The sequence below is a fragment of the Macaca fascicularis genome, chromosome 9 (assembly GCF_037993035.2).
Source record: "Macaca fascicularis isolate 582-1 chromosome 9, T2T-MFA8v1.1".
NCBI lineage: Eukaryota > Metazoa > Chordata > Mammalia > Primates > Cercopithecidae > Macaca > Macaca fascicularis.
The window spans coordinates 31,334,667-31,406,755 of record NC_088383.1 but is presented as its reverse complement, the minus strand read 5'-3'; the positions used below and the strand labels follow the sequence as shown (position 1 = coordinate 31,406,755).

General features: G+C 43.5%; 1 protein-coding gene across 1 annotated transcript; it reads left to right on the top strand.

Moving 5' to 3' along the window:
• Positions 1-42,863: 42,863 nt before the first annotated feature.
• On the top strand, positions 42,864-60,999 carry LOC102133357 (lysozyme-like protein 1). Its single transcript, XM_065520183.1, has 4 exons — positions 42,864-43,062; positions 43,573-43,731; positions 58,346-58,424; positions 60,852-60,999. The coding sequence occupies exons 1-4, from the start codon at positions 42,924-42,926 to the stop codon at positions 60,919-60,921; spliced, it is 447 nt and encodes a 148-aa protein (XP_065376255.1). The 5' UTR covers positions 42,864-42,923; the 3' UTR covers positions 60,922-60,999.
• Positions 61,000-72,089: the final 11,090 nt, after the last annotated feature.

Below are 72,089 nucleotides of genomic sequence, written 5' to 3'. Positions count from 1 at the left end.
GAGTGCAGTGGCACGATCTCAGCTCACTGCAAGCTCTGCCTCCTGGGTTCATGCCATTCTCCTGCCTCAGCCTCCCGAGTAACTGGGACTACAGGCGCCCGGCTAATTTTTGTATTTTTTTTAGAGACGGGGTTTCACCGTGTTAGCCAGGATGGTCTCGATCTCCTGACCTCGTGATCCACCCACCTCGGCCCCCCCCAAAGTGCTGGGATTACAGGCATGAGCCACCGTGCCTGGCCTTCCCTGAGGAATTAAATGAGCTCATAAATTAAACTGTCCTTTAAATGTATTGGTGAGCTTATTAATTCTTATTGGAAATCTATAGAGAATTTTTTAGGAAAATAAAAATTCTTCCTGCAAACAAATTTCCAGCAAACAAATAATTAGCTGTCAGTCCATTCTTTCCAGCAAATATTTTTTCAATTGCCAAGATTTACCTCATTCCTACAGACATGGGATTATAATAAAGAAATTATGTACCAGACAAAAAGAAGTAATAGACATTTTGAGTTTCACCTCTTTTCCCCAAGTCTATGCAAACATGTAATATAATTAATGTGTAATTAACGTGTATGATATTTCATGTTTGTTTTATATTATTACTAATATAAAACCGTGTTTATTATGAATATTATAACACATGGTTTTATATTACTAATTATTAGCATAAAGCTAATGCTAAAAACATCATGGATGGAAGTCCCTCTTGCTGTGGAAATCTATGTTGTAACTTTGTTGCTTTCTTTACAGACTACCTACAGTTCTACCAAAGTTATCTTCTTTTATTTATTTATTTATTTGAGACAGAGTTTTGTTCTTGTTGCCCAGGCTGGAGTGCAATGGCGCAATCTCGGTTCTCTGCAACCTCCGCCTCCCGGGTTCAAACGATTCCCCTGCTTCAATTTCCCAAATACCTGGGATTACAGGTACCTACCACCATGCCCAGCTAATTTTTTGTATTTTTAGTAGAGATGGGGTTGCATCATGTTGGTCAGGCTGGTCTCGAACTCCTGGCCTCAGGTGATCCACCTGCCTTAACCTCCCAAAGTGCTAGGATTACAGGCGTGAGCCACAATGCCCAGCCCAAAGTTATCTTTGATTGATCATCTTGAAGTTCTCTGTTTGAAAACTTTAAAAAAATTTTATGTAATTTCAGACTTACAGACAATGTAAAAGATATCCTTCATAATATGTAGCATTTTACTACTTTGGCTTATTTTTATTCTTTTTTCCCTCTCCATAAGTGTATTTATATGTACATATGTATGTACATACATACACATACATGTTTACATAATATTTTTTCTGAACCATTTGAGTCAATTGCAGCATGAGGCCCTTTTATCTCTAAATTCTTCAGCGTGTATTTTCTAACAAAAAAGAATAAGAATGCTTTTTAAAATTAGGTTCACCAGCTGTAATTCAATTGATTATATGCTGTGTCAAAATTATAATTCATATATGGTTCATGTTTAGTAATAGTAGTTATTATGTAATCCAGATATAAATAAGCATCAATGGTCTAATTAATTTCCATTATAATAAGCCATTTTCTACTTTGCTTTCAAATACATTAGGGCTTCTAAACATATCCGCCTGTCCCTTGTTTTACTTACTATGTTGGTCTGTTACTCTTCTCTGAGTGATTCGGAGTGGTACCACTTTGGCAATATGGACTCTATGAGTCTATTTCTTTAGTTATTTCTAATGGGAGCTGGAGGTTAGTTTTCAAGTAAGGCAATTTAAGGAAATTTGACAGCAGAGCTGTAATACTTCATAAGTTATTTCACTGCCTAATATGCTTTTCAGTAAGACGATATAACACCAATATGCTGGATGATTTTGTCTGTGGGGTGCTTTTCTTGGGAAACATAGTTTCTTCCATTAGCTCTAAGAAACAGAGGTTTCTGGCTAAGACATTGTTGAGTTCAGTCCCCCAAACGTGAGCACAGTAGAACCTTCCAAAGAAATATAAGTGGCGGGGTACTGCCAAGAAGGCTTCTCTCCTCCTTCACGCGACAGCCCAAGAGCCCCGGCCAGATCCGGAATATTCTGATCTTACTTCCCACAGGAGTAAAGCCCTTTAACTTTTACTCTTGGATGGCAGCCACTAATATAAAGACAAGCAGCTCATAAACCAAGCAATTACAAACTAGAGGAATAAGCGGAGGGGTGATGGCTAAAGGGTGTAGCGTTTCTTTTTGGAGTCATGAAAATGTTCTAAAACTGGCTGTGCTGATGGAGGCAGAACTCTGTGAATTGCTACAATTGACCGAATCACATACTTTAAATGATAGGGTTGCATGGTATGTGTGTTGTGGGGTTTTTTTTGGTTTTTTTTTTTTTTTTGAGACGGAGTTTCGCTTTTGTTACCCAGGCTGGAGTGCCATGGCACGATCTTGGCTCACTGCAACCTCCGCCTCCCAGGTTCAAGAAATTCTCCTGTCTCAGCCTCCTGAGAAGCTGGGATTACAGGCGCCTGCCACCACAACTGGCTAAGTTTTGTATTTTTAGTAGAGGTGAGGTTTCACCATGTTGGCCAGGCTGGTCTCAAACTCCTGACCTCAGATGATCCACCTGCCTCGGCCTCCCAAAGTGCTGGGATTACAGTTGTGAGCCACCACACCCGAACGTGTTGTTTCCTAATAAAGCTGCTAAAGAAAGTAGAGTAATATTTGGTCCATTTCATAATTCCTCAATGGAAAATCTATTTTAATATTATAAATGTTACATAAGTAAGGATTTTTTTTTTCTTTCTTTTGAGATGGACTCTTGCTCTTGTTGCCCAGGCTGGGGTGGTGCAATCTTGGCTCATTGCAACCTCCACCTCTTGGGTTCAAGTGATTCTCCTGCTTCAGCCTACTGAGTAGCTGGGATTACAGACACCTGCCACCACACCCAGCTAATTTTTGTACTTTTAGTAGAGATGGGGTTTCACCATGTTGGCAAGGCTGCAGGTGATCCACTCGCCTCGGCCTCCCAAAGTGCTGGGATTACAGTGGAGAGCCACCTCGTCCGGCCAGGTAAGGATTTTTAATCCCTTGATTTCTTGTTTGTGATACACACTTAGGGAAGTCCTGAGGAGAAAAAGCAGCAACCACTTTAATGCTCAATTTCACAGGGGAAATCCCTCTTTAAATGAACACAAACAGACTTCTATAGACTTGTAACATAAAACTTGATGTCATTAAAACAAAATTATAGCTAAATCCTTTTTTCACATATGTTGCTAAAGGCTGACAGACAACATTATTAACATATCTGTTAAGACAGAGAAACAAAGAGAGTGCTGGTCTTTCCAAATCTGTTTTTTTTTTTTTCTCATAAAAAAGACATGAAATAAGCCTGTAGATAATTTAGGTGACATTCAGAGGACACGGGGCACTGGCATTAAAAATGCCAAAAAAGCATGTTTTAAAGATTTAAAGGACCTTGTTAATTTAGAAATATCGATCTGGTTGAAGACAGGAAATCATCATCTTTGATTTATAAAAATTACATTTTAATAACCATTTATGATAAATTTTAGAATACAACTGGCTAATAAGCTTAGGTGTTCTAAAAGTTTATTACAGATGAAGTTACCATTTGTTAAACCTTAAGGAACCTAGCATATCATACTGCTTTTGATTTTTCTGCTCATAATATTGCCTGTGGAATTATGCTTCAAATAAAGGAACTGGGATAGAGAAGGGGAAAGAGGGACGCTTCTGACTGGTGGAAGCAACCTCTGCTATGTAGAACTTCGCCTGATCAACTCTTCTCAGCTAATGCTTACATTGATTTGTTCATTCTTACACCTTGTTTTGATCACCTGAATAGGTTTAAACACTTAAGGCCAGGCGTTGTGGCTCACACCTGTAATGCCAGCACTTTGGGAGGCTGAGGCAGGCAGATCACTTGAGGCCAGGAGTTCAAGACCAGCCTGGGCAACATGGTGAAACCCCCGTCTCTACTAAAACTATAAAAATTAGCCAGGTGTGATGTCACATGACTATAATCCCCGCTACTTGGGAGGTTGAGGCAGGAGAATCGCTTAAACCTGAGAGGCAGAGGTTGCAGTGAGCCGAGATTATGCCACTGCACTCCAGCCTAGGCGACAGAGAGATATTCTGTCTCGAAATAAATAAATTAAAATAAAAAGAAGTAAATTTGGTTTTTTGTCTTTCACAGAGAGTCCTAGGCATTGACAGAATCATTCCACTTCACAGCCATTCCATGCCCCATCTCCACCCGTCCTACCTGGACACGAGGCCACTGACTTGCCTTGAAAACTTCTGGGGGAGAGCTGATGTGAGCACAGTGTGGACCACCTCATTTCCAGGTACCATGAACTATTAATTTTCTTTTCTTTTCTTTTTCTTTTGTTTTTGACAGAGTCTCGTTCTGTCAAAACAGGTGCCCACCACCATGCTTGGCTAATTTTTGTATTTTTAGTAGAGACGGGGTTTCACCATCTCGGCCAGGCTGGTCTTGAACTCCTGACCTTGTGATCCATCCGCCTCGGCCTCCCAAAGTGTTGATATTACAGGTGTGAGTCACTGTGCCTGGCCTAATTTTATTTTTGATATGAAATCTCATCTGCCTCCTTGTGATTCTATACATTATTCTTACTTTTGGCCTCTGGAGCAACATAGAATAAACCTATATTCCAGCTGACAGTGTTGTCAGTTCTTGAGAATTGCCACATGTCCCTGTCTGGGTTTTCCTCACCAGGCCAAATCCCCGGAGTCTTTCAGACATCCACCCTATCAGACTATGTCTTGGCCCATCATCCGTTCAGTTCCTCAGATGTATTCCAATTCGGCAGCAGGCCTTTTTTACTGGATTTACTTTCTATTAAAAGAATATGTTGTTTGGTCTAACTTCTTTGGGACATGATTTTTGCTTTTTCTTTCAGAGTAGAAAAAAATCTGCCCTTCCATCAAATCTGTTTCTTCCTCTGGAAGGTCTCCACAGCTCAGTCAGGATGAAGTGAGCCTGGACCATTGATCGTTCCCTGTGCTGCTGTTACAGTTACAAAGACCAGGCGATGTTTCCATCATTTCACAGGGAAAAACTAGGGGGAATTGGTTTATAGTGGTGCAGACATTTTACTGCATGTGTGCCTTGACCAGTGGAAATAGTAATTCACCAAACACGTGTGAGTGCCTGCTTGGGGAAGATGGTCATGATATATAGTCTGCATGGGCTGTTCTCAGCCCAGCAGGAAGCTACAAGATGTTAAATGTAAAAGCCCTAACTCTGGGAAGCATCAGGAGGCCTGGGGCAGCCTCCGGAGGCAGCAGGAATGGGTGGACAGAGAAGAGATGGGGATATGGTCAGAACTCACTGCCCTTGGAGAAGGTTAAATGGAGAAAAGAGATGAGCGAAGGTCGATTTTATGTTCCCTTTCTCACCCACCACACCCAGCCTCTGGCAAAACCTCAGGAGGCCTAAAATCAAAGGGCAAGGAAGGGAAAAAAGGTGAGGATTAAAAATGCATGGAGAGAGACGGCAGGGAATTGAAGCTAATTCTTGGAGGAGGCAGGAAGGGCCGCAAAGGAGATTGTAAGCTGGAGGTTAGGGAGAGAGTTCTGCTCAAGGAAATTCAGACAACACAATAGCATCTACCCAGACGTGGTTGGTCACTTAGGAACAGCCTTACCTTTAGGAAGTGCAACTAAAAGCTTAGCATCAATTCTTCTTTTGTGGTTGGTGAGCTGATCTTTATCTTCAAATGAGAACTCTTTCTGAAAGTGAAACATTTCTCCATTAATAGTTAAGTCCATTTAAATCAAGATAAGATGTTAAATAGAAAATGCAGAACATAAAAATTATGCCACTGTCGATCGCAAGTAAAACGTTTTATATTGGGGAGCAAATTGGTAGCTTTTTTCATTTACTTATATTTCTGTAAATATTGTGATTTCTTGTGCAACTAAGTAATTACAGCAGGATTGTCGGGTGGTGTGTGAAGACATTGCTGAACTGGAAGTTGTGTGCTTTAGCTCGGACTGACCCCCTCTTCTTGACCTAGGAATAGCTGTGCAAGCTTGTATTAATTACTCAACCTCTCTGTGCTACAATTTCTTCTTCAGAAAATCAGTAACTTGTCTAGGTGATCTACACGCTGTCCTCCAGTGTTAAAATACATTAAAGTAACAGATGCCTTCAAACAACCAAGGCATCAAAGCATGGTCAAAAGTTTGGAAAGCCTCATGAAGACTCGTGTTGGAATAAAAGAGGAAATGAAAGAGGAGAATAATAAAGGAAGTGAGCCCTTACTGTGGACTTTCCCCCATGTTAAGCACATGGTATCTCCTTAATTATCTCCCCAAGACCCTACAAGGTATGAACTACTCAGCGGGGTACTGATAAAGGTACAAATGGCCCTGACCTCTTGCCCTGCCCACCCGGGCCCTCCACCTGGCCTTGCAAAAAGCACCTGATTTGTAGTATTGACTGGTGGTGTCAACACTCCCACCATGGCGGATCTCAGGCTCCCACAGGACTCACTGAACTCAAAGTCGGGAGAGAGGCACGCACGTCAGGCTGCAGCACAACACCGGAACTAGTACCATCCTCAGTTTACAGATCCGGAAATTGTTACGTGATTTGCCCAAAGACTCATATTTGACAAGAAGAGGAGATGAGATTCAAATCCGTCTCCTAGTTTAATACCAGCCACAGTCACCCCAAGACTGCTGTGTACACAACTCCAACTCTTTGATGTGCCCGGAGCAGGCAGGGCAGAGGGTGCTGCTGCCTCGAAGGAAGAAAACAAACCTGTGGAAACAGGGAACTGTGGTTCCTCAAGGTCAGTGTGACCTCCAGAGGGGTAAAAGATGGGCATGAAAAAGACTCACTGTGAAGCTGACCTTCCCCCTGTACGGGTGCATTTCCATAGAGGCCAAGGAAGAGACCGAGGAAGCCGCTGTGGGTACTGTGTAAGTGGGACAGCTGAATAAGCTCTACCAGCTGTGTAAACTACACGGAAAGAACTTCCACACAGTCCAAAGCGTGGTCGCCATCCCGCGCTCCTAGAACCAAGCCCATCTGAAATCTTCGTCTTTCCATATCCAATGTAGCAAAGCTTATACTCCACAGGTAAGTGTGTTCACATTATTTAATGAAAAGTCTAGAGAATAATTAGGCTTCATAAGCCACACTCCAGATTGGCTGGAAGAGCCCAGGACACCGGCCTAGTCAGAAACTTGGAATTAGCACTGACTTCTAAACACTGAATTGTAAGGCAGTAACTACTGCTTTCAATGTAGAAACCTCAAAAAATTAAATAATGGCAGAAATGTACCTGACTTAAGGAATGGCATGTTATTTTAACTGATTATTTAATTGCTAATTTAAATATCTTGACAAAGCTCTGTACTTTGGGAAACTAACATCTTTTCAGGAAAAAGCATCTACATTAGAATGAAATAATGCAATCCCTGAAATATTCAACTTGCTGGGCACTGACCTTGGGGCACAAATGCTGTCTCATATTTTCAAAAATAAACATCTGTATGTCTTTATTTTCCTCTTTCTTCATGTTTCTCAGAAAGCTCAATGGAGTCACTAATGAAAAGCAAAAAAGTGTCCCTGAGTTAAATACTCCGCTGAATTTACAGAGTGAGCTTTACGAGTCATCACCGAACACTGCCTGGCTCCACGGGCACTTATTTTCTCAAGACATGCTACAAATAGTGCCAGCACCACGTGAAGTGCAGCCTTTTGATGGCAGGTCAGAAACCAAAGAAAACCCAAGTTCTAAGAGGAAAGTCTCTGATGCTTCTTAACGTGGTTCACTCGACATGCTGTTTCCTCCGCCTGAGCTCTCTCTCTCCAGCCTCCTGCCGTCCTGTGGCTTCTCTTGCTCCTCGGCTGGGCCTCAGTTGACTGGTCATGTCCCGAGGGCAGAGCACCTGGACCCACTGCCTATCCCGACCAGCACCAAAAGTATATTACACACCTTGGTAATCCCAGCACTTTGTGGGGACTGAGGCAGGAGGATTGTTTGAGCCCAGAAGTTCGAGACCAGGCTGGGCCACATAGCAAGATGCCATTTCTGCAAAAAAATAGAAAAAATAGCCAGGCACAGCGGTGCATGACTATAGTCCCAGCTACTCAGGAGGCTGAGGTGGCAGGACCCAGTAAGCCTAGGAGTTTGAAGCTGCGATGAGCTGTGATTGTGCCACTGTGCTCCAGCTTGGGAGACAGAGTAAGACCCTGTCCCTTAAAACATGAATTAAATTATTGAATTAAATATTATTTTAAAAAATTAAAATATGTCGAATGAATGGCTACTACAAAACGCTTCAAATGAATTCTACAATTCACTCTGAAGTATTTTTTGTGTACCTTTTATGCAAAGTTGATGTGATGGCCAGGGCAAAATTATTGCAAACATGGAGAATAACTATAAGAGCATACGGTCAATAACATCAGTCATAAGCCCCTCCTCCCTCCCTTCCGTCGCACCCTCCTTCCTTTCCTTTCTTCCTTTCTTTCCTTCTTTCATCTTTGGATAGGACATAATTTGTAACACATCACTTCTTAGTACCTTTGCTCACCTTGCATACATGTGTGAAAAACTGGCATAATTTCACATGTTTATAAAGTATCAATTTTAGAATCTGCAGCTTCCAGGTAAACATTTATGAGTCCACATGGCTGTCATCACCCTCTGGTCCTGTCTCCGCTGCCTCTCTCCCCTGACTCTCTCTCCTGGTCCCGCTAAATGACTGGGTGCTTCTGAGAAAGTGGATGAGCAGGCAGGAGGAGCGGGAGCAAGCAGACCAGGCTGGAAAGTGTGGCTCTGGCTCAAGGTGGTGCCACAAGCTGTGATTGATGCAAGACCCCTCAAATCAATAAATGAAATCAAGTTTCTCTTTTTTTTTTTTTTTTTGATGGAATCTTGCTCTGTTGCCCAGGCTGGAGTGCAGTGGCATGATCTCGGCTCACTACAACCTCCACTTCCTAGGTTCAAGCGATTCCCCTGCCTCAGCCTCCCGAGTAGCTGGGACTATAGGGGAGCAACAGGGCGCCCAGCTAATTTTTGTATTTTTAGTAGAGATGGGTTTTCACTATGTTGGTCAGGATAGTCTCGATTTCTTGACCTCGTGATCCCCCTGCCTCAGCCTCCTAAAGGGCTGGGATTACAGATGTGAGCCACCGCGCCCGGCCCAAGTTTCTTTCTTTCTTTCTTTTTTTTTTAATTATGTTTCTTCCTTGAACTTTCACTACCTGAGGGCACCGATCATCAGTGAAATTACAGGTAAGACGCGCTTGTAAAATTCGGGACAGTTCATCAGTGAGCACCTTTTTCGGCTCATCTGATGCTGATGAAACACAAGCACCTGTGAGAGTGCGGACTCTCCTCTCCTCTCTGCTTCTTCTGACTCAGAGGTCCCTGAGCAGGGAGACTGGTAGGTTCCATTACTAACACATATGAGCAGTGACCCCAATAGCACAGAGCTCCCGGATGCCGGATACCTCCCTTCCTCATCAGTCACTTCCCATCCCCAATCTCCCCAGGGACAAAGGGGTGTCTGCAGAGGCAACCTCTGCAGGCCTTGGTGTCTCACTACAGCTCAACCAAAACTAAGATCCTGTGTTTCAGTAGGGAAGCATCTCTCCATAGATACTAAAGTAAATGCTATCCACTTCATTTTCTGTATTTTGATTTTAACTTTCTAACAGTGAGAAACACCTTTTGGATTTTTATCCAACTCTCTGTCTCCCCTGAAACAGTGCTTATTCGTTAGGACTGATTGTTTGTCCTGCCATCCCACTTCCTTTGCTTCAATAATCTGAGAAGAGAATGCCTCCTGCTTCCGTGGCAATTTTTCTTTAAAATGTGTCCCATTGGCCAGGTGCAGTGACCCTTGCCTGTAATCCCAGCAGTTTGGGAGGCTGAGGTGGGTGGATCACGAGGTCAAGAGATCGAGACCATCATGGCCAATATGGTGAAACCCATCTCTACTAAAAATACAAAAATTAGCTGGGCATTGTGGCATGCGCCTGTAGTCCCAGCTACTCAGGAAGGCTGAGGCAGGAGAATCGCTTGAACCTGGGAGGCAGAGGTTGCAGTGAGCCAGGATTGTGCCACCGCACTCCAGCCTGGTGACAGAGCAAAATTCCATCTCAAAAAAATAAAGATGAGTCCAATTAACCTACTTAAATGCCTACCCATAGCAACATGGGGGAATTTTATTAAAGGAGAGCAGGATACTCTGCTGTTATTATCTCTATTTTTTACAATGTGGAGTATGCTTCTATTACAAGGGCTGTCCAGCACCCATGCGGGGACTGTCCAGCATGCACCTCTGCAATCTATTCATTCTGCTGCTGAAGTTTAAATTACAAGATACGGGAGATGAAGTCCCATTAGCTCATATTTTCGTCTCTTTTAGCTGGTGTCTGGTTGACCAGATTTCTTTTAAGGAAGCAGGCTCTTGTACCTCCAGCCCATTTTACACTTAGCACCGTAGCACATAGGCTGTCATTTTAATAGGTATGCATGACGTAACACCCATGATTTGAGAACAGCTGTGTCTCTTTGAGTCTCTGTCCACTGATGTGTGTGACTTTCATATTGCATACTTTTCCTATCCTTGAATAAGGAATGCCTTCCTGTCTCTTTTTTCCTCAGTCACTTACTAGCTCCATGATAATTAAACCAACTCGCTAGGGACATATTAGAAACCAAGCTTCAGATCCTATTAAAATATGGCCAAGATGAGAAATATGGATGCATCCCATTAAAAAAGTAACGTTTTGTGAGTCAGTTAAGACAACCTCACTGATGACCCTGGATCATCATTGTTCTAATTAACCTTATACTTAGATGTGCTGCTTGATGATATTGTATGTAAAAATTAATAATCCCAGCACTTTGGGAGGCCGAGATGGGCGGATCACGAGGTCAGGAGATCGAGACCATCCTGGCTAACCCAGTGAAACCCCGTCTCTACTAAAAAATACAAAAAACTAGCCGGGCCAGGTGGCGGGCGCCTGTAGTCCCAGCTACTCGGGAGGCTGAGGCAGGAGAATGGCGTGAACCCAGGAGGCGGAGGTTACAGTGAGCCGAGATGGAGCTTGCAGTGAGCCGAGATCCAGCCACTGCACTCCAGCCTGGGCGACAGAGCGAGACTCCGTCTCACAAAAAAAAAAAAAAAAAAAAAAAAAAAAAAAAATTAAATAAAGCATAAACATTTAAAAGATGTGGATGAAATACACCAAGGATTTGTCCCATCCAATGTGTTCACAAGATCAACTGCCATTTTCAAATGCAGACCAGGCTCAGCCTGAGGAGGACAGGAGTTAGACCCTTGTGTATTCCAATGTTATTGAAATGCAAATCCTTTTTGGTCAAGGAACAATGTCATAATACCTTAGGCACAAGAGCAACTGAGTGGAATTTGGGGCTGGGTCCTTCCACTATAATGAAGCACAGATTGAGACCTTTGCCTGACTGTGTAGGGGACAACTTTGTGCCTCCATCTGAAAATATCAAACTCTATTAATAACAGCGATCTACTAAGAAGCACCTGAGATATAGCTACTGTGTATGGCAGAGACATTCATTTCCACACTTCCTTACAGCTATGATGATGTGTCATGGAGTTTTAGCACATTAGGCAAATCAAAATAGCACTCATAATATTCTGTAGCCAAGGGGACTGGAAGTACAGAAAGGTTAAGAGACAGTTGGGAAGACCAGGGAACAAGAACTCACATGGATGGATGGATGGATGGATGGATGGATGGATGGATGGATGGATGGATGAGTGGATGGAGAAAGGGAGGGAGGAGGGAAAAGAAGAAGGGAAGGAAGGAGAGAGGGAGGAGGAACAAGTCTAAACCATTTCTAAAAAGAATCTAGCTCCCTTCTTTGATGGACAGATTGCAAAAGGACAGTGCCTGCTTAGAGGCACGTGTGAGAAAGAAAAGATAATAGTCCTTTAAAAGTTTGCAATGACAAGAGACACCAAGATTCTGTTCTCCAAATCACATCCATAAACAGAATTAAATACAAAAAGAATCCTGTGCTTCATACATTGTAATAAATCAAACTCTAGGGAGAAAATATATTGCCAAACATTGAAACTTAAGAGTTAGGTATTCAAGAGAATAATTTTAAAAGCTACGACAAATCTTCAAATTTTCACAGTCCTTGAGACAAGGCTACTTTATCTTGAAACTTTCCTTTGACGTGGGAATCCAGCGAAGCTTAAGTTTTTATTGTTGAAATCTAAGGGAAAAGAAATAATGTAACATTGAAATAGTTACACAAAATGTTAAAAATCCAATGAGAAAAAATTCCCCAAACTCTCTCTGAACATATAATTTAAGAAAAAGGAAACCATTAACCAGATAAAAACTAGAAATACAAAAATGACACCTAAGAATCAAATTCCACATGTAAATTTACATAGGCAAGTTTTTTTTCTCTTCTAAAAAGTAGCCAACTTTACTCCATGGGTAAAACTAATAATAATAACAATAATAACAAAAATAATAATAATTCACACATAGTTTAATGCTGTCATTTGAATTTGTCATGGCAACAAGAGTAACTCAAAGCAATTAAGTACTGAATAGTTACATACTCAGGAAAAAAGGAGAAAATAGGAAATTTTGGTCACGGTAACTAGAAATGTTTGAGATGCCTTTAAAGCATGAGGGTGGGGACTGAAGAGCAAAAAACAACTCAGCTGTGTCTTTTGCTTTCATTAAAATCAAACAATAACAACCAATTAAAATAACCATTTATTTATTTTTGAAAACAAGATACATATTATGTAAAGACAGCTGGTAACAATTCTATACAAGAAAAACACATCCCAATTGAACAGGTTAATCAAAACCACAGACAAAATTTATAAGCAGTCTAATGGCGTGTAATCTGTTTTACAGCCATAGGAAACATTGTCCACTAAGAAAACCACAAGCAAACCACTTACAGAAACTTGTTCCCCTAAGGAAGTGTCTTTGGCCGTTTAATAGTTAGACGCAGAAGCCTGAAGAAAAAGAAGTACAAAATATATCAGACGTCAACGCTCTGTTATCCATCAAAATACATCCTCGATCCTGGAATTTGGAACTGTGGCCAACTAAAGAAATACAATAAAATGAGAGATATAATGCCAGTAAATCATCTAAGCTTTTCTCCTAACCATACAAGTTTCTTGTTATGTAATTAACAAAAGAGAAATCAATTCACAAAACTATCAAGTGCTGTAGGAGAAAATTCCTGAATCTGAGGTCTGAATTGTTCAAGTAACTTCCCAATAGCGCATTTGAGCTGGAAAACAGTTTTGATGTATCATGACTGAGTTTCAAATGTGATACTCAAAACAACCTTAGCGTTTCATTTTTGTTCAATCAGTAAACTGAACATGCCACACCACTTTGGTAGTTAAATTGAGAGCATGTATTTTCCTCCGGGCTGGAAGAAAGCCACTGAAAAGACAGTATCTTGTTCCAAACTGTCTCACATGAAGAGTTAATAAAAAGATGCTACTCACCACTGCCTACTGGAAAGAATTTAGTATGTATAGCATTTGATTTAGAAAAATATTTTAGCTAAAGTGCAGCACATCTAGAATTTGATCCAAAGTATGGGCATTCCGATTGCATTTGCAATTTTTCCTACATAAAGGTTTCAGTGGTTTAGTAATAATTTTAATTTGCTAAGGGAAAAAAAATTCACATTATCAACAAACACAAGATAAGCTCAGTTATAAACTCAATTAGCTATTTAAAGTGTCTTTCGAGAAACGTGTGTAAGTTACTGGACACAGGAGAATACACAGGGTAAAATAGAGGAACCCAAGCATTCATTATGTTACATAAGTGCATTTCATATTTCTCTTGCCTTGCCTTGTTTCTCAGAGAATTTGAAAGCTCCCAAATAGCTGGAAAAACCTGGGCTTCTGAACATGGCTGCACACAGAAGGCTCAGTCACACAGCCTGCTCTACAGCTAATTCTCAGCCAGCAACAACCTTCGTCTGGTCTAAGCAAAACTGGGTTGAGATTTTTCACAGTCCAGGACTAGAGCGACCAGGCACTTGTGTCTTTGAGCCTATGGTACACGAGAAGCAAGGGGCTGCTGGCTGGAACAGCTCAGACCCCATAATCAGATTACGAACAGAAATTAAGCCTGGAGGCGCTGCAACAGACTGGAGCCCAGTGATGGGACGTGCGTGATGTAGATGACCAAGGCAAAGCCATGGCACATCCCAGCATTTGCTCTGGCTAAGGAGACAGTGCTGCAACCTAACCATCATCGGAGGAGTCAAATACAACTTCCTCTCCCTACAGACACACACACAGAGAAAAACCTACAGAGACCCTCGTGTACTGGGAAGAAGGGACGCTTGAGTATTTCCAGGCTGCTCCAAATCTGGCTTTGGCTAAGTTAAATGAAGTATTTTACCTAATAGAGAGCCAAAAACCCATACTTAAGATTTATGAACAACATGTGAGTGAAACTGTGGGAAAAGAAAGGTCAGATATTACTGGAGATTCCAATTTTTTTTTTTCTTTTTTGAGATGGAGTTTCTCTCTTGTTGCCCAGGTTGGAGTGCAGTGGCGAGATCTCGGCTCACTGCAACCTCAGCCTCCCCGGTTCAAGTGATTCTCCTACCTCAGCTTCCCAAGTAGCTGGGATTACAGGCGCCTGCCACCATGCCTGGCGAATTTTTTTGTATTTTAATAAAGACAAGGTTTCACCATGTTGGTCAGGCTGGTCTCGAACTCCTGACCTCAGGTGATCCGCCTGTCTTGGCCTCCCAAAGTGCTGGGATTACAGGCATGAGCCACCGTGCCTGGCCCCAAAATTTTAATTTGAGGCAGAAGCCATTAAGTTAAGCTTCGCCTGTTAGACCGCCCCCTGTTTAATTTCAACCACAATACGTAGTTGATGGGCCCAAGCAATGCTCATGCAATTCCAAGAAAAATTTGCAATGATTACAGACTGACCATATTTACAGAGAAGTGGGACATTCAAGAGAACCAAGGGAAATAATCTCATTTGCAAACTAAGGAAATAGGGCTAGAAAGGTAACTGGCTGCTGGATAGACAACTGTTTGGTGATGGAGCTAGGGAATCTTGGGGAGAAGGGATCAGGACTGTGATTCACCACAGGAGCAGGGACTCTGAGTTTGTCTTTGTATCTTTAGTTCTGGACACTGTACCTGGTGCACAGTAGGTCTGCAGGAAATGTTTGCTGAATGAACATAGGAAATCATGAGATAATCTCTTCTAAAAGCTAGAGATCTCCTTCTAAAATGGGTGCGTGGAGTTAGTAGCCTGTGTTCAAACCAGGTGGACTTAGACTTATTTGTAAAATACAAACACACTTAAGGTGAAAATGAAGAATTATATGCTGAATTAATAAAGACACATAAACACAAGCTACGTCAACCCTGGGTACTAGAGGGGTCAGTGATAGCATTTGGCATTTTTCTCTAAACTCCTCATTACATTATAGTCATAAAATCGGGAAAAACTATGGCAAATAGGATAGTTTAAAAAAAACTCAGTGAGGGACAACGTCAGTACCGTGAATAACTAAATTAGAAACTTGATGGTAAGGTCATAGTTAATTAGCAAGGAAAAGAAAAAAGGGAGTGTTGGGAGGAGAAGAGGAAGGGGAAGAAATAGTAGAAGCAATTGATTGTGGAAATAAAGAGATGAACCAGGCATGGTGGCTGACGCTTGTAATCCCAGAACTTTAGGAGGCCAAAGCTGGAGGATCACTTGAGGCCAGGAGTTCAAAACTGGCCTAGGCAACATGGCGAGGCCCTGTTTCTACAAAAAATAAAAAATGAGCTGGGTGTGGTGGTGCGCGCCTGTAGTCCCAGCTACTTGGGAGGATGAGGCATGAGGATCCCTTAAGCCCAGGAGGTTGAGGCTGCAGTGAGCCATGATCGTACAGCTGCACTCCAGCCTGGGCAACAGAGTGAGACCCTGTCTCAAAGAAAAATAAAACACAGAGAGAGAGAGAGAGAAAGAAAGAGAGAGAGAGTGAGGATGAAATTATTTGTTGACGTGGACAAAAAAATCCTTTATAAAGGATTTTCGGAGCATAGTATCGCTGCTTACCACACTTTCTGTGCCTGAAAACTGCTCTGCCTATAGAATAGTCAATTACAGTCATCCGAAAAGAATCTAAATGTTGATTTTGAATTATTATTAAGGAATAAGTCTATTCTGAATTTTCTTTTCAATTTGTCCTTGTCACTTGCTTTTCCTTTTTTTCTTTTCTTTTTCTTTTCAACATTTATTTTAGATTTGAGGGTACGTGTTGCAGATTTGTTACACGGGTACATTGAGTGATGCTGAGGTTTAGGGTGCGATGGATCCTGTCACCCCAGTACTGAGCATAGCACCCAATCGTTAATTTCTCAGCCCTTGCAGCCCTCCCTCCCTTCCAATATTTTAAATTTTTTAAATGAAATTCTACTACAGAATTTTTTAAAATGTTGGATATTCTCTTTAAGTTAGTAACAAAGTCTTATTAGAATTGTTTGCTTCACCTATGGATTATGATACAAAGCAAACTGACTTAAATATGACTTAATTGTTGAAAGGAAAAAGCACAACATTCTTTATGAAATTATGGATATAAAATGTAATCTATTATTTAACCATCCTATCCATATGAAACCAAATAAGACTGAAGAAAAACCTATATTTTATCTTAATAGAAAGTATCCGTGAAAAATTTTCATTTACTCTCCAATAATCATAATGAATTATTATTTTTAATTTTTCCACTTGACATTCAAAAATTATTATTATTATTATTATTGTTCTAGGCTAGCTCATTCACACCGGGGAGCTACAAAATACCCAAACATTTCCTCACATCATTCTGTAGATTAACACATTTATTTGCAGAGGAATTCTAAGTTGTGACTGTGGCTTTCTCAAATTTCAGGGAGAAGACGATTTAACTGAGCGCTGATGGTGGTGTATTCCCTCTTCAATAGAATCACACAGCCACCAGCTCAGCATGAATGCACAAAGTTCCCTGCTGCTGTGTCCACTGAGAAGCACTAATCTTGCTCAGGGCAATGCTTTATGGAAGTACCATATTTTACTGGATATTTTTAAGGTTGTAATCTTTAACTAAAGAGAAGTAAAAGCAACTATTTAAGTTGCCTTTAGACGGGCAGGCAAACCTGCTTTAGGAGAAGGGGTAAAACCGTGTGCCTGGGAGAGGTTGAGGGAGGTCACTGTCACAGCATGTCATGGAACATGGTCATGTCATGGTACACTTCACACCATGCCATGGTACACATGACATCGGGCCATGGTACATGCCATGTTGTGTCATGGTACACGGGTGGTGGCTGGAGGAGACCTGAAGGATCTATGAGTGAGCCATTGCGTGGTATCACTGGAACAAGCGAATCAGGCCCGGGCGGACCCTGGGAAGACTGGAGCCGAAGGGGCCTTTCTGATCACCTGGTCTTCATGTAGTGAAATGTTAGGTGACTCCTATAGAATACTCAAGGTCACAAAGCTTGTGGCGTGGAAGTGCCAGGCTGAAAATCCACATGCTGTGACTCCCCAGGACAATTCCCACATCCCTGATCAGCCTGAACACAAGAGAACCGGGGCCATTGCTGTAACCTTGTCCTGGATTGAGGTCATAGGGCCTCCCAGCCCTGGCCTGCAGGGATGTTGCTGGTAAAGGGGCCAGCCTGACCCCAGAAGGAGACGTCAGCCAGTTGCAGTTGTCTTTCATAAACGTTATATGGTTTCTAAGTCTAGTTTCGATTCCACAGATGTTGCTCGAAACCAGGGCTGCCCCCAGATATGAGTAACTAGGGCATAGCTAAGGCCGTAAGGCTCAGAGAGGTCAGTGTCCCTGGTGAGGTGTGGGTGTTGTATTAAAAAAAGGAAGCAATTGATTATTATTTTTCATTTTCTTCCTAATTCTCCCACCTTATTGGAGAGGAATAAGATGTGGACGTGGCTACTATGAAGTGCGTAGGAAGCAAGGACTCATTAACTCTATTTCTGGAATTGCACACACAGAAATTACTATAAATGAACTCAAGGATGTTTACTGTGATTTTGTTTATAAATTTATAAAACTAGAACTAGTCTACATGGGGGTGCATATAGAAGACTGCGTAAATAAATTAAACAAGCAAACCAGGGTTGAAACTCCATTACTGATTTGAAAATTCTTAATGTTACATTAGAGATACACACATGCCTAATCAGAATGACAGGAGATAGAGCAAGCGTTAATTTTCTCATAATTCAGAGAACTCTGTTCATGTTTTTCCTTCTCTATTTTCCAAAGTATCTACCATATGCATGATTTCCTTCTGTAATTAGCAAAACAATTAAATACAAATGAAGATGAAGGCAATAAGACCAGCCACAATAAAATTAAAAAAAAAAATCAAAGAGGAAAATAGGACAGTGAGGCCAGGATAAAGTGAAAGAACATATATGGAAGCACTCTGAAAATGGACTGCATTATTTAATCTGCGCAAGAAACTCCTTATTGAAAAGAGATTCGGGTTCAGTGCACGCTCCTGCAGAGGTCTGTATGATGTCACCTCCTGTCACCTTATTGTGCTCACTGAACATCAATGAAAGCATTCCCAGTCTACAGGAAAATGAGCTGAAATTTATTTATTTATTTATTTATTTATTTATTTGAGATAAGGTCTGGCTCTGTTGCCCAGGCTAGAGTGCAGTGGCACGAACACGGCTCACTACAGCCTCAACCTCCTGGACTCAAGCCATCCTCCTACCTCAGCCTCTTGAGTAGCTAAGACCATGTTCAACTATTTTTTTAACTTTATAAATATGGGATCTTGGCCAGGCGCGGTGGCTCACGCCTGCAATCCCAGCACTTTGGGAGGTCAAGGCAGGTGGATCACCTGAGGTTGGGACTTTGAGACCAGCCTGAACAACATGGTGAAACCCCATCTCTACTAAAAATGCAAAAATTAGCTGGGCATGGTGGCGCATGCCTGTAAGCCCAGCTACTTGGGAGGCTGAGGCTGGTGAATCACTTGAACCCGGGAGACGGAGGTTGCAGTGAGCCGAGATCGCACCATTGCACTCCAGCCTGGGCAATAAGAGTGAAACTCTGTCTCAGGAAAAAAAAAAAAAAAAAAAAAGGTATGAGTTCTTGCTATGTTGCCCAGGCTGGTCTCAAACTCCTGGCCTCCAGTGATTCTCCTATCTCAGCCTCCCAAAGTGCTGGGATTACAGACATGAGCCACTGTGCCCAGCTATGAGCTGGAATTTAAATGGACAGTACAGGGGAGTGTGATATTATGACTGGCTGTTGTCTGAATATATACTGTTGTGAGTTATTGATACACTTCCAAAATTAAGAAGTGCCATGGAAATGAGTTTAATGAAATCTACTATAAGCCACCAAGGACCACAGCTGGACTGAAATTCCAAAGTGAAGGATATATTTTCATAGCCCAGTAAAGGAGCATTTTGTATGCTAGCAACAGCCATAAATGGTATTCTCATCTTCTTTGGTGGATTTTCTTTATGTGTGCAGATCTGTAACTGGAGGCAGAACTGCCTGACCTGAAGCAGTCCCCTGTGGAAAGCCCACTTAGGCCCTTTCATTTCCCTTTGATCACATCTCACAGGTCAGTTGGACCTTCCCGATTCCTCATTTTAGTCTAATTCTCCTCCTGTGTGCACTGTGAGATGCTCTGTGAATTTTGGTTAGTGGTAATGTTTTGGACAAGCCTGCAAATAAAATGTTGTGTTACATCACTACATAAGGTAATTTAAAACAGATCACGTAGGTAGAGACGAAAAGGCAAAAGTACGTTCAATAAGAAATATTACAAGTCACAGCTATTTTTTCTTTATCAGATGTGTTAAAAGAAAACGGTGCCAGCCTTTCTATACTTCAGAATTCTTTTTCAAAGAAGAGGCTTATTGCAATCACCTAAAAGACGTATTAGTGTCTTTAAAATAAATGTTCAAAAGAGTAATGTTAACATTTGTAATGAAATTATCTCCAATCATTTTAGTTTCTGGTTCATTTCAAGTCTATGGCTAATGACTCTTAGGGAGAAAAATGCAGGTACCTCAGAGGAAGAGAGGGTGGAGAACTGATTGTCAGAAAAAAAGATAAAGATCAGTTCTGTTTAAAGTACACACTGAAATATACATAAAATGGAATATTATTCAGCCTTAAAAAGGAAGGACATTCTGACACTTGCTACAATGTTGAGGAACCTTGAAGATGTTATGCTAAGTGAAATAAGCCAGTCACCAAAGGACAAATACTGTACAATCCTACTTATATGAGGCTTCTAGAATGGTCACATTCAGAGACAGGAAGTAGAATGGTGGTGATCAGGGTCTGGGCAGAGGGAAAACTGGGGAGTTGTTGAAGAGGTAGAGTTTCAGTTTGGAATGATGAAAAAGTTTTGGAGAGCGATGGTGGTGATGGCTGCACACTCTGTGAGTGAATGCACCTAAATGCCCCGAACTGTTCACTTAAACATGGTTAAAATGGTAAATGTCATGGTATGTATATTTCAGTTCAATATACAATAAAATGTACACTGAGGGCAAATCACAGCTGATGTAAAATGCAGGCACATGCTGAGCACCTGGAGAACAGCTCCTGTGAGGGGCACATGGCTGGCCCACCACTCGCAGGAGGCCAGGAGACGCCAAGGCCGATTCTGACCTGTTCAAAGCCCCAACCCACAAAGGGCTCTTAAACAATGATGTGATGAATAGACATAAAACTAACTGTTCCCAGGAACGGTGGCTCACGCCTGTAATCCCAGCACTTTGGGAGGCTGAGGCAGGAGGACTGCTTGAGACCAGGAGTTAGAGACCAACCTGGGCAACACAGTGAGACCCCATCTCTACAAAACATTTTTTAAATTAGCTGGGTATGATGGTGCACACCTGTAGCCCCAGCTACTCAGAAGCCTGAGAAGGGAGGATTACTTGAGCTCAGAAATTTGAGGCTGCGGTGAGCTTTGATCATGCTACTGCACTCCAGTCTGGGTGACAGAGTGAGACCCTGTCTCTAATAATAGTAATAATAATAATAAGTAGTAGTAGTAGTAGTAGTAAACTTAGGTGTTCACTGTATGAACTCTGTGGCTGCATCCCAGGACATCATGAGGTGCAACGTGCCACACCTTCAGAGCTGCGGGGGCCCACGTCTCTCCTCTCGTGAGAAGAAGACCTCATGCAGAGGGGAAGGGGCTGACTCAGGTACAGTCGTCCAGGGAGGGCGGAGAAGGCTCTGCCAAATGCAGTCATTCCATGCTCACTACTTGATGGTTTTCACATGAACAGAAAGCAGGGAAACACTGAATCATCACAGAGGGGAATTTCTTTTGAGTCTAAAAGTCCAGATGGCAGACAAGTGTATAAAAAATGCCTGTTGCTACCCGATAGATCATAGCTATTCTAGAGCTAGACTTGAATGATTTGAAGGAAAGAGTTTTGAATCAAGTAATTTCTGGCCCTCCTTGTTCTCAGAAGGGCATCTTAATAAAATAACAACAATGACAAACTCAGCAACAATAATCAGTATGAAAATGCAAGATAAGCTCACCCACTCACCATCCCCAATGTCACTCTTGTTTTTCATGGGGTTTTTTTCCCCCTTTTTTGAGGCAGGATCTGGCTCTGTTGCCCAAGCTGCAGTGCAGTGGTGCAATCACAGCTTACTGCAGCCTTGACCTCCCAGGCTCAAGTCATTTTCCCACCTTGGCCACCTGAGTAGCTGGGACTATAGGCGCACACCACCATGCCCAGCTAATTTTTGTATTTGTTGTAGAGACAGGGTTTCACCTTATTGCCCAGGCTGGTCTTAAACTCATGAGCTCAAGTGATCCTCCCACTTCAGCCTCCTAGAATGCTGGGATTACAGGCGTGAGCCACCGCGCCCGGCCTCCATGGGTAGTATTAACTTGCACCCGAGACCTACCAGGCTCTCAGAACAGGTTCCCAGTCCCTTGTTGATTAATGCAGGGTAGGGGAGGGCGTGTTTGTGAGATTTCACACGTTCATGATTGACTTTCTTCATGGTCATATTATTGCACCAGGAAAGCAGATCCCGTGCTTACAGTGCAGGTGCCATGGGGAGGTCATGACACAGAACAAATCAAAGGCATATTCCACAGTCCATTGAAATGACTCAAGACACATTTACGCTTATGCATGGGTGTAACATCTGATTAAGCAAAAGATATCAAACTTGGGTGGCCCTCAGACCATGTGCGGTGCTTGTTTAAAATGAAAGACCCCTCACCCCAGATGATTAGGATATGCCCACAGAGTTAGAAAACCATGAATACAAGCCACTGATGATATAAAGCCCAGGAAGAAGCAGGGAAACAGCATAATCAGATGGGGTGAGTGTGATGAAGGAAGGCTTCCTGGAGGAGGAGGCTGGAGAGCTTATTTGTGGAGGAGACGATGGCAATAGGTGAATGGGAAGGCCAAGGGCCCTCACCTCTGTGCCAGGAAGAAAAGTGGACACCATGGGAGCTGGAACTGGAGAGGCCTAACGGGGACTGAAATGGTCCCATCCCTCTGTATGGTAAATGCACCTGACAGCAATCACTTAGGCACACGCTGAGAATGGCCCTGTATGGCAGAGGCACCCGCATGGGGTTCAGGGTTCCAAGCTAAGGAATCCAGGAGAAGCCAATTGGAGATTCATTCCTTATCTACGAGGAACATCCGGGCAGTTTCCCTGCCCCGCCCCCGCCACTGCATGCACAGGGGATCAGGGCTGTTTGTTTTGGGGTATGTGAAGGCTGCCAGGTGGAGATTGTCGGGGGAGGTGCCAAGTGGACATGCTATTGCCATATCAACTGCACGCCTTTTGAAAGCCATTGTGGTTCTCCTGCTCAGCCCGCTGCCACTGGACTCTCTCCCCTGTATACAAATTCCCAACAGAACCCCATGTCTCGTTCGCTGGCTCTGGGTCTCTTCTTCGGCCTCTTAAAACTTGTGCCTTCCCGTGGAGTTGACAGGGTTCGGCATGACACCCACCCACATTCAGACGGAACGTGCCGTGGGCCCAGCCAGGGCATTCTGAGGTGGGAAGGGAGGCCGTGGACAGCCCGTGAAGAAGCATCAGAGCCATCCCTGAAGCCCACGTGGAAAAAGAAAATTCAGACACTTGTCACACCCAGACATCAAGCTGGGATACATCACACTGCTTGGTCTTCAGGTAGTGAGAAAACAAATTAAAAAAAAAAAAGAAAATAGGGTCTTGCTCTGTTACCCAGGCTGGAATTCAATGGCATGATCATAGCTCACTGCAGCCTCGACCTCATGGGCTCAAGTGATCCTCCCACCTCAGCCTCCCAAGTAGCTGGGACTAAAGGCATGCACCATCAATGCCCAGCTAAGTTTTTTATTCTTATTTTACCCCCTGTTGTTACTGGGGTGCAGTGGCACTATCCCAGTTCACTCCAACCTCAACCTCCTCAACTCAAGTGATCCTCCTACCTCAGCCTCCCAAGTATCTTGGACCACAAGCGTGCATCACCATGCCCAGCTAATTTTTGTATTTTCTGCATGGGCTTTCGCTCTGTGGTCCAGGCTGGTCTCAGCCTCCTGGGCTCAAGTGATCTGCCCACCTCGGCCTCCTAAAGTACTGGGATTACAGGCGTGAGCAGCTAAAATTATTTCTTTAACAGAAGGAGAAAAGTGAATTTGTGCTTTCCCTGAACAAGTAGCAGATGTAAGCAATGAAATGAAGATGACAAGGACATGGTTCCATGCTCAAAACAGACACCAGACAGAGCAGAGCCAGCAGCACCTCAGATGTCTCCCAACTGTGCTAAAAATCCACACACACACACTCACACACACACACACAGACACACACACGCTCTGAGTCAGACTCCAGCAGTAAGAGCTGTCCCTGTTCTCATGCAAGAGCTTATGAGCCCTGCTGCCCCAAGGTCTCTGGAGGGAGAGGAGAACTGAAGCCGGGTCCCAAGCAGTCAGGAGTCAGCGTGAGCCGCGGTTCGCGTCTGTCTTCCCTGCAGGCTGTCCGACGCCTCAGCTCAATGAATGAGAAGCCGCTTAGACAAGGGATGTGAGCCTGAGCGCTCTGAGCATGGTCACTGCTGCATCCTGAACACAGGTTCCTCCAGGTGTTCGTTTGCCTCACCTGCAGCTTTGGTCCATGAGCCATAACCCATGGAACCTGAGGCATCTGCACGAGCATTTCAGTGCAGGAAAGCGCCATCTTCACTAACTTTCAGCTACTGCAGCAAGTTTGGAAGAAACTTAAAAGAGAAAAGATGGATTCAGCCTTACAGGTTCTGTCAGGGGAACGGTCCCCGTGGATGCTTGGCTGTGGCTGTTAACCCCACACACTCATTAAACAGCTTTACTGAAGAGAACACAAAGGAGAGGGGAGGCTGGTTAATGCAATTTGAGGAGAGAAATGTACAATGGAGAGGTAATGGAGTGCATTCAGTCTACTCTACATTTTTATATTAGTTTTTAACTGACAAATAATAAATGTACATATTTATGGGGTACATAGTGATGTTTGAATACATTTAATATATAGTGATCACAGATTCACTAGTGGTCACTAGTGATCGCCCACTAAGCCCTAGATACATAAGCTCTACCATTCTGTCCTTGGGGAAGTCACCTTCCCAGTGCAAGTGACTTATCCACTTAGCTCACTTGTGGCAGCCCTGGAACACAGGTCCTCTGGCTCCTAAAACTCTGCTGTTTCCATTGTACCACCTTATTACCTAGTGATGTTTCCTTCCTACTACACACATGACTTCACCATTAGAAAGACTTTAGTATAAAACACAAACAAGATTTAGAGTCTGCAAAACATCTTGGATTAAAAGGAAAACATTCCACATTTCCTGATAAGGAATACTATGCAGCCATAAAAAAGAATGAGATCGTGTCCTTTGTAGGGACACGGATGGAGCTGGAGGCTACTATCTTTAGCAAACTAACGCAGGAACAGAAAACCAAATACTGCATGTTCTCACTTATAAGTGGGAGTTAAATGATGAGAACACATGGACACATAGAGAGAAACAACACACACTGGGGCCTTTTGGAGGGTAGAGGGTGGGAGCAGGGAGAGCATCATGAAAAAATAACAAGTGGGTACTGGGCTTAATGCCTGGGTGATGAAATAATCTGTACAACAAACCCCCATAACAGGAGTTTACCTATATGACAAACATGAACTTAAAAAAAAGAAATTTCTGATAAAGTCCATACTCTAGAATCAGCCCTAATACAGGACTGAACAGCACAAGCTATGCAGTGAAGAAAGCCCCATACCATTCTGTCCTTCGGGCAGTCACCTCCTCCTATAAACCTCCTGTTTTCCAACCAACCCATAAAGTATGCCTGCCAAGGAGAGGGCATATTCCTGTCATCGGGGAGCATTGTCATTAATAGAACAGTACTAAGCCATGTCCCAAGGGCTCGGGTTCTCCGGCTTCGTACAGGACACAAGCTCACTGCCACCGCCTCTGCCAGCCAGTCCCCAGCCGCCATTCTCCACAGTCTGCCTAATAAGGCAATCTGCAGGTTGACTGGTGGCTTACAGGTCACCACGGCAAAATGCACACTCTGGGCTTGAAGCAAAGGGAGAGGCTACCTTTTGGCAGTCAAAGGGTTACCCTGTGCCAAAAACTCTTCCAAGGCTGCACTGGGACTCCATTTACATAATAATAGAAACTTGTCACTGCAGCTGGCCAGACTCCAGCCACAGGGTCCAGCTTACAGAGCTGAAGAAAGCTGAGCTGCGGCAGTGGCCTGGAGCTTGCTCAGCCTTTACACGGAAACTTCTCTTTGCCTTCTCCCAACCTCATCAGAGGACTCCCGGAAAGTCCATCTTGCAGGAACTTATGCGGCATATATTCAATTCCCTGAGACTCCCTCACTTCAAAATAGCAACCTGCAAAGAGACTGCATATCCCAGATGCTTAAAAAGGAGCCATAGGTCAGGGAACAATTCTCAGCATTCCAGAAAATCATTACACGCCAGCGAAAAGTGGACGTCTGTATTTCCAACTATGGAGGCGGAGTTGTTGGTCAAGTCATGCCTGATAACAAACGTTCATTATTTTTAATTCTATGAAGGTCTGGGCTCAGAGACTCTCCCAGCCCTGGCCCCTGCGCTGTACTATGCATATAAAGAAAAGAACAGATCTCTGGTGATTAATTGCAGCACATTCATCATTGCACAGATTTCCTTCAGCTTTTAGCCACGGGGCCCCTTTGTCATTCAGAAGGTATCCCACCCACTGGCTCACCAGAATTTAATATGTCCCAACGGAGTTTTGAATACTACCAGCATTTCAACAGCAGACTGGAGCTGCTGAACCACAGCAATATTAGGAAGGGGGTCAGGGAGCATGTGATAGCAATACCGTGGAGGGTAATAGTGACCAAACCACTAGTTCAGAGTCCTGCGCCTAGTCAAATCTAGCACAGCTGAAACGTGTGCTGGTGGCAAACAGAGACGCATTTGATGCTCATCCCTTCACTCTGCCCTTTGTGCCGGTGTCCAGTGTGGACTCTCTTCACGTTAAGACAATTCCTGTGCAGCTTCTCGGACACCTGCAGTGAACATACAGCACCCATTCATTCTCTGCTTCTCTGGGGAATGAAGTCTGGGATGTCTGAAACAAGACTTATGAAAAATGGTTGCCTATTAAGAGCTGTTATGTTAGGGACATAAATAGCAGGTCGATTTTTAGTTTGCACTAATCCAGCATTTATCAATTCAAATTACGTTCTATGGGGCTGGGCACAGTGGCTCACGCCTGTAATCCCAGCACCTTGGGAGGCTGAGGCGGGCAGATCACCTGAGGTCAGGAGTTGGAGACCAGCCTGGCCAACATGGTGAAACTCTGTCTCTACTACAAATACAAAAATTAGCTGGGGGTGGCACACGTCTGTACTCTCAGCTACTTGGGAGACTGAGGCAGAAGAATCGCTTGAACTCAGTAGATGGAGGTTTCAGTGAGCTGGATCGCACCACTGCACTCCAGCCTAGGTGACAGAGCAAGACTGTCTCCAAACAAAACAAAACTCCCAAAACCCAAAATAGTCCCTAAGGAATTCTCTATAATAGAGTGGGAAAGGAAAATAAAACCTTGGGACCCCCAAACTCACTATGCCAAAGTGAAAGTGAAACTTAGAAAAACTGCCTTTCTTTTGTTCCCAAAGAGATAATTGTGACTTCACAGGCTTACTTTACCTTATGTAAAACGTAGATTTACCATGCAAGAGACAAATGTGTAATTGACTTCCCCCTCCTTTGTTTTCACAAGTAAAATGTAGATTCACTAAGTGCTCATCAGAGTCTCACAAGAATGTGACCACTTGCCTCATTCTCTACTGATAGGGCTTCGCTCTGTGTCCCCACCTGAATCTCATCTGGAATTGTAATCTCCACATGTCAAGGGAGGGACCTGGTAGGAGGTGGTTGGGTCGTGGGGCGGTTGCCCCCATGCTGTTCTCATGATAGGGAGTGAGTTGTCATGAGATCTGATGGTCCCACTGGGACTTAGGTCTCTTTCCCAGGAGCATCCTCAACCTTGGCAAAATAAACCTTTATGTTGATTGAGATGCCTCAGTCACTTTTCAGCTCACAAAAGGTTATCAGAAATTCCTGTCTGGATATTCATGGCAAAGGGAAAAAAAAAAAAAAACAAAAAAAAAAAACAAGGATGTGAGACACTCGACACCAAAAGCCTGTCCTCCAGCTTTGTGGAAAGCAGCATTGGGAAACGGAGTTTTATTTCTTTATTTATTTTGAGACAGAGTCTTGCTCTGTCACCCAGGCTGGAGTGCAGTGGCATGATCTTGGCTTACTGCAACCTCCTCCTCCTGGATTCAGGTGATTCTCCTGCCTCGGCCTCCCTAGTAGCTGAGATTACAGGTGCCAGTCAACATGCCCAGCTAATTTTTGCATTTTTAGTAGAGACGGGGTTTCGCCATGTTGGCCAGGATGGTCTCGAACTCCTGACCTCAGGTGATCTGCCTGCCTTGGCCTCCCAAAGTGCTGGGATTATAGGTGTGAGCCACCGTGCCTGGCCTGGAAACAGTTTTAAAAAGTAACACCAACCCTGTGCTGCCCTATTACATGGTCGCCCGCACAGCCTCGACACTGAAGCACTCAGCTCACACTCACCTTTGTCTCCTCTAACTTAGGCAAGGGAGGAGAGGATCCACAGCTGACTAACAGTGTGGCCGGAATCTGGAGGGGAGAAGAGCGGCCCATTCTAACCCCCAGAAACTGTGGGGACTTCACCAGTCCCCTTTCATGTCCCCTGCAGCGTGCAGCCACGGAACAGGCTGGCATTAGTTTATTTTAATGACAAGCAGCTAATTTCCTACTGTTTAAGACCAAGTTAGATGGCACTGATGCACCACCATATTCCCCCTTTCCTCTTCAGCTGCCGGCTTTGGGGGCTGTTTGAGTCCTAATTGGAACTTCCACCCAGAGACCAGGCAAGAAAAGAAAAGGAGGTGAAACAGTTTAGCTGCTGGCTACTGACTCTTGCAGCAAGCTCTTTCGATCAGGACTCCTGGAACAGGGGGTCTGGAGTTGCCGAGAGACCTGGATCTACCTGGATGTTCTTATATGGCCAAACCTCAGGACCTCAGGAACTGCAAACTGAAAATAGGAATAAAAGAATACATTAATTTCCCACATAATTGGCAATGTCTACCAGACTAATATTAAGTTTGTTCTCATTAAATATAATGTTGTAGAGGGAAATTCCTCCCTTCCAGCCCCTAGGATGCCCTCCTTAATCATATATCACCAGACCTCCCATCCCATAGGCACTCCCATGTTAAGTAAGGCTGCCCAATAGGTTCCCAGCACAAAAGAGCTACTCACGTGCTTGATTGTACCGAGCCAGCCCCTGACACTCAGCCATGATGGAATATATTTAGTCACTGTCTATTCATCAGAACTACAAGCTTTGCATTTCCCCCTTGATGTTAAAACGGCAGTGTCAACTACACGGACAAAATCATAGACTTTTATCAGATCTTTTCCTGTGCTAATAGCCTTTGGCTATTGGATCACATATGGCGTCTGGTTGGGCATCAAAAAGTGATCGTAAAATGAGGAAAGACTCAAACGTCATTTGCAACCCATTTATATAATACTTTATTTTTAAACACATCGTCAGGCTGTATTTATGGATGTTATTTTTAACTTGGATACATGCTTACCTTGTGTTAAGCTTAAAATATGCTGATACAGTTTTAAACCTCATCCTGCAGTGCTGATTTGACTTAGTCACAGTTATTCACATCTAAGAGTATCAGCTGAAGTACTAACCACTCTGAAAAATAACGCCTTAAAAACTTGATTCCTGGATGCACTCTGTCGCCCCCTGGTGTCAAAAAAGAATTGATGCACTTCCCAAAGCCAATTTTACAAAACACTCTTGCAAATGGAAAACCTGAAGCTAGGACATTTTTTTTCCGCGTAGGTTTTTGGGGAACAGGTGGTATTTGGTTACATTAGTAAGTTCTTCAGTGGTGATTTGTGAGATTTCGGTGCACCCATCACCCGAACAATATACACTGAACCTGATTTGTAGTATTTTATCCCTCACCCCCTTCCCACCCTTTCCCCCTGAACTCCCAAAGTCCATTGTGTCATTCTTAGGCCTTTGCACCCTCATAGCTTAGCTTCCCCTTTAAGTGAGAACATACGATGTTTGGTTTTCCATTCCTGAGTTACTTCACTTAGAATAATAGTCTCCAATCCCATCCAGGTTGCTGTGAATGCCATTAATTCATTCCTTTTTATGGCTGAGTACTATTCCATCATATATATACACCATAGTTACTTTATCCGTTCGTTGATTGATGGATATTCATGTTGCTTCCACATTTTTTCGATTGCAAATTGTGAAGCAAGGAATTTCTGTTTAAGGTAGCTTTAATATCTCCAAGATACGCAAGAAGTTAAATGTTAGCAAATTATTTCATTTATTCACTCAACATATATTTATAAACATCTAATACGCCAAGCCTGGTTCTGGGGCTGTGACTACAGTGAGACAAACTCCCTGCTCACGTGGACTTAGGTTCTAGCAATAAACAAATAAAATGTTTCACATGCCCATTGGCCTTTTCTTTTCTTTTCTTTTCTTTTTGGAGATGGAGTCTTGCTCTGTCACCTAGGCTGGAGTGCAGTGACGTGATCCCAGCTCACTGCAACCTGTGCCTCCCGGGTTCAAGCAATTCTCCTACCTCAGCTTTCCAAGTAGCTGGGATTAAAGGCGCATGCCACCACACCCAGCTAATTTTTTGTATTTTTAGTAGAGACGAGGTTTCACCATGTTGGCCAGGCTGGTCTCAAACTCCTGATCCACCTGACTTGGCCTTTCAAAGTGCTGGTATTACAGCCGTGAGCCACTGTGCCCGGCCTGGCCTTTTCTTTTAATGTATGTGAAGGGAAATGTATTTACGTGCATGAAATGTCTGGGAATGCCCGTGATTTTGCATTGCTGCTTTCTCTCTTCAGCTCCTTATCTGTCATTCTCATCTTGACCTCCCCAGGCAGATGCAGAACTTTCCACCCCACGGCCTCAAGAAGAACCTGTTGAATAAAATGACTACGGGCCATGGAATCAAAACCCAGGGAATCCAAACTAACAGGCTTTATGGTTTATGGTCAGCTAAATAAAAGGGCTTTTACAGTTTCAATTGCCCATATTAGAAGCTAAAACATTGACAGTTATAAAAATGAGGGAGTCTTATAAAAAACTAATAGGTCTTTATAAAACTGATGCAATAACGCATCTTAGAAAATTTTTGTATATAAACACTGCAACTGTGTGAACATGTGCCTGTAGTCCTAGCCACTTGGGAGGCTGAGCCAGGGGGATCCCTTAGGCCCAGGAGTTTGAGTCCAGCCTGGGCAGCATAGTGATTCCCTATCTCTAACAAAAAATAAAATAAAAATAAATTCTCCCTTGACTGCGTACCAAAGCTCCTGTGCATATCAACGGAGGCAAGGAGAAGCAGTACCTGGAGAGGGTGGGGGTTATTTTGGAACCTCAGCTCAGCCAGGGGCAATGGAGCTGGGGGCGGAAGTGGCAATGCTGTGTGACTTCTGTCTCTACTAGCAGCCACGGACGCCTGTTACACTTGGACCCAAGCAGTCCTACATACGCTGTGAGTCACAGTGCTCGTGAGTCACCTGTTCAGAGAATGTGAGTTCTGCAAGCAGCATTTCTCTTCTCTTCACTATGGATGGTGAAAGAGCATCAACAGGATGGAGAAAAGTCAATGGTCTGAATCTGGTGTTTGAGCTCACCTGTTGTCTGTCCCTGGGGCTGCCTGCTGTAGGCATGTTACTGACAGCAACACGTGGCGGCTTCTCCATCATGCCTCCAGGGAATTTCTTCATTTCAATTCCTTCCTACATACTGGGCTTGCTTGCAGGTCATTCCAAACCTTAGGTCTTAAGAATATTGCTATAGATATTCCTTTTATGAGCTAGCTGATCATATCTTTGGAATATGGTAAAAATAATTAATACTAGAAGATGGACCCACAGGGAAAAGGGCAGTCAGGTATGTCTGAAACCTAAGAAAGAATTTGGCTGTGTTTTTCCAGGGATGTAAGGATAATAGTATATAGAACAGAACACCTAGGGCAAATCGTTGGTTAGGAATGCCATCTTTTTGGTTCTTTCTTTAGTGTCTTGCTATCTGTCCTGAATCTTGGAAACACGCTCTAAAAGAGTTCTGAAAAATTTTGCCTTCGAGGCTCACCTTCACATAAAATTCACTATGGCTGAAACGAAATTTATATTCCTTCTTGTTTCTGTCTTGGGTTTTCTCTAGAATTGGTGGTGCTGGGGCTTGAAACATCAGAGAAATGTTTGATGTTTTTCTTTCCCTTTTTTCCCCTCTCCTTCACTAAGCGTGGGACAATTATTCCTTGTGTCTTTTACATACATCTGTTTATTGTCAGCCCCCATGTGGGGATGTCTTGGCAGTTGTGTATGTTGGCCTGAACCTCAGGAGAGAAATCTCAGCCAGAGATAAATTTGGGGATAAATAAACCAAGAAGATAACAGGGTAGGTAGAGGGACAGGGTAGGTAGAGCAAGAAGATAAAACCAGGCTAAAAACCTAAAGCCAAAAATGTTTTTTAAATGAGCAAAGGGATCACAGAAAAAAAATCAGAAATGGGCAAGAGGAACTGGGCACAGTGGTACGTGCCTGTAATTCCAGTAATTCAAGGCTGAGGCAGGGGTATTGCTTGAGCCTGGGAGTTTGAGACCACCAACATAGTGAAACCATGTCTCTAAAAAAAATTTTTTTTTAAATTAAGTGTGGTGGTGTGTGACTGCAGTCTCAGTTACTTGGGAGGCTGAGGCAGGAGGATCACTTGAGCTCAGGAGTTAGGGACCAGACTTACTGAATGGACTTGACTTAGAGATGCATTACCTGTGGGTACCCCCTGAAACTTACGGCATGTGCTACAGTCCCCAAAGTTCCCTAGAGTAGTCTTAGACTCAGCCCTATCTGTCACCCCAATGGTATAATGACTCCCGCACTGGTCTATAACAGTGCCAGAAATCTGACTAATAGGAGTTCATTGATTTGGGTTAAGGCAGTGACTTTTTGTTTTCAAACAAATTTGAAACCCATTATTATTCAGAGCCCAAATATTCAAGCTCCCCCCACTGCTCCTACACTCACAAAACGTAGAGCTGGAGAGCAAGTCAGATTGCCCTGGGGATAGGAGTGGGTCTGTCCATTCCCAAAGGTGGCTCAGATCTCCTGGTGCAGGGTTTGGGGAGCAGGGGGGTCAGTCCTAAGGTGACACCATGGGGCCTTTAACCTCTGAAGAACTGAAGCTTTCAGTCTGAAACTGTATTTGAAGATGTCTCAATTCATACTTCCATTCTCTTGGGAAAAGTTACATATTGAGTCAACCTCAGTGATTAATTCCCAATCGTAAATTCATCTGTCAAGTTGGCCAGCTGAGCCCACAGGAAAGTAGCCATCCACAGTGTCAAGGTTAATAGAAGATGGAGAGGACTAGCTATTTCAGATTTTCTCACACTTTAGTGGGCATTAGGATCACCTGAGGAGTATGTCAAATCTCTGTTTCCTAGAGGCCACCACACCCCTAATTCTGATTCTGCAGACCTAGACTGAGATAAAGGAAATTTTATTTTAACATATTTTTCAGGTGAGGTTCCCAGGCTGGTGGTGAGAACTACACTTTGAAAAACACTGGTAAAAACGTTGTAGACCCAGTTACAGGAGATATCCAGAACAGGTAAATCCACAGAGACAGAACACAGATCTGTGGGTACCAGGGCTGGGAAAAGGGGAAATGGGAAGTGAATTAATGGGAACAGAGTTTCCCTTTGGGGAGATGAAAAAGTTATGGAACTAGAGAGAACCGATGGATGCGTGCTATGAATGTACTTAATGACTCTCATTGTATACTTTAAAATGGTTAAAACAGTACATTTTATGTAATGTCTATTTTACCACAATTTTTAAAACAAACAAATAAACAAAAACACTGCACACATTTAAAACCTCTGCTGCCATCATCACCGCTGAGCTGACCAAGTCTACGTTTGATTTGCTTCGTGTTTCTGCGTGGTCTCAGCTTTGTGGCTGCTGACTCCATGTAGGTAAATGCGTAAGTCAGCTGAGGAGCTTGAGTCTTTACCCCTGTGTTGTTTGGCTCTTGCGTCTTCATCTTACTTTCTGTGGCCCCAGATAAGAGGATGGAGAATAATGTATCCATTTGCTCCTTTTAGTTTACTGCAATATGTGGTCGTTTAGACGGCACAGGATATCACCAGTGCGGTCCTATTTTATATAAAAATAAGTAGGATGAGACTGTATCTATAGAGTGAAATTAATACAGTTAATTTGATTAAAATGAGACCTTTAAATAATAGAACCTTCTTAATAATTGATCATGAGAAGAGCAGCGACTTTGAAAACCTTTTGTGGCACATGTGTGCTGGGTTTCTCACTGGCAACGCAGTTACAATCATTGGCCACTGTAGAGATTAGTCACTTTTATTTTTCAATAATCAAGCAATTCAAATCCACTCACCTTCTCTGTGATAAGTGGTTATCAACAGTATGCTAGCTCACAAATTTTTAAACTTATTTTGGAATCATTTTAGATTTATAGAAGGCCGGGCGCGGTGGCTCAAGCCTGTAATCCCAGCACTTTGGGAGGCCGAGACGGGCGGATCACGAGTTCAGGAGATCAAGACCATCCTGGCTAACATGGTGAAACCCCGTCTCTACTAAAAATACAAAAAAAATTAGCCGGGCGAGGTGGCGGGCACCTGTAGTCCCAGCTACTCGGGAGGCTGAGGCAGGAGAATGGCGTGAACCCGGGAGGCGGGGCTTGCAGTGAGCTGAGATCCGGCCACTGCACTCCAGCCTGGGCAACAGAGCCAGACTCCGTCTCAAAAATAAATAAATAAATAAATAAATAAATAAAAATAGATTTATAGAAAAGTCGTGTAGAGTCCAGAGTCCGCACATACCCTTTTCCCAGCTTCCCTGACATGAACATCTTACACGTCCACAGCACGTCTGTCAAAACCAAGACATTAACATTGGTGCAATGCATTAACTACAGGCTTTATTCAGCTTTCACTCATTTTTCTAATATTGTCCTTTTTCTATCCCAGGATCCAATCCAGGACACCACATTGCTTTTGGTTCTCATACTTCCTTAGTCTCTTTCAGTCTAGCGTTTTCTCAGCCTTGCTTTTCTTGACTTTGACATACTTGAGGAGCAGTGGTCAGGTATTTTGTGGATGTCCATCCTTTGGGGTTTTATTAATGTTTTCTCATGATTCAAGTGGGGTTATGGATTTTGGGGAAAGAAAACCACAGAGGTGAAGTGCCCTTCTCATCACATCCTATCAGGGGGACCTACCATGACTCATCCCTGGTGAGGTTAATTAACCTGGATCACTTGGCTAAGACAGAGTCCCCTGGGTTTCTTCACCAGAAAGTCCCCATTTTCCCCTTTCTGTGTTCTATCCATGGGAAGCAAGTCAGTCAGTCCAGCCCCTACTCAAAGGGAGGAGAATTAAGCTCCATTTCCTGGAGGGGGATTATCTACATAGATTACTTAGAATTCTTCTGTGAGACAGACTTGTTTCTTGTCCTCAGATATTTATTTATTCGATCATTTATTCATATCGTATGTCCTCATATGTATTATTTTATTCTCTGAGTTAGAATCCAGTGCTATCGTTATTTATTTTGTTTTGTGATTGTCCCAGTTTTGGTGACTGGGAATTTTCTCAGTTTGGTTCCTGTGTTTCTTTGGTATGCGCCTCCCTTAACCACAGCATTTCCTTATTCTCTGGGACTAACAAGATACTGCAGACTCATTTTGCATTTTCCCTGACCCAGTCCTGAAATCAGCCTATTTTCTTTTTCTTTTGAGACAGAGTCTCGCTCTATTGCCCAGGCTGGTATGCAGCGGCACAATCTTGGCTCACTGCAGCCTCCGCCTCCTGAGTTCAAGCCATTCTCCTGCCTCAGGCTCCTGAGTAGCTGAGACTACAGGTGTGTGCCACCACGCCCACCTAATTTTTTGTATTTTTAGTAGAGACGGGGTTTCACATGTTGGCCAGGATGGTCTCGATCTCCTGACCTTGTGATCCACCCGCCTCGGTCACCCAAAGTGCTGAGATTAGAGGCGTGAGCCACCGCGCCCGGCCAATCAGCCTATTTTCTAAGGAGTCCTGGTTTCCTTTACTGGCGAATGAAATGGTATTAGAAGCAAGTCTGTGTGTTGAGAATGCTCATAGCTACTGGAGTGCCACTGTTTCTAGGTAGATGGGCAGATTTATATTCATGTATCCGACTCTAATCCAGTATCACAGAGTTCAACTCTAGTCTTTCTCTTTTGCTTATTTTTAACTTCTCTCTCTGACAGTGTGAAATCTGGCTCCCATCATCTGCAATGTTTTTCTTCATTTGTTTACATGTGAAGTATTTTAAGAATTGCTGATACTGGCCGGGCACGGTGTTTCATGCCTGTAATCTCAGCACTTTGGGAGGCCAAGAAGGGTAGATCACCTGAGGTCAGGAGTTCAAGACCAGCCTGGGCAACATGACGAAACCCCGTCTCTACTAAAAATACAAAAATTAGCTGGATGTGGCAGCCCATGCCTGTAATCTCAGCTACTCGGGAGGCTGAGACAGGAGAATTGCTTTAACCTGGGAGGCAGAGCTGAGATCACACCACTGAACTCCAGCTTGGGTGACAGACGGAGACTCTGTCTCAAAAAAAAAAAAAAAAAAAATGCTAACATTTACCCCTATGAGACAGAAATTCACCAACTGGAGTACAGTGTTTATGTACAGATTGTTTTGCCTTTAGACTTTAAATATCCAGTCAAAACACTGTTCTCAAAGTTACCTAGATCAGTGGCTCTTTTCATACTCCTTCAGCAAATGCATGTCATACATTTGTAATACAGTTAGGTCTTTTCGTCACAGACTCAGTTCTATCCTGGGATTCCTCAACATCTTGGATGATTTTTAAAAATAGCATACAATGAAGTTCCCGCTTTGTGGTGTATGGGCCTACGGGTCTTGACAAATTTATGAAGCCATGTATTCACTACCCCGGTACCATAGAGAACAGTTCCAATGACCTAAAATAGAACATGTGTGGTCCCTTTATCGCCGATTTCTCCTCTAATCTTTGACAATCACTGAACTGTTTTCCATCTCCATAGTTTTGCCTTTTCTATAATGTCATATGCCTGCAATTATCTAACATGTAGTCTTTTGGGTCTGGCTTCTTTCATTTAGCAAAATGCATTTAAGATTCATCCACATTGCTGCGGGAATCAAATAGCTCATTCTTTTCATTGCTGAGTAGTATTCCATTGTATGAATAGATCACGGTTTTTAAATATATTTGCCTGTTGAAGGTCATCTTTGTTGCTTCCATTTTTTAGTGATTATGAATAAAGTTGCTATAAACATAGATTAACTTGGTTTTGTGTGAATGTAAGTTTCTGATTCACTTGATTAAATACCTAGAAGTGTGATTGTTGGTTTATATGATAAGTCTGTGTTTAACTTTATAAGAAACTGCCAAACTGTTTTCCAAAGTGACTGTAACACTTTGCATTCCCACCAGTGATAAATGGGAGTTCTTACGGTTCTCTGTCTTCATCATCATTTGGTGTCGTCTGATTGATTTTAGCAATTCTAATTAGTGGGAAGTGATATATAATTGTGGTTTTAATTTATACTTCCCTGGTGACAATGATATTGATCATTTTTTCATATGCTTATTTGTCATTTGGACTTCTTATTTGATGAAGTGTCTGCTTAAATCAGTTGCCCATTTTTAATTGGGTCATATGTTTGCTTATGGTTAGATTTTAAGAGTTCTTTATATATTCTGAATATAAAGCTTTCATCAGACATGTGATTTATAAATATTTCTTCCAGTCTGTAGCTAGTCTTTTCATTCTCTTAACAGTGTCTTTCAAAGAGCAAAAGTTTTTAATTTTGATCAAGTTCAACTAAACGGTTTTTTTTTTCCTTTCATGGATTGTGCTTTTGTTGTTATATCTAAAATTTTATTGCCAAACCCAAGTCCTGCAGATTTCCTATATTTACTTATAGAATTTCATAGTTTCACTTTTTACATTTATGTCTTTGATCCATTTTGAATTAATTTTTATATGAGATATAAGGTATGTATTCTTCAGTATGCCTTCTTTTATTTTGTTGGTTTTGAACACGTGTTTTGGACATAGACAGCCTTATTTTAGTACCATTTGGTGAAAAGAACACCATTTTTCCATTGAATTTAATCAGCATCTTTATAAAAATTTTGTTGACTAAATATTTGTAGATCTATTTCTGGGCTCTCTCTTCTGTTCCACTGGTCTATGGGTCTATCTTCCCACCAATATCATTCTGTCTTGATTACTACAGCTTTATATTGTCTTAAAATCATGTAGAATGAGTCCTTCAATTTCTTTCTTTTTCTGAATAGTTTTGTTTATTCTAGTCCATTTGCCCTTCCATTTAAGTTTCAAGATCATCTTATTGACATTTTCAAAACAATTTTCTGGGATTTTAATTTGAATTCCATTAAATCTATAGATTAAATCTTAACAACACTGAATTTTTGAATTCAGGAACATGGTATATCTTTTCCACTTAGGTCTTCTTTAACTTTTCATCTGTCTTATAGTTGTCAGCACATATATCCTACACAGATTTTGTTAGGTTTACATTTAAGTACGTCATATTCTTGTGTGTGCTACTGTAAATGATATTTTGTTATTTCAGATTCCATTTTCTATTCCTAGTATGTAAGAATATAAATGGCTTTTGTATATTTACTATGTATCTGAAAACTTGCTAAACAAGCATTTTTGAAAAAAAAAAAAAAGACCATCTGTCTCTATTTTCTCACTGATTGTAAAATCCCTATTTCAAAGCATTTTGAAAAAGATGTTTGAAGAAAAACCTATATATTTTCTCATATTATAGACAATTCACAAGAAAAAGCATGCAGGTCAGGTGCCATGGCTCATGCCTGTAATTTCAGCACTTTGGGAGACTGAGGTGGGCAGATTGCTTGAGATGAGGAGTTTGAGACCAGCTTGGCAAACATGGTGAAACCCCGTCTCTACTAAAAATACAAAAATTATCTGGGCGTGGGGGCACATGCCTGTAATCCCAGCTACCCGGGAGGCTGAGGCATGAGAGTCGCTTCAACCCATGAGGTGGAGGTTGCAGTGAGCCGAGATCACACTACTGAGCTCCAGCCTGGGCAACAGAGGGAGACTCTGTCTCAAAAAGAGAGAGAGAGAGAGAAAAGTCCACAAATGGCTTCTAAAGACAAGAAAAGATGCTCAGACAGCTTGAAATAAGGGAAACTAAAATTGAAACTATGCTGACAAAATTATGTTTCATCTCTAATATTGGCAAATATCTTAACCTTTGGTAACACAGTATGCTAGCCATCTTCCTTATACAAGCCCATGTGGAAGGCAATTTGGCAACATCTAGCAAAATTACAAAACTACAGTCCTTAACCCAGCAATTCAATGTTCAGGAATGTATCCAACAGATATTCTTGCAAATGTACAAATGACAAATGTACAAGATTACTAATTGTAGTATGTTTATCATAGAAGAAAAAAATACCGTTAAGTGTGAATCAATATGGAATTGGCTAAATATGTTATGTCTACACAGTGTAATACTATATAAGCTTAAAACTAGATTTCAATAAAACCTTTGCATTATTTGTAGATAGAATTTAATAAAATATAATGATTCATTAGTGCAACTAACAATAAACTTATACTTAGATCTACATATTCCAATGAGAATTCATTTCAAATGTGTCATTAAATCTGAACACAGAAATAAATGGGCCTTGAAACCAGGTCTTTAGTTATTGATTCACAAAATGTCAAGCCAATTTTTTATTTTATTTTATTTTTTTGAGACGGAGTGTCAAGCCAATTTTTAAAAAAATAATGAAATCCTGTTGATTATACATTAAAAATTTTTAATTTCTTTTGTGGCCCTCTTTTGAAAATATTTTATTAATGAACAATATAACTATAGCAAAGAAATGTGCTGTTAATAAATTTTTAACGTTAATTTCACCTCTCTCATTCGTTTTCAGATTTTAGTTTTGTGTATGTTGATAATTTATGTAGCATATTAGTACAGAGATACAGAAGTGTGATTTATAATTTAATATACATCTAAAGAGGATACATGCTTAACTTTATTAATGGAATTTGTGATAAAGTTTGCAGACTGTTGCCTTAGAGAACAGCTCTCACTTGTACAGGAGGCCCTGGCCAAGTTGTGTAGTGCGGAGGGTTGTTGAGAGGAAAAGAGAAAAAATGAGAGATATTAAGGCCCAGAAGACAGTTATCACCTGCCTCAGAACACAAGCATGCAGGATGATATAGCTTTTAGTCCCAAGAAGTAGAATTCTCGCATCTCTAGGTGGTGAGAAACAAAGGACTAAGAATTTTTCTTTCTCTAACACTCTAAAGAAAGGTTCTCGAAGGAAACTTGCGCCTTGTTAGAATCAGACATGGCTTCAGGGGATACAGGATGCTCACCTGAGCTGCCAGTCACCGACTGAGTAAGTGGAACAGTGTTTCTTCCGCAGACTCACCTGAGAAATCGGCCTCTGGGGCAGGCACCAGGAATCTGCCTTTTCAGTAAAACCTGAATTACTCTTATGAAGCCACCTGTCCCTGAGAACCAGCAATGGCAGGTTCTTGAAGGATGCAGGACATGATGCTTGGGGTTATCATTGCTGTGGGTTTTGTTTTGACTTGTTTGAGATCAGTAAAATTACAAGGCAGGGGATGGAAACCCACTTTATTTGTAAGTTCTGCATCTTTTATTTTTTTTTGAGACAGAGTCTCACTATGTTGCCCAGGCTGGAGTGAAGAGGCATAATCACAACTCACAACAGCCTCAACCTCTGAGCCTTAAAAGATCCTCCCACCGGCCGGGCGCGGTGGCTCAAGCCTGTAATCCCAGCACTTTGGGAGGCCGAGACGGGCAGATCACGAGGTCAGGAGATCGAGACCATCCTGGGTAACACAGTGAAACCCCGTCTCTACTAAAAATACAAAAAAACTTAGCCGGGCGAGGTGGCAGGCGCCTGTAGTCCCAGCTACTCGGGAGGCTGAGGCAGGAGAATGGCGTGAACCCGGGAGGCAGAGCTTGCAGTGAGCTGAGATCCAGCCACTGCACTCCAGCCTGGGTGACAGAGCGAGACTCCGTCTCAAAAAAAAAAAAAAAGATCCTCCCACCTCAGCCTCCCAAATAGCTGGCACCACAGTCAAACACCACCATGCCTGGCTAATTTTTGTGTATTTTGTAGTGACAGAGGTCTACCTTTGTTGCCCAGGCTGGTCTCAAATTCCTGGCTTCAAGCAATTTGCCCTCTTCACCCTCACAAAGTGCTGGGATTACCGTGCCTGGCCTAAGCTCTGCATCTTAAACCTTGTTTGTCTGTCCCTCACAGCTTAACACCATGCTGTACGCCACAGCCTGGCATGCTTTCTCTGAAAAGGACCAGATAATAATATGTTAGGCTTTGTGGTCCGTACAACCTCTAACACAGCTACTCAACTCTGCCACTGCAGCAGGAAATCAGCCACCAACAATATATTACCAAATGGGTGTAGCTATGTTTCAATAAAACTTTACATACAAAAGCAGACCTAATTTGCTGACCCTTGCTATTCACGTTTGTAATGTGTGTGCTCCTCATGAAACACAGTTCTTACCTTATTGCTTAGTCGCCTTAAAGCCCCGCTTGTTACTTGGTGCGGTGGCCTTGCTGTTGACTACTCATCCCTGTTTTGGGCCTAGCCTTTCAATCCAGCCCCAGGGAGAGAAACTAATGACTGGAGAAGTTTCTAGGCAAGTGCAGAAAATGACACGGGATGAACATATGTATGAACATCAAGTTCAGGATCCCGAGCAGGTGTCAGAAATTTCACTTCACCCCATCCCAGCAAGGCTGCTGTATTTGGGGAAGACATTCTTTTAAGAGAGGAGGATATTGTGGAAAATCAGTAGGCAGCAGGAGATGGCACTCTTGATCCTACTCCCATTTCAAATGCTTCCCTGGGGGCCTCTTTATTGCCCCTCTGCTCCCCCAGGTGCTTTCCTCCTTTCGTGAGCCATCGTCCTCCATCCCTCTTGCTCCCCAGTCAGGCGCCAGACTTTTAGGAGGCCCCCCAGAGCACTGGTGGTGAAGCCTAGCAAAGCAATGCATTTGCCATCTAAGATAAAACACTGATACTTTGGAAGCAACGCTCCCACATTTTGAATTGCATCAAGAAAATAAAATGAAAGATTAGGTGCTTAATCTTCACCCTTCAGTAAACCCCCAAACAATGAATCTTAAAGTTGTCCCTACAGGCCCACGAGTCTTTCATCTCTGGCTGAAATGGGATGTCTGTTTCTACACATCCAGTTGATCCTTGAACAAATGCAGGGGCCAGGGGTGCCAACCCCTGCTCAGTTGAAAATCTTGCACTTAACTTTTGACTCCCCAGAAGCTTGACAACTAATAACGTACTGCTGACGGGAAGCTTTATTGATAACATGAACAGCCAATCCACACATATTTTGTATGTTCTATGTCTATACTGGGTTCTTACAACAAAGTAAGCTAGAGAAAAGAAAATGTTATGAAGAAAATCGTAAGGAAGAGAAGATATATTTACTATTTGTAAATATTAACTATTTGTTAACAGTAAATATTTACTATTATATTATATTCACTATTTGTTAAGTGGAAGTGGATCATCATACAGGCCTTCATCCTGGTTGTCTTCACACTGAGCAGGCTGAGGTGGAGGAGGAGGAGGAGGGGTTGGTCTTGCTGTCTCAGGGGTGGCAGAGGCAGAAGAAAATTCAGGTATAAATGGACCCACGCAGTTCAAACCTATGTTGTTCAAGGGTCAGCAGTCTAGGGAATGTTTCACCCTTGTATTCTATTCTTTATTCATAGAATTCAAATAGAAATCCTGAAAATGCCCCCTGTGGTTTTTACCTGGAAGGTTATTTTTTTTTGTTTGCTTAACCCTGAGAACACAGCATTGACTTGAAAGTTACTGTATGGAAAAGCACTAAGGAAACAGCCTTCAGTCACATTCCTTCCCTGGACTGTAGAGTGGCCGGTTTTGCCTGATGGTGGCTCTGAATGACCAAAGTGACAGGCAGCATCTAGGCAGGGCTGTGCACAGTCACCGCCGCTGGATTTCAAAGATCCCGAATGAAGATCGTCTGACTGGGTCTCCTGCTCGTTGGCAGGTTCTGTCTCCAGCAGGCTCTGAGGATGAAGGCTGCGGGTATTCTGACCCTCATTGGCTGCCTGGTCACAGGCGCTGAGTCCAAAATCTACACGCGCTGCAAACTGGCAAAAATATTCTCGAGGGCTGGCCTGGACAACTACTGGGGCTTCAGCCTTGGAAACTGTGAGATTCTTTCTTTCCTCCTCTCTTTCTGTCTTGACCTCTCCCCTGAGATGTTAAAGTCCTGGCCACACTCCCCGCTGTGTCTTCCCAGCTAACCATGCTCTGCCCTCACCGCACCCAGGGCGGTGCTGCCAGCCTAACTGTGGCTCTCTGGGTCTCCTCTCCTTCCTCCCCGGCCCTCATTTCCTTATTCCTGGAGTCCTGCCCTTACAACACCAGCCAGGGAAGGGGAAAATAACGCCACCTCTGCTGGCATTGTGGGGAGTGGGGGGACCTGACTTTTGTTCTAGATTAGGCTCAGCCGCTGACTGGGTGTGCAGCTTCAGGTGTGCCATCCCAGCCCCCAATGTGCCCCCGGTGTGCCCCCTGGGTGCATACCTGCCCCACTCAGCCCCAAGGAGTATTGGGAGGAAGCAGTCAGGTAACAGGGATAAGGAAACTCACCCTCAGACCAGGCTTAGAGCAAACAATGCACTTTCTTTGCTGACATTTCTGGCTTTGCCCCTCCAGGGATCTGCATGGCATATTACGAGAGCGGCTACAACACCACCGCCCAGAGGGTCCTGGATGACGGCAGCATCGACTACGGCATCTTCCAGATCAACAGCTTCACGTGGTGCAGACATGGAAAGCTGCAGGAGAACAACCACTGCCACGTCGCTTGCTCAGGTGAGGCTCTGACTTTCAGCGATGCCATCCTGGGGACCAGGTGAGAAAGCCGACAGTGGGATCACCAACCACGTTTTGCTTTAACTAAAATTTGGAGTTCAGACTTGCAAAATAGGTCCGTTCCAGATTGGTAAATTATGCAACAGTTTCCAAGGTGACACTCAGGATCCTGCAGCTGACTTGTCCAAAGATGACTTATTCCTTGTAGGACAGTTTCATGAAGCCCTCCCCTAAAGCAGGGGGATGGACAGATGACCTTACTGCCCTTTCATGTATAGAGATATTTGATGTCTTCAGTAAGAAAAAAGAAGCTGCCTGACAGCTGCTTTCCATAAACAATTCACTCCAACGATGCAATATGTACCTCTCTGAACAGAATGAGAAGAATACTCTTTATATTTCTTTCTCTTTTCTTTTCTTCTCTCTCTCTCTTTTTTTTTTTTTTTTTTTTTTTTTTTTTTTTTTTTGAGACAGGGTCTCACTCTCTTGCCCAGGTGGTACATTCATAGCTCATTGCAGTCTTGACCTCCAGGACTCAAGCAACGTTCCCTCCTCTGGGTGGCTAGAATAACAGGCATATGCCCAACTATTTTTACTATTTTTTTGGTACAGACAGAGTCAGTCTGTGGGGTCTCGCTATGGGTTCTCACCCAGGCTGGTCTTGAACTCCTGGCCTAAGGTGTCGACTTCACTCTTGTACCTTACATGGCAAAAGGGACTTTGCGGATGTGAACAAGGATCTGAGCTTGAGCAAGAGAGATTATCCTGGGCAATGTAAGTGAAGCCAGTCTAATCCCATGAACCCTAGAAGGAGAGAATCTTGCCCAGCATACCGAGTCATTAAAACAGCATTGAATTCACTCAGAAAGGAAGTTAGGTTTCTATTGCTGCCCTAACAAATGACCCCAAACTTAGTGGCTTAAACACCACAAAATTTCCTTAGTTCTCTAGGCTGGAAGAGTGCCAAGGGATTCACAGGGCTGAAGTCAAGGTGCTGGCAGGTCTGTTTTCCTTTCTGGAGGTTCTGCAGGAAGATCCATGTCCTTGCTCATTTGGGATTTGGCAGAGTTCAGTCCCTTGTGAGTGTCGAACTGAGATCCCTGTTGCTTGCAGGTTGTCACCCAAGGGCCATTCCAGGCTTCTAGGGACCACTCACACTTGACTCATGGCCCCTTACTCCATCTTCACAGCCAGCAATGAGGGGTCAAGTCGCTCTCACACTTTGAATCTCTCCTCCTTCTTCTGTCATTGGATCCCTCCGTGACCACAGCTGGGCAAGATTCTCTGCTTCTAACAACTCATGCAAAGCCCCTTTTGCCATGTAAGGTACAAGAGTGAAGTCAGAGGGTAACCTTAGGCCAGGAGTTCAAGATCAGCCTGGGTGAGACCTCACGGCAAGACCCTACAGCCAGACTCTGTCTCCACAAAAAAATTAAAAATAGCCGGGCATATGCCTGTAGTTCTAGCCACCCAGAGTACATTTTCTGAGAACCAAGTTGTTAAATTTTTTACCTCCTATATCATAAAGAATCCTAACTGGAAGACAGAAAAAATGCAAACTGGGATATTGGAAGAGAATGTTAATAAAGACTGTACTTACAAAGATCTTATCAAATCATAGAAAAACCATGGCAATAGTGAAGTGAGGGATTAGGAACCCCTTGCCCAAAGAGGAGTGGAAAGAGAGCTGTGACCAGCACTGAGGTACAAAAGGTCTGCAGGGAGAGGTCTGCCTTCTAGGATCTGAGATCTTCCCTCAAGTAGGATCTGAGATCTTCCCTCAAGGGACGTGACTTGTGCTGAGTGACCTGACAGAAAAAAAGCTGGAAGATACTATATGTATATCCCAACCTCAGTGTCCTTTCTCTATTCCTTCCCTGCTGATGCCTACTCTTATTTAAACTCCTCCAGAAGTCAGAGGACATGGGAATCCATTGACGCCAACTGTGTGTGTCGGCCTCCGAGTGCACAGAGCATGGTGGAGAAAGGTAGAGAGTGGATCCGTCAGGGCAAAGATGAGATATTCAGCTCAGCTCCCATGCACCCTCTCTCACAAAACTATAGGAAAATGTGCTCCACCAAAAGGATAAACTAAAACAATGAAGAGGAAACACAGTTCAGGAAACAAGGGACTCGATAAGGGAGAAAGGCAAGAGGAATGCCCAGCCTGAGAGTGAAGGATGATCCCAGGATGAGCTTTTATTATAGATTTCTAGTTACATCTCATTAAGATCAGAGAATATGGTCTATAACAGCGGCCCCCAACCTTTTTGGCACCAGGGAACAGTTTGTGGAAGACAAATTTTCCGTGGACCAGGGGAAGGAGGATGGTTTCAGGATGATTCAAATGTATTACCCTTATTGTCCACTTTATTTCTATTATTATTACATTGCAATATATAAGGAATAATAATGCAACTCACCATAATGTAGAATCAGTGGGAGCCCTGAGCTTATTTTGCTGCAACTAGATAGTCGCATCTGGGGGTGATGGGAGACAGTGACAGATCATCAGGCATTAGATTCTCATAAGGAGCACTCAACCTAGATCCCTCACAAGTGAAACTCACAGTAGGGTTTGCACTCATATAAGAATCTAATGCTTAGCTGTTGATCTGGCAGGAGGTGGAGCCCAGGCAGTAATGTGGGAGATGTGGAGTGTCAGTAAATACAGATGAAGATTAACTCACTTGCCTGCTGCTCACTTCCCACTGTGAGGCCACAGACCCACATAGGTCTGTGATTCAGGGGTTGGAGATTCCAGGTCTATATGATTTGAAACTTTTACTATTTCTTTAACCTTGTTTTACAGCACAGCAAATGTGTCTTACGGTGGTTGTGCATTTGGAAAAAATGTGTATTTTATATTTGGTGTGGATGTTCTATAAATGATTGTTACATCCCTTCTGATTTTCTCACTTGTTCTATTATACAGTGAGAAATAGATATTGAAATTTGCAACTATCATTTTAGTTTTGCCTATTTCACCTTTCAGTCTTGTCCATTTTTGAAGCTTTGTTCTTAGGCAGATATTCTTTGAGGATTGTTATGTCCTTGTGGTGAACTGACTCTTTTATCACTGGAGTCAATGTTTCTCCTTAACTCTGGTGCTATTTCTCATCCAGAAATCTACTTTGTTTGATAGCAGTATAGCCCACTCTCACTTTCTTTGAGGAAATATTTGCATAGTATGTTTCTTTCCATCCTCTACTTTTAATCCATCTGTGTCTTTATATTTAAGGTGAATTTCTTATAGGTAACGTATAGGTATGTGTTGCTTTTATATCCATTCTGATAATTACTGTTTTCAGTAGGAGTGATTAAACCATAGGTCAGCAACTGTTTGCCTAAAGGGCCAAATGGTAAATATTTTAGGCTTTTCAGGCCATATGGTTTAGATTGCTACTACCCAACTATGACGTAGTGTGAAAGCAGCCATAGAAAGTATGTAAATGAATAGGCCTGGTTGTGTGCCAATAAGGCTTTATTTACAGAAATGGGGAGTTGGCCTGTGGGTTATGCCATGATTAGGCCATTTGCATTTAATGTGATTACTGATCTGGCTAGTTTTCTTTCTTTCTTTCTTTCTTTCTTTCTTTCTTTCTTTCTTTCTTTCTTTCTTTCTTTCTTTCTTTCTTTCTCTCTCTCTCTCTCTTTCTTTTTTTTTTTCTTTTTTTTTTTTTGATGGAGTCTTGCTCTGTCACCCAAGCTGGAGTACAGTGGCGTAATCTCGGCTCACTGCAACCTCTGCCTCCTGGGTTCAAGTGATTCTCCTGCCTCAGCCTCCTGAGTAGCTGAGACTACAGGCACATGCCACCACGCCCGGCTAATTTTTTGTATTTTTTTTAGTAGAGATGGGGTTTCACCGCATTAACCAGGATGGTCTTGATCTCCTGATCTTGCGATCTGCCCACCTTGGCCTCCCAAAGTGCTGGGATTACAGGCACGAGTCACTGCGCCCAGCTAATATGGGTAGCTTTAAATTACATCTTGCTATTTTGTTTTCTGTTTGTGCCATCTATTCTTGGTTCCATTTTTTCTGCCTTCTTTTGAATGTATTGAATATTTTTTAGTATTCTCTTTTATTTCTTCCATTGGTTTTTTAGCTATACTTCAATTTTGTTTTAGTTTTTAGTAGTTGCTTTAGGGTTTCCAATAGGCATCATTATCTTCTTACATCCTACCTTCAAATAACACACCACTTCACATGTAACATACGAGTTTCTTAACAGTATACTTCAGTTTTTCCTATTCCATCCTTTGTGCTGTGTTGTCATGCATTTTTCTTCTATATTGTATATCTCACAATGCATTTTTATAATTTTTTCTTTAAACAATTGTCTTTTAAATAAATTTCTAAATGAGAAAAAAGTTTTATAGTATTTATTACATACTTACTATTTCCAATACTCTTCATTCCTTTGGTGGATTTATTTGAGCAGACAGTTAATTGATATCATTTTCCTTCAGCCTAAAGAACTTTCTTTAACTTTGTTTTGTTTTAGAGTAGAGGCCCATTAGCAAGCATTCTGTCTGAAAATATCTCTGTTTATTTTGATTTTGAGGAATATTTTCTTTACATATAAAATTCTGGGCTGACAGTTCTTTTCCACCTCAAGTTGTTGTTTTGAGACAGGGTCGTGCTCTGTCCCAAAACAACATGTGAGTGTAGTGGCATGATCACAGCTCACTGCAGCCTTGACTTCCTGAACTCAAGCAATTCTCATGTCTCAGCCTCCTGAGCATCCGGGACCACAGGCACGTGCCACCGTGCCTGGCTGATTTAAAAAAAAAAAAATGTAGCGATGGGGTCTCGTCATGTTGCCCAGGCTGGTCTCAAACTCCTGGGCTCAGGCAATCCTCTCTCCTCAGCCTCCCAAAGAGCTGGGATTACAGTTGAGCCACCACACTTGGCTTCAAGTTTTTAAAGATATTCTGTTGCCTTCTGGCTTGCCTTGTGTATGATGGGAAACCAGTGATTTCCTTCTGTTTGTCCCCGGTATGTAATACGTCTTGTTTTTCTCTAGTTGTTTTTAAGATTTTCTCTTTGTCACTCATTTTCAGCAATTCGATGATGTGTGATATTTGTGTTTATCTTGCTTGGTATTCATTAACATTTTGTATCCCTGAGTTTATAATTTTCATTAAATGTGAAAACATTTCAGCCATTCTTTCTTCTAATGCTTTTCTTTTCTCCTTCAAGAATTCTAACGGCATGTATATTTGATCACTGATGCTGTCCCATTCATCATTGAGGTTCCTTGTTTTTTAGCCTTTTTCCCTCTCTGTGTTTTATTTTCAATAGCCTCCATTGTTACGTCTTCAAGTCTGCTGTTACTTTTTTTTTTTAATGCTAATCTATTAAACTTATTGATTGGATGTTCCTTTTCAGATACCATGTTTTTTATTTGGCATCATAATTTTTTGTATCTTTTATTTCATTTTATTCATGTTTCTCTTTAAGCCCTTGATATAAATAATCATATTTATAAGCAGTGCTTTAAATTTCTTATCTGCTAATGCAATCAACTGTCATTTCTGGGTCTTGCCCTTGACTGATCTTTCTCCTGGTATGTGTCACGTTTCCCTGCCTCTGCACAAGGAATCACTTTTTATTGAATACACACACAGTGTATGTGTTGATGGCTGTTGTGAGTCTTCAAGTCTTGTCTTCTTAGTTTAAAAGAATTTAAGGCCGGGCGCGGTGGCTCAAGCCTGTAATCCCAGCACTTTGGGAGGCCGAGACGGGCGGATCACAAGGTCAGGAGATCGAGACCATCCTGGCTAACCCGGTGAAACCCCGTCTCTACTAAAAAATACAAAAAACTAGCCGGGCGAGGTGGCGGGCGCCTGTAGTCCCATCTACTCGGGAGGCTGAGGCAGGAGAATGGCGTGAACCCGGGAGGCGGAGCTTGCAGTGAGCTGAAATCCGGCCACTGCACTCCAGCCTGGGTGACAGAGCGAGACTCCGTCTCAAAAAAAAAAAAAAAAAAAAAAGAATTTAAACAAGAGACACACAGCAAAGGAGATGTAGCATAAAGTAATTTATTGAGAAAGAGAAAGACTCTTTTGAAAGTTAGGCGCAGAATGGACAGTACACTCTGAGAGAGGGAGATTTCAGGTCTGGCGGCTCGTGAAGATGGGACAGCAAAGACCGGAGCAAGGGATGCTCCCTTTATGAGAATCTTCCATGGTTCTTCATAAGCGGGTAGGAAGAGGTGTTGCTAGTACGCATATTCTGGGCGGTCCTCTTGGTACATTTGTGTAGTAGCTGTACATGCTTGTTCATACATCTCATGTCTCATTAGCACCTTAAATCTCCACCCAGGGATGTGTTTTTTATTATTATAATGAGCAAGGGGTTAGTCTGAGGACAGGTAAAGTCAAAATGTGCATGTTCCCTACAGGGGAAATTCCCTTCTGGAGACAGCTTTGTTTGAATGAGCTGGCCTACATGCAGTGTGAATGCTGAGACTCATGGTGTTGACTGGACGATCACCACAGTTGCCATATCCCGCAGGTGTGGTTGCTTCCTTGCCTAATTATGGCGCCTCATATGCGACATTGTTGAGTGTCTAGATTATGTTGTCTTCCTTTAAGGAGGGTTGAATTTCTTTTGCCAACCAGTTAAGTTTATTCTGATCAGTTTAACCCTTTTAAGACTTGCTCTTAAACTTGGTTAGTGAAGTTCTGGATTAGTCTTTATGGTAGGGCTAGTTTAGTCCCACTACCAACGCATGACTATGCATCCAGTATCTCTTTTGTTTTTTTGGTTTTTTTTTTCTTTTTCCTTTTTTCTTTTTTTTGTTTTTTGATGCAGTTTTGGTCTTGTTGCCCAGGCTGGAGTGCAATGGTGTGATCTCAGCTCACTGCAACCTCTGCCTCCCAGGTTCAAGCGATTTTCCTGCCTCGGCCTCCCGAGTAGCTGGGATTACAGGCGTGCGCCCCCACGCCTGGCTTATTTTTTATTTTTAGTAGAGATGGGGTTTCTCCATGTTGTTCAGGCTGTTCTCAAAACTCCCAACCTCAGGTGATCTGCCTGCCTCAGGTTCCCAAAGTGTTGGGATTACAGGCATGAGCCACTTGACCGGCCTAGTTTCTCTTTTCAATGTGCTGAGGATTCAGCAAGGTCTAATACCTCGGGCTCGTCAAAAATCAAATGTCTTCCAGCCTTGCATGAGGTCCATAACTGCCCCGCTCCTGGCAGTAGTTGTTGGCCTAGCCCTGTGGAATTTTACCTATGCATACTCAGTTTGGCCTTCAGTCAACGACTGGGTGGAATCCCTTTGCAGATTTCTGCTGCTCTTCTTCTGGGTAGCTCCTGCCTCCCAGGTATTCTTCACAAAATCTGAGCTGCCTTGGCGTCTGATGTCTGTCTCCTCTTCTTAGATGGCCATCCCCTGCCTGGTTCTACCGCCCTGGTCTGCAGAGCTCCTCTGGGCAGAAAGTCATGGCAATCACAGGGTTCACTGTATTTTTTTCTCTCTCAAAGACCATGATCCTGCATTGCCAGTTGTCCGATGTCTGAAAACAATTTTTCATTTATTTTGTCTAGTTTTCTAGTTGTTTACAGTGGGAAATCTCTGACTCCATCATGGTCATGTTTGACTTTAAATGCAGATTACTAATTTAATATTGTTCAGTTTCATTCCAATTAAGGACATCTGGGGCAAGGGTCTATCTGCAAGACAATCTTAGATTCTAAGAAATTAAAGTGTTAGAAGGTTCATGGTCAGAGGTAAAATGACACTCATATCTGTTTTCTTATCATAAAGAGCATGGCATTTTCAGGGATAGCTTTAAAATAGAAAACAAGATGTTTGTTCTATATAGTAACCACCCTCCATGGCAGGCTTCCCTTAGCCTCAGGTCAGAGAGGCTTTTATTAGAACAATGTCATTGTGTCCCACATATTATAGAATTAGCGACATTTTGTCATGGGAACCTGAAAAAAAGAGCATTAGGATGTGTATACAAGGTATGTGATGTTATATGCACGTACAGTATAGATACACTTCATGCTCATTTTCTTTTCTTTTCTTTTTAAATAGAGACGGGGGTTTCGCCATATTGCCCAGGCTGGTCTTGAACTCCTGGGCTCAAGCGATCCTCCCACCGCGACCTCCCAAAGTGCTGGGATTACAAGCTTGAGCCACTGCACCCAGCCCGTGCCCATTTTCTGAAGCTAGACAATCTCCTCACTCTCACTCCACATTGTATTCCTAAAATTCCTGCCTACTTTCCCTAAACTATTTGGAGAGAAAGTTGATGATATATTTGTATATTTAAAGCATACATAAGAACACACATTCATATACCTACACATATACACACACACAGTGCACAAAATTTCTGATGTAATGACAGTATTTTCCCCTGACAGCACAGATTTTGTTAAAATAAGAGCATTTCAGGAAAAAAATGATTACTGACTCTCTATCTAGTCTAGTGCACTTATATTAATCTTATTTCTCATCGCCCTGGTATCTGAATTGGCCTTCGTCACCTCACGGGGGAAAGAGATGAACATCGAGGGCGTGGTGGCTGCTAGATTTCACTTGGGAGGCAGGAGGATGCTGAGGAGAGACAGAGATACTTAGAAGTAGAACTAACATAACTGAAAATAGGACTGAAGCTCTTTTTGTGTTGATTGTTGCTGTTTTCTGTTGGATGTGGAAGAATAAACGATTCTTTGCTGTTCAATGTAACCCTTTCCTTACTCATGTTTGACTGGACAGAATTGTCTATTTAAAGTAAATTGAGCAAAACAATTCTTGGCAGGAATCTTCATTTGAAAAGTGCCATCTTAACTCATGTCTGCCCCTCTGCGGCTATTTCTTGTAAAAGTAGCTCAGAGCTATGTAGCGTTCTTGATTTCCCACCACCCACCTTCTCTAATACGTTTTCAGTTTTTCATTTTTTTTTTTTTTTTTTTGACACAGTCTCGTTCTGTCACCCAGGCTGGAGTGCGGTGGCACAATCTCAGCTCACTGCAACCTCCGTCTCCCAGGTTCAAGCAATTCTTGTGCCTCAGCCTCCCGAGTAGCTGGAATTACAGGCGTGTGCCACCATGGCCAGCTAATTTTTGTATTTTTAGTAGAGACAGGGTTTTGCTATGTTGGCCAGGCTGTTCTCAAACTCCTGACCTCAAGTAATCTGCCTGCCTCAGCCTCCCAAAGTGCTGGGATTACAGGTGTGAGCCACCGCACCCGGTCAACATACTTTTCTAAACAAATTTAGTCATGTCCAACGAGTACTTTCAAAACATCCCAATTGTGCAACAAAACGCTCTAACAACGTAGGAGGGGACAAGCAACTGTACGCGGTGTGCGCTTCCTGGTCCTACATGGCCTGACCCTTTCAGGAATCCTTACAGGGCATTGCCAGCCAAGCTAACTGCCCTGCCCCCAGTACAAATGTGCTCTTTCTGTACATGCCTGGGATGACCTCCAATCCTAGAATAGTAGAATGTGATCTGCTTCCTCCTCACTGCGTCCCTCCAACCCCTAGAGACAGCCCCAAACCCACGTCTCCCAGGAAATATGCTAGACCACTTCCAAACACAAACCAGTGTCTCAGCACTTATCAAGCGCTTATGCACCCGAGATAAAGTGTCTCTAAGTAATTTGAACATATATCAAGGTACCAAATGCTTAAGTTTGGATAACCTCATAGGTAAATAATTACTGGAAAAAATAAAAGTATACTTTTATCATCAACTTTATTACTATATAGTGTTTTATGAGCAGGAATCTTACTTAAGTGGCCTCTGTTGGAAGAAGGAATCAGAGGAAAACAGAATTTAAGCCCTCTATGGGAATACAGGCTCATTAACTGGGTGTGCGACCCCAGTTTATAGGGATCAAATGGTACCCACAGAAATGGTGGTTCTGAGGACTGATGGAGATTTTGCGTGAAGAGATTTGACATGTGCCTGACATAGAGTAGGATTTCAATAAAGTATTAGCTAGTGGTAATAGCTATTATTATTCTAAATATTTATATCTCAAGAAGATAGGCAAAAGACTTTTTTTGTTGTTTGTTTGTTTTTTTGAGATGGAGTCTCACTCTGTTGCCCAGGCTGGAGTGCAGTGACTCGATCTCGGCTCACTGCAACCTAGGCCTCCCGGATTCAAGTGATTCTCCTGCCTCAGCCTCCCTAGTAGCTGGGACTACAGGCACGTACCACCACGCCCAGCTAATTTTTCATATTTTTAGTAGAGATGGGGTTTCACTGTGTGAGCCAGGATGGTCTCCATCTCCTGACCTCATGATCCGCCCTCCTCGGCCTCCCAAAGTGCTGGGATTACAGGCGTAAGCCACGGCGCCCGGCTGGCAAAAGGCTTTTATAAGCTGATATGGCTTTAGTTTTCACTGTAGAACTATAAACCAAATGCTAGCGAATTTGCACATGTTGTTTCAATTGCTCTTATAGATGATGTATTTTGTTAGTTTTTCTCCTGGTTAATAGAATTTTGTTTTAAATAAAAATTAAGCCACATTTAGAATAAATTTGCTTAAAAGAAATCTATCACTACATTTATCTTCTAGTGAAGCCTAACTGAGAAAGCCAAAAATTAGCAACTCAAGGAAATAGCAGGCTCAAGGAAAAATTCCACCTTCAACTGAGTTAATAGAATAATTTGGAATTACAATGCTTTATTGAAAGCAACATTTTATGCTAACATTATTTTTGGTTATTTTTCTGGTAATAAAAGTAGTACATTTATATTGTAAACACTTTCAGGCCAGGCGCGGTGGCTCAAGCCTGTAATCCCAGCACTTTGGGAGGCCGAGACGGGCGGATCACGAGGTCAGGAGATCGAGACCATCCTGGCTAACACGGTGAAACCCCGTCTCTACTAAAAAATACAAAAAAAAAACTAGCCGGGCGAGGTGGCGGGCGCCTGTAGTCCCGGCTACTCGGGAGGCTGAGGCAGGAGAATGGCGGGAACCCGGGAGGCGGAGCTTGCAGTGAGCTGAGATCCGGCCACAGCACTCCAGCCTGGGTGACAGAGCGAGACTCCGTCTCAAAAAAAAAAAAAAAAAAAAAAAAACTTTTAGAAGATACACAGTAAAGATTTAAAAGTATTGGTGAACCCACAGTTAAGAGTCAATCTTTCTTAAACTACTCGTGAACTAATGACTATCTTTTTTTTCTAAACGAGTGCTGTCTAACAGAACTTTCCATGATGATGAAAATGTCTTCCATCTGTGCTGTGAAACATGAGAACCACTAGCCATGAATGGTTATAAAGTATCTGAAACGTAGCTAGAACAAATAAGGAACTACAGTTTTAATTGTGTTTAATGTTAATTACAATTCTTTTTTTTAACATTTTTTTCAGATTTATTGAGGTATAACTGACAAATCAAAATTGTATACATTTAAAGTAAATAACATAATTTGATATATTTATAAATTGTGAAATGATCACTACAGTCGAGTTTAACATCACCTCACATAGTTACTGTGTGTGCATGTGTGTGTGTATGAGAGAGAGAGAGAGAGAGAACACTTAAGATTTACTCTCAGCAAATTTCAAGTGAGCAGTACAGTATAATTAACTATGATAACCATAGCATACATTAGATGCGCAGACTTTCCTCACCTTATAACTGAAAGTTTGGACCCTTCCATCAGTATCTCCCCATTTTCCTCACCAGCCACTGTTCTACTGTCTGCTTTTATGAGTTCAACTTTTGTAGATTTTGCATATGCATGAAATCATGTGGTATTTGTCTTTCTTTTTTTTTTTTTTTTTTTTTTGAGACAGAGTCTCGCTCTGTTGCCCAGGCTGGAGGGCAGTGGCCGAATCTCAGCTCACTGCAAGCTCCGCCTCCTGGGTTCACACCATTCTCCTGCCTCAGCCTCCCGAGTAGCTGGGACTACAGGCACCCGCCACCTCACCCGCCTAGTTTTTTGTATTTTTTTAGTAGAGACGGGGTTTCACTGTGTTAGCCAGGATGGTCTCGATCTCCTGACCTCGTGATCCATCTGTCTCGGCCTCCCAAAGTGCTGGGATTACAGGTATTTGTCTTTCTATGTCTCACTTCCTTCACTTAGCATGATGTCCTTCCGTTCATCCATGTTATTGCAAATGTCAGCATTTCCTTCTTTTCCAAGACTGAATACTACTCCACTCTCTATACAGACATATTTTTATCCATTCATCTGTCAATAACTATAATTTTAATTTAAATTATCACACGTTGCTAATGCCTGCCATATTGGACAGTACAGCTCTTGATGGATATTTTTATGATATTGGGAACTTAACATTGCATTGGGAGCATTTCTCCATATTATTAAATATCCTGGGAAAACAATTCAAGTGGCCCTTTATTTTATTAAATGAAGGTATTATGATTAATTTGAATATCACTGATTATGAAGCAATTAGATTTTTTCATTATAACTCTTATAAATAAAGCTATAATAAACCACTTTGTAAAGAAATATTTGTCTAGCCTCAAGACTATTTCTTTAGGATAGATCTGGAGAGAGAAATTATTAGGTAAAAGGATAAAAACCTCTTTAAGGCTCTGAACGCATGCTGCTATGTTGGTTTTCCGAGAGGTTGAATTCATTATACTCCCACCAGCAAGTATCCAGAGAACTTGCCTCTCTGTGTCCTTGTCAACATCAAGCATTACCCAATTCTCTTAAAAAAAAAAAACTTTGTGTAATTGACAAGCAGAAATGAGATCAACTGGTTTGAGTATTTTTGTCCTTGGTTGGTGGTTGTGGTGGTCATGGAGATGGGCCTCCCAGATCCCCTGCTAAGGGAAGACATGCCGCCCCTGCTGCAGTTGTGTGATGAGCAGACAGTACCTGCCACCTGCTTCAGGATCAGCCTCAGGTGCAGGTTGCTCCCTTCCGGGGTGGCCCACACCCAGTGGGCTCACTTGAAATTTAAAGTAAATAACATAATTTGATATATTCATAAATTGTGAAATGATCACTACAGTCGAGTTTAACATCACCTCCCACAGTTACTGTGCGTGCATGTGTGTGTGTATGAGAGCGAGAGAGAGAGAGAGAGAGAGAGAAAACACTTAAGATTTACTCTCAGCAAATTTCAAGTGAGCAGAGGCACAGGCATGCGAACCTGGCAGATGGGCAGTGCTCACTCGGGAGCTCATGGCTGGGCTGCCCGAGGAATTGCTGGGTCTGCATCACATATGGACATCTGTCTGCCCATCCTGCTTCCCCCCCCCCCCCATCCCATTCCTTTCATAGGTGTGGATTGCTGAAAATTTCTGGCATCTCAAACCCATCTCAGCATCAGCTCCTGGAGGACTCAACTTGCAGAAGAAGTAATGTTGAACTATGTTTTACTTATTTGCCTTTTTCTGTCATGTTTGTGTTGAGGATCTTGAGGCCGCTTCTAAGCAAGCAGGAAAGAGTGTGGATATCAACGAATACATTTCAATTCAAAGATTTGTTATGTCTGAAGCAATAGAAAAAATAAAAGATGGCGGGGTGTGGTGGCTCATGCCTGTAATCCCAGCACTTTGGGAGGCCAAAGCCAGAGGATTGCTTGAGCCCAAGGGTTTGAGACTAGCCTGGGCATCATGGTGAAACCTTGTCTCTACAAAAATAAAAATAAAAAATGGTCAGGCACGGTGGTGCACACCTGTATTCCCAGCTACTTTGAAGGCTGAGGTGGAAGGATTGCTTGAGGCCAGGAGGTTGAGGCTGCAGTGAGCATAACAGCTTGGTTTACACCACTGCACTCCAACTCGGGTGACAGAATGAGATTCTGTCTCAAAAAGAAAACAGAAAAGGGAAAGTAATAAAGACAAAAACTCACATATTTGATTTAAAACTTAAAACTTTCTGCACACGAAAAACACTCTGGATAAAAATTTTTTAAGACACAAACTGAAAAATGACAATAGACAAAAGTTTAACGTTTACCTGTGAAGACACCTTACATGTCAAACTGACTCAAATACAAAAAAACACTGTACTATCCTGTCTTATGTGTCTTTTTTTTTTTCTTAAGACAGAGTCTCACTCTGTTCCCCAGGCTGGAGTGCAGTGATGTGAACACAGCTCATTTCAGTTTTGACCTCCTGGGTTCAAGTGATTCTCCCACCTCAGACTCCCGAGTAGCTGGGACCACAGGTGTGTCCCATCACACTAGGCTAATTTTTTTTTTTTTATGTTTTGTAGAGATGGGATCTTGCTATGTTGCCCAGACTGGACTCAAACTCTTGGCCTCAAGGGATCCTCCTACCTCAGCCTTCCAAAATGCTGGGATTGCAGGTCTGAGCCACCACGCCTGGCTTGCACCTATTTCTTTAGGACATAAAGAACATTTTCACATGGCAACTTCTCTAAACACATTTCCAAAAACTCTGCAGGATTGGGCTCTTCCTCTGAAACGTCAGGTAGTGCAAGATGAAGATGGTCTTAAAACAAAAACACAGTTCTTTTCATTATGAAGCAGCTTAACAATAATGAGACTGTGGCTTTGCAGGGAAAATTATAGTTCTTCCAACCTTCCCATTCCAAAAAGACTGAGAAAAGTGAAGTAAACTTCAGTTGGGGTCCCTCTCCAACAACAAAGTCTCACCAAACCCTGATGTCGTCTCTCTCTTACAGCCTTGATCACTGATGACCTCACAGACGCGATTATCTGTGCCAGGAAAATTGTTAAAGAGACACGAGGAATGAACTATTGGTAAGGGTCTTTCCTTGGGAGACTTTGGCCATCATGGGCAAAACCTAGTGTGTGTACTCATCACAGCTGTGGTAGAACTGACAAAGTCACCTCTGCAGAGTGGTGCAACCAATGGAACGAGATCTTGTTTCTATTCTCCTCCATCGGTGTGCGGGTGTGCAGTGAACACAGTAGTACATAAAAGCGGAGAGGAGAGATGGTGTGTCCGGAATTGGTGGGTTCTCGTTCTCACTGACTTCAAGAATGAAGCTTCGGATCCTCGCGTTGAGTGTTACAGTTCTTAAAAGATGGTGTGTCCGAAGTTTGTTTCTTCTGATGTTCGGATGTGTTCGGAGTTTCTTCCTTCTGGTGGGTTTGTGGTCTCGCTGGCTTCAGGAGTGAAGCTGCAGACCTTTGCGGTGAGTGTCACAGCTCTTAAGGCAGCGCATCCAGAGTTGTTCGTTCTTCCCGTTCAGAGTTGTTTGTTTCTCCCGGTGGGTTCGTGGTCTCCCCGGCCTCAGGAGTGAAGCTCCAGACCTTCGCGGTGAGTGTTACAGCTCATAACCACCCAAAGAGTGAGCAGCAGCAACATTTACTGCAAAGAGCCAAGGAACAAGGCTGCTACAACTAGAAGGGCACCCGAGAGGGTTGCTGCTGCTGGCTCTGGCAGCCTGCTTTTATTCCCTTATCTGACCCCACCCACCCACATCCTGCTGATTGGCCTATTTTACAGAGGGCCGATTGGTTCATTTTACAGAGAGCTGATTGATCCATTTTACAGAGTGCTGATCGGTCCATTTTACAGAGGGCTGATTGGTCCGTTTTGACAGGGTGCTGATTGGTGTGTTTACAAACCTTGAACTAGACACAGAGTGCTGATTGGTGCATTTACAATCCTTCAGCTAGACACAAAAGTTCTCGAAGTCCCCATAGAATTAGCTAGACACAGAGCACTGATTGGTGCGTTTACAAACCTTAAGCTAGACACAGAGTGCTGATTGGTGCATTTACAAACCTTGAGTTAGACACAAGGTGGTGATTGGTGCGTTTACAAACCTTCAGCTAGACACATAGTGCTGATTGGTGCATTTACAAACCTTCAGCTAGACATAAAAGGTCTCCAAGTCCCCACCAGATTAGCTAGATACAGAGTGCTGATTGGTGCATTTGCAATCCTCCAGCTAGACATAAAAGTTCTCCAAATCCCCACCTGATTCAGGAACCCAGCTGGCTTTGCCTGGTAGATCCCATGCAGGGCCAGGAGTGGAGCTGCCCACCAGCCTCCTAAAGGGTGCCTGCACTCCTCAGCCCTTGGGCGGTAGATGGGGAGTGTTGAGGAACAGGGGGCGGTGCCTGTCCGAGAGGCTCGGTGCCTGTCGGGGGCGGGGGGGTGGGGTGCCAGGCATGGTGGGCTGCAGGTCCTGAGCCCTGCCCCACAGGGAGGCAGCTGAGGACCTGCAAGAATTTGAGCATGGTGCAGGTGGGCAGGCAGTGCTGGGGGACACAGCACCCCTTCAGCAGCTGCTGGCTGGGGTGCTAAGCCTCTCATTGCCCGGTGCAGCAGTGCTGGCCAGCCGCTCCGAGTGCAGGGCCCACCGGCCGAGTGCCGGGCCTGCCAACCCCATGCCCACTGTGAAATCATGCTGGCCAGCAGGCGCCAGGTGCAGCCTGGGTTCCCGCCCGCGCCTCTTCTTCCGCATCTCCCTGCAAGCAGAGGGAGCCAGCTCTGGCCTCAGCCAGCCCAGAGAGGGGCTCCCACACTGCAGCAGTGGGCTTTAGGGCTCCTCAAGCATAGCCAGAGCGGATGCCGAGGTCGAGGAGGAACAAGGGCTGCTAGCACATTGTCACCTCTCAATGGGATTGGGTTAAGACAATTTGCAATTGTTTTTCTTACGAATGTATTCCAAACAATGGAAAAAGGTATTTTTCTAAAGTGACTTGGAAAGGGTCAATTGAGTCAATTTGAGAGAGGAAAATAAAAAAAAACATGAGTTTGCTCTAGATTTGGATAAGATTTTGAGGGTTACAGCAACATTTTGCATGGAAAGAAAATGAGCAGCAGCGAGAGGAAAGTAAATCATGGTAACTCAGCAGAAAGCATCCCCAGGATTGAGCCTGGGTCCTTGCATTACCTGCTGCTGTGTTCTGGTGAACTTTGCCAGCCGGCCACCCACTCAGAGAACCCGAATTTTCAGAGATGTGGGTATGTAATGAAATGATCCCTCCTTACAAAAGTCGATTGCTTGTTGCTGAAGCTAACAATGGCTAGGAGAAAACCAGGAGAGAAAAGTCTGAACAAGGCAAAATGCGTCTTTGAATCTCAGAAGCAAATGAAACCCAACCCAGGGTTCTGCTGGCGATTTTGGTTAATTTTTGTAGGCTTTGAACCTAAGACGATTTGGATTGTCATGCTTCTTTCTGCTGCTCTTGCTTCCCTGTTGTCCTCAGGCAAGGGTGGAAGAAACACTGTGAGGGGAGAGACCTGTCCGACTGGAAAAAAGGCTGTGAGGTTTCCTAAACTGGAACTGAACCCAGGATGCTTTGCAGCAACGCCCTAGGATTTGCAGTGAATGTCCAAATGCCTTTGTTATCTTGTTCCGTTTCCTCCCAATATTCCTTCTCAAACTTGGAGAGGTCAAACTAAGCTATATTTTTAAGAAAATAAATATTTTCATTTAAATGTTTTCACTCTGACTCGATTCCCTTTTCTTCTTTCTCTCTCTCTTCTTTCTCTTCTTTCTCTCCCTCCCTTCCTTCCCTCCCTCCCTTCCTTCCTTCCTTCCTTCCTTCCTTCCTTCCTTCCTTCCTTCCTTCCTTCCTTCCTTCCTTCCTCCCTCCCTCCCTCCCTCCCTCCCTCGCTCCCTTCCTTCCTTCGTTCCTTCCTTCCTTCCTTCTTTCCTTCCTTTCTTTTTTTCAGAGTCTTGTGCTCTGTTCCCCAGGCTGGAGTGCAGTGCTGCGATCTCAGACCACTGCAACCTCCACCTCCCAGGTTCAAGTGATTCTTGTGCCTCAGCCTCCCGAGTAGCTGGGATTGCATGCATATGCCACCACATCCAGCTAATTTTTAGTACTTTTTTAGTGTAGACAGGGTTTCGCCATGTTACCCAGCCTGGTTTCCAACTCCTGAGCTCAATGTGATCTGCCTACCTTGGCCTCCCAAAGACCTGGGATTACAGGTGTGAGCCACCACACCCCGCCCTGACTCAGTTTCAATAATGTCATAATGGCATCATGTTAAGACTTTTAAAATTGCCTCCAAAATGCTCTAGCCCTGGAGGACAAACTTCCCTTCTTCATTGTAGGGAGTGCTGGTTCCTGTGGCCATTCGAAACAAGACTCATTCAAAAACAACACTCCCTCATCTTCAAGGCCATCCTCAGAAACAGGACGCATGCAGAAGGGTGAGGTTAAGAGCTAGGAGGACCTGAGAGGCGGAGCCCCCTTAAGAGTACCCCAGAAGGACCATCTATGCATGCATACGCACAAGTCTAGACACCATTTGTCTACCTACACTCACTCAAGAGATGTGGAGAGACAGGGCAATGAGATTCATGGTTTGATGATTAAAATTCTCATAAAGGTTTTTAGTTGTATTTTCTGTATTTTGTATTCTGCATTTTCCAAGTTTTCCATGACATCTTGCCATTAAAGAAAACCGTCCTCTTTTTTCCAGAAAAAATAAATAAATAGGACTCCCAGTGAGGCACAGTGGTTCACGCTTTTAATCCCAACAATTTGGGAGGCCAAGGTGGGAGGATTGCTTGAGGCCAGGAGTTTAAGACAAGCCTGGACAACAATAGCAAGACTCTGTCTCTACAACAATTTTTTTAAGCCCTGCATGCATTAGGTATTTGTCCTAATGCTCTCCCTCCCCTTTCCCCCAACCCCCACAACAGGCCCCGGTGTGTGATGTTCTGCTCCCAGTGTCCATGTGTTCTCATTGTTCAACTGCCACTTATGAGTGAGAACAAGAGGTGTTTGGTTTTCTGTTATTGCGTTAGTTTGCTGAGCATGATGGTTTCCAGCTTCATCCATGTCCCTGCAAAGGACATGAACACATCCTTTTTTATGGCTGCAACAATTTATTTTTAAATTGCAGCTTTTACCCCAAGTCCTGCTGGAAAGTCTAATAGGACAAAATAGATAAAATTGCAGCTCTTATCCCCAACATCCAGAGAGTTCTCCATGTTATTCCAACTTCTACTTACATCAAGCTGTTCAAACCTGGCCAAGGATGGCTTTAAATGTGGCCCAACACAAATTAGTAGACTTTCTTAAAACATTATGAGATGTGTTTGTGTGTTTTTTTTTTTTTTTTTTAGCACATCAGGTATTGTTAGTGTTCATGTATTTTATGGGTGGCTTAAGACAATTCTTCTTCCAATGTGGCCCAGGGAAGTCAAAAGATTGGATACCTCTGATTGGAAAACTGACTCCAAAAATAAGTGCTTCAAAATTCGAGATGAAAGAGCATTCGGGGCCCTACCATTAGACTCATCTATCTTTTTGCAAAACTCATAAAGTTTCTAAGCATGCAATCCTACTCTTCCCCCATGTTTGATTTATTTCCCTAAATAATAATTTATGGTGAAAATGCATTTTCCCAGATAATTTTCCATAAATAATGCCTTCAGAAATTCAAGAGGAAATGAATACTTCTATGCCTGAGTTATCTTTATTTAACAAAAGTATATTTTAGAAAAACCAACACTCATATTCCCCTTTATAGTTTCCAAGATATTTGGAAATAGATTTTCATTTACTACTCATGGCCACATTATCTGCTGGTTACCAGGTACACTGAGCAGACTGTTGGGTATTAGGTTATAGTAACTGGCTTATGTGGGGACATGTTTTCTGTGGGGACTCAGCTCTGCCTGATTCTTGGGACACCCCCTGCTATCCCCAGCATCTGGCTCTTTGTATCCCAACTTGCTCCCTGTTGTTTGTTCCTTGATGCTTTCTGGTCTGGCCTGCGATTTTCTCTAGATGCCTTTTATACCAAGTATATCATTTCTCTGTAGATGTCCTTGCTCTTGGTTTTTCCCAAACTTGGAGGTTGTGCTGCTCCCCTGCAGCCTATTCAAGCCTGGCCCAGCCAACATGAATCTCCCTGCTCCTCTAACCTCCTAAAGCTCTTGCCTCTGAACTCATGGCAGGTGTGTGCTATAGGATTAGGTCACTGGGAATTGGTATCCTCATCCAGCCTGTAAGCTCCTTAAGGCCTGGACCATGTCTTTCACTGTTATATTGTCCACAGTCCTTTCTGCAGTGCTAAATGCATAATAGTTAACATTCAAAAATATTAGGTGTTGACCAGGCACAATGACTCAAGCTCGTAATCCTAAAACTATAGGAGGCCAAGGCAGGAGGATCAGTTGATCCAGGAATTGGAGACCAGCCTGGGCAGCATAGTGAGACCCCATCTCTACAAAAAGTACAAAGATTAGCTGGATGTGGTGGTGCACACCTGTAGTCCCAGCTACTCAGGAGGCTGAGATGGGAGGATCAGTTCAGCCCAGGAATTTCAGGCGTCAGTGAACTATGATCGAGCCACTGCACTCCAGCCTGGATGACAGAGTAAGGCCCTGTCTCTTAAAAAAATTAATAAAAAAATTCGATGTTGGTTTTTTGTACCACTGGACACATGTGGAATCACAGACGGAATACAAATAAGACCTTGCATTTAGAACATTTTTGTTTTCAAATCAGGTTCATGTTTATTATTTCATATGCTTCTCATAACAACCTTGGGATATAGGGGAATGTAACCTTCACTCCATATACATGTCCCTGAGATACAGAAGGGGTACCTATTGCCCAGGGGCCACAGTGCCACAGCAGAGAATCCAAGAGGCCCCTGCTGCCGTGCGGGGATCTTCAGAACTCAGTGATAACGTGTCCTCGTTCCTTTACGAACAGGAAGTGCCAGAGTCCTTCACCTGTGTTCCACACAGCCACTGTGCTATATTGTGTCTCAAATATAGCACAAACCCTAAGCTAGCCCATGAAAGATTTGCAGGAACAATTTAATCTCTTCGAGGTGAATTTCAAAAACAGAGACTTTATCAAGAAACCCAGAAAGATTTTCTCTGTGTCTCCAAAATAGAAGGAAAATGATCTAGATACCTAAAATTGAAATTCCCAATAAACAACAGTTACTTTTTCCAACGAGAAAACAATTACATTTTTTGATTTAAAAAGTGTAAGGGCCACACGTGGTGGCTCATGCCTGTAACCCCAGCACTTGGGGAGGCTGAGTCTGGAGGATTGCTTGAGCCCAGGAGGTGGAGACCAGCCTGGGCAACAGAGTGAGATCCCATCTCTTTTTTTTTTTTTTTTTTTTTTTTTTGAGGCGGAGTCTCGCTCTGTCGCCCAGGCTGGAGTGCAGTGGCGCGATCTCGGCTCACTGCAAGCTCCGCCTCCCGGGTTCCCGCCATTCTCCTGCCTCAGCCTCCCGAGTAGCTGGGACTACAGGCGCCGCCACCACGCCCGGCTAATTTTTTTTTGTATTTTTAGTGGAGACGGGGTTTCATTGTGTTAGCCAGGATGGTCTCGATCTCCTGACCTCGTGATCTGCCCGTCTCGGCCTCCCAAAGTGCTGGGATTACAGGCTTGAGCCACCGCGCCCGGCCCGAGATCCCATCTCTATGAAAAATTTTTGAAATTAACCAAGTGTGGTGGTACACGCCTGTAGTCCCAACTATTTGGGAGGCTGAAGTGGGAGGATTACTTCAGCTTGGGAGGTTGAGGCTGCAATGAGCTGTAATTATACCACTGCCCTCTAGTCTGGCTGGGCAACACAGCAAGATATGTAGGCTAATTAGCCCACTCCAGGCCCACTCAGCCTCCTGGCGACGTTTCTACAGGGTATCGGGTTTCGTCTATAGTGCTTCTGTCTTGAAGGGTCCGACTGCTTGAGGATGGACATTGCCATCCGCCAGGGCTCAGGCTGAGAGCAGTTCTTTACACGCAGTGATGTCTGAGGATAGAAATTCACACATCTGGCTTGCAAAAAAGCCACAGCCAGGGAGAGCTTAGGATCCCAATCTGGGAGGAATCCTTGGTGTAATAGAAGCTTTGGGAGCAACATGAGGCTCCTTGAGGGCCAGGAAGGCAGCTTCACAGCACTCTGCCTTGAACAGGTGATTCTTTTCCTCATTTTTCTCCCCTCTCTCATCCAATTCGGCAAGTGCAGGGAAACGGAACAGGTGACACTCAGAAACTGTTCCGAGTCACAGATTCAGCAAGCACCTCGCTTTAAACTGATCCTCCAGTAACAGGAGAAAGAGAAGAAGGAAGCACAAGGTCAGAAGCTAATAAACAGAGTCTTGCTGGAGAACAGGAGAGAGAAGAGAGGCAAAGAATCTATTTCCTTACACAAGGCTGCAGTTTGCACAATTTCTACCACTGGGGCCTCCTCGCTGACGTAACCCAAAAGAAACGCTGTGTTTTGAACAGAGACATTGTTTCACTCACCTTATTGGTTAGGCTCTGTTCATAACAATAATCTACATTCTTTGTAGGGTAGAAAATATTTTTCAAAACTCTAAAAATAAAAGAAAATAGGCTAGGCACGGTGGCTCACACCTGTAATCCCAGCACTTTGGGAGGCTGCGGTGGGCGGATCACGAGGTCAAGAGATAGAGACCATCCTGGCCAGCATAGTGAAACCCCGTCTCTACTAAAAATACAAAAATTAGCCGGGCGTGGTGGTGGATGCCTGTAATCCTAGCTACTCAGGAGGCTGAGGCCGGAGAATCGCTTGAACCCAGGAGGTGGAGGCAGCGAGCTGAGATTGCGCCACTGCACTCCAGCCTGGGCAACAAGAGCAAAACTCCGTCTCTTAGAAGAAAGAAAAAGGGCCGGGCGCGGTGGCTCAAGCCTGTAATCTCAGCACTTTGGGAGGCCGAGGCGGGCAGATCACGAGGTCAGGAGTTCGAGACCAGCCTGGCTAACCCGGTGAAACCCCGTCTCTACTAAAAAATACAAAAAAACTAGCCGGGTGAGGTGGCGGGCACCTGTAGTCCCAGCTGCTCGGGAGGCTGAGGCAGGAGAATGGCGTGAACCCGGGAGGCAGAGCTTGCAGTGAGCTGAGATCTGGCCACTGCACTCCAGCCTGGGTGACAGAGCAAGACTCTGTCTCAAAAAAAAAAAAAAAAGAAAAAAAGAAAAAGACCAAAAGTATGAAAACTGATCACAGTTTGATCCATCATCTACCATTTGGTTGGTACTGAGGGAAAACATTTCAAGTCGGTACTGTACTGAAAAACCCAAAACATGCCCTTACTGTGGCTCCAGGTCTTCTGTCCCTGGTGACAGAGCAAAGATGATAGCAGAGTGGGGAGTAGACAGGGCACCCTTGAGAAGCTGCCAGAGTTAAGTTAAGCCCACCTCCTCTGAGACTGGCTGTGTGAGCACAGACAAGACACTGAAGTTCTGTATTTCACATCCTGTAAAATAGGAATAGCAATATTTGCCATGCACGACCATGGTAAGGACTAGTAACTGTGTTAGAAGCACATGGCACACACCAGGACTTTAAAAAGCATTGGTGACTAATTTAGCTGGGGATGGTGGTGCATGCCTACAAGTCCCAGCTGCTTGGCAGGCTGAGGTGGAAGGATTGATTGATCCTGGAAGTTCAAGGCTACAGTGAGCTATGATGGCACCACTGCACTCAGCCTGGGCACCACAGAAAGACGCTATCTCTAAAAAAAAAAAAAGTGATTATTATTCTATTTCTGTATTTTACCTTCTCTATGATATTGTACCAGGTGATTTCTAACAGGACCTGCAGACACTTCGACAGGATAAACTACATTTTATGTGAAATAAAGCATGTTCAAAAAGCAAGGGGGCAGATGGTGGCTGAAAGAAACTCCACCTGAAACCCAGGCTAAGTTTATTTTCCCAGGTCCCTGCTGCTAAGATCTCTAAGCTGCAGGGAAAAAGTTAAACTTGTCGCTACATTTCCCTGCCTGCTCAAGACCACACCCCCACTGGCAGCTTAATTCTTGGTGAGGATGAAGAAACTAAATCTATACTTGCGTTGAAAAGCAAGTATAGATTTTCAAAATAGTATCCTGTTGCCAGCTAAAGCAAACAGTGGTTTCAACCCCACGAACTGACAGGCAGCGCAAAGGGGCAGATTGGAAGAGATTAAATATTTGTGCAAAAGCCGGTACCCCCCTTCACAAAGGGCTGCCTCTGTCTGACATAAAAGGGAAGGGATGCGGGAACTGAGAAGACGGCCTTGTCTTTCCAGAGGAAGGACTGTTTGGGGCCGGAGGAGGTGGAGAAGGGGAGAGAAAATAGCAGAGGAGGGGAAAAATCAGACGGGTACATGTCGCCTGGTCACTGGCCAGGCTGCTGTCATCGGCGGAGGCTGCACTTCTGACCCCTGCGATGAAGCCAGGCCACGCGGGCTCAGGGGCAGACGGAAACAGGATGACTCGAGCTCTGAAGCTGCCAGCCTGTGATGGCAGAGAGACCAGAGAGAAGCCCGCTCCAGAACCCACTGTCTCAGCAGCACCATATTAATTTGCAGGGAGGTGGGGAGGAGAGAGGAGGACAGGGGCGGAGGGGGGAGGGCAGGAGAGGGTGGGCTGGGACAGAGGCCAGGGAAGCAGGTCATGTGCACACCGCAGCCCAAAGGCCTGCCCGGGGGGGCCCAAGAAGGACTCTAGAGAAGGGAGATAAAATTGTAGTTTTCGACTCTGCTGACAGTCGATCAAAGCTACTTTCTGCTTCTGAGACATTTTAGTGGCTGCCAGGAACTTAGAATTTGGAAAAGAAAAAAGAAGAGGAAAGGAAAAAATCTACAACGGAGCAGTCTGTGCGGGCGATAGGGAGCTTGTTGATGAGAGTCTTTGAGGAATTGGGATTTTTCTGTGGACTTCGGAGCTCCTCAGGGGCTCACCACGAAGACCAACATGGGGCCGGCGGCGCAGATGAAAAACACCCTTAGGAGGCCCTTTGAACACAGCTCAGGTTACCACATTTCAGGAGAGAAAACGGGATGGACGGCCTGCGGTCCCTTGGGCCAGTCGAGGGACAGGGCTGGAACTCTAGTTCCAAACCCTGGCTGCACAATGCAATGGTCAGGACACGTGAAAAAATGCAAATGCTGGCCGGGCATGGTGGCTCACGCCTGTAATCCCCTCACTTTGGGAGGCCAAGGCAGGCAGATCGCGAGGTCAGGAGTTCGAGACCAGCCTGACCAACATGGTGAAACCCCATCTCTACTAAAATTACAAAAAATTAGCCGGGCATGGTGGTGGGTGCCTGTAGTCCCAGCTACTTGGGAAGCAGAGGCAGGAGAATGGGGTAAACCCAGGAGGCGGAGCTTGCAGTGAGCCGAGATCACACCACAGCACTCCAGCCTGAGCGACAGAGAGAGACTCCATCTCAAAACAAAAACAAACAAACAAACCAAAAAAAAAACAAAAAAAACCCAGAAAAACAAACAACCAAACAAAAAACATTAGCCAGGCGTGGTGGCATGCGCTTGTAATCCCAGCTACTCAGGAGGCTGAGGGAGGAGAATTGCTTGAACCCGGGAAATGGAGGTGGCAGTGAGCCGAGATTGCACCACTGCACTCTAGCCTGGGTAACAGAGTGAGACTCTGTCTCAAACAAAACAAAAAATGCAGATGCCAGACCTGGCTCATTTGAGTTAAATCAGTCTCCCTGAAGACGGGGTCCTGATGCAGGTTTTTAAAAACTCCCCCATTGATTCTAATGCCCAGCCAAGGTCATGAACCCTGAGTAAGAGACTTAATGGGGCCCTGCTGAGGACAAGCTTCCCTTGGGCTGCGGTGCCCCATCTCTGCACTGGGTGATATGGTTTGGCTGTGTCCCCACCCAAATATCATCTGGAATTGTAACTCCCACAATTCCCAAATTTCCTGGGAGGAACCCAGTGAGAGGTAATTGAATCATGGGGAGTGGGTCTTTCCCAGGCTGTTCTCTGATAGTGAATAAGTTTCATGAAATCAAATGGTTTTAAAAAGGGGAGTTTTCCTGCACAAGCTCTTTTCTCTTGTCTGCTGCCCCGTGATATGTGCCTTTCACCTTCCCCCATGATTGTGAGGCCTCCCCAGCCATGTGGAATTGTGAATCCATTAAACCTCTTTCTTTTGTAAATTGCCCAGTCTCGGTTATGTCTTTACCAGCATTGTGAAAATGGATTAATACATTGGGAAAAGAGCATCAGGGTCACCCACCTTCTGACTATGCCCTGAAGACTCAGGAAGCCTTTCCCCTTCGATGGCTGAGAGTCAATCCAAGGACCTCGAGAGTGGAGCTTTGTTATCAGAGCAGACTGGGGACAATAGAGGACAGAACACACACAACGTTCAGCAAATATTTGAGGTCAGGCATGGCGGCTCATGCCTGTAATCCCAACACTTTGGGAAGCTGAGATGACAGAATCTCTTGAGGTCAGGAGTTTGAGACCAGCGTGGCCAACATAACAAGACTTCCTCTCTAAAAAAAAAAAAAAAAAAAAAAAAAGCAAAAAATTAAAAGAATAAGCCAGGTGTGGTGATGCACACCTGTAGTCGCAGCTACTGGGGAGGCCGAGGCAGGAGGATCTCCTGAGCCCAGGAATTCGAGGCTGCAGTGAGCCATGATCCCACCACTGCACTGCAGCCTGGGCTAGAGTAAGAATCTATCTTAAAAAAAAAAAAAAAAAAAAAAAAGCCCACCAAAACAGAAGCAAAAAACCCCAAATATGTGAGTAACTGTGCCAGGCACTATGCTATGCAAATGATGAGTCTAACCAATTGGTTGATTCTGCAGCTCTGGGTTTTCCTGTAGACAGAAGCAGGAGAACAAGCCATACCCTGAGGTCTACAAGTGCAGAGAGAGTAAAAGCACAATTTCCAAAAAGATAAATAAGGGACTCTTCATGCGAATATAAAATGAACACATGTCAAACACTTTATCCGACTCATCAATTAATGAGGAAATCAGTAAGATCTTAATACCAGGTCTGAGAGATGTGAAAAGCTAGGTATGTAGAGGCAATTTACAAAAGGAATGTTAGGCTATGATTACCGGCTTAGATACAAGCTAGTTAATGTCTTTCAGGGAAATAAACTATATACTTTGGAGTTTTTTTTTTTTTCCTGCCAGATAGAAATGACTTTCATCTCTACCAAGGAAAAATCTACAACTGAACACATAAATTCTCTAAGTCTAGGAATTTTAAACAACAGTTAACAGTGAGTTGAAAAAAGTGCTTCTGCCCCCGTGTGACATTGAAAGGACATGCTGCCACCAATTTCCCTGTTTCAAGTTTTTGACCATTTTTCTCATTTTTTTTTTTTTTAAGAGACAGGGTCTCACTGTCATTCAGGCTGGAGTGCGATGGCGTGATCATAGCTCACTGTAGCCTCGAACTCTCACATCAGTCTCCTGAGTAGCTGGGACTACAGTCACCTGCCACCACAACTGGCTGGTTTTTTAAAATTATTTTTCTTAGTAGAGATGGGGTCTTACTATGTTGCCCAGGCTGATCTCAAACTCCTGGTCTCAAGTGATCCTTCTGCCTCAGCCTCCCAAAATCCTGGGAATACAGGAGTGAGCCACCATGCCCAGTGGATCATTTTTCTTGAAAGAAAGAGAAAGGTGGTGAGACCACAGGCCTAGAGAAGAAATAGGAAGGTACAAAGCACAAGAAAGGGCAGAATCGATGCAGCTACAAACCGAAAAAGTGCGGGTCCTGTCTGGTTATGCCGGGCACTGGTATGGAGGGATCATCCACATATTAGCTATGGCCACTGGTCCCTCAAGATCCTGGGAAGAGAGACTCTAGGAACATTGGAATGCCCAAGGCCTTCTGCAAGATTTCTGAGCACTAAAGAGCTTACATTCTCATGGTCTTTTCTGGCTCTGAGCCTCCACTTCTGCTGAATTTGTTTGTTTGTTTAAAAATCCTCTCCTTGGCCCAGGCGCAGTGGCTCACGCCTGTAATCCCAGCACTTTGGGAGGCCGAGGCAGGCGGATCACCTGAGGTCAGGAGTTCGAGACCAGCCTAGCCAACATGGTGAAACTCCATCACTAAAAATACAAAAAAAAAAAAAAAAAAAAAAAAAAAGTAGCGCCTATAATCCCAGCTACATGGGAGGCTGAGGCAGGAGAATCACTTGAACCCAGGAAGCGGAGATTGCAGTGAGCCAAGATCATGTCACTGCACTCCAGCCCGGACAACAGAGTGAGACTCCGTCTCAAAAAACAATAATAATACTAATAAATAAAAATAAAGATCCTTTCCTTGGTATGGTTGTTACTGACAGAAAAGAGGTTTCTTTTCTTCCTTTGTACCACACAAAAATAAAATTAAACCTTCCACAGAGACGTTTATATGGACTTTCCTTAGAAAGTTTAGGAAGACTGAAAGATCTGAAAGATCTAATGCAAAAAACTCAGACATGAGCAATTCCTGTTCCTTAAATGATGCTTCTCCTCCTGCTCCCCTTCTGAGGTTTTTCCTCTTGTTTTCTCTTTTCTGTCTGACCAAACAGCCAATTTTTCTTTTGTTCTGGTTTTTTTTGTTTGTTTGTTTGTTTTTGGTTTTTTTTGAGACATAGTCTTGCTGTGTCACCCAGGCTGGAGTGCAGTGGTGGTATCTCGGCTCACTGCAACCTCCGCCTCCTGTTCAAGTGATTCTCCTGCCTC

Coding starts and splice junctions, on each gene's coding strand:
- LOC102133357 (XM_065520183.1), top strand. CDS start 42,924: ATGAAGGCTGCGGGTATTCTGACCCTCATTGGCTGCCTGGTCACAGGC. Junction 43,732..58,345: donor CTGCCACGTCGCTTGCTCAG/GTGAGGCTCTGA, acceptor TCTCTCTTACAG/CCTTGATCACTGATGACCTC. Junction 58,425..60,851: donor ACACGAGGAATGAACTATTG/GTAAGGGTCTTT, acceptor TGTTGTCCTCAG/GCAAGGGTGGAAGAAACACT.